The following is a 72,089-nucleotide window of genomic DNA, read 5'->3' as shown; positions in this document are numbered from 1 at the left end:
TGTGGGTGCATTCAGCTGAGAGGTTGTGTCCTGCCAAGTTGAGAGCAGAGAGTGTTTGATAAATATGAGCAGAATAATTGATGATAGAACACATGAAGAATTGCATTGATTGCACTGAGAGGGAACATCCTCATTAGACGGGCGACTTCAGAAAACAGCGGTGGCAGCAGCTTATTGGTCAAGAGTATTATAAAACATTCCTTATTAAAGTTTTGAATTGGTTTTAATTTTAATTGTTGTGAAGAATAATTAAATTTAGAACTGATGCCATGTTAAATGGAAATGTGTAATATTGTCAGTTATTTTACTGATGCAGTATATGATTTAATTTTGAATACCCAATAATTGTGTTTTTGTTTTATTGTGTGGGTAGAGGAACCAGACAGGGCAACATCAGAACCATGAATGAATGTTACGATCAGTCAGGAATAGATTTAGAATAGATAGTTTTAGATATTAATAGCTATTTACAGACTTTGTGGCCACAAGAAGCCCAATTCTCCTTTGCAATAATTCACTACATGTGTTCAATCTAGTGGACAAACTCATTAAAATATTCATTAATTAAGATCAGGGCATATGGTGAAGTAGTGGCATTAGAATATGCCAAAGGCCACCAAATCTGGGTTTGTACCACCTGTGTGAGTGTGGCTGTCAGTGTGAAATCCAATGCAATATTACAGTAGACTCTATTTAGTACTGTATATGTGATCTTTTCTAAATTTATGCTAAAGGTTACACAAGCCTCTGGTTTTCTTTGCATAAGCACAGGCGTGAGGATGTGTAGAAGAAATAGTGAGGCAATAGCAACTCACTACTTATTTCAACCATTACTCCATACTCCACAAAAACTTATAAATGCAACTTAAGGGGCATTTCATGCTCTCTGAACAAAGTCACATTAAAACCATAAAACAAAGAAACAGTGGTATGACATAATAGTGCTGAGTGCTTGATAAAATACTCAAACCAGTGACAAACCCCTGGTCATAATAAAATCCACAACCAAAAGATTCAAAGATATATTGATAAGCGATGGACCTCACTGATAAAACAAGAAATTTAAATAACCAAATTACTCTTTCAACCTTGGGAACATGCATTACTATACTGGAAGTGTGCCAGGACGCCTGAGGGGAGTGATGGACTTGATTTGGATAAGCAGTATTACTTTTGCCTGCTCATCAGACTTTATGTACCTGACCCTTAATTAAGTTTAAATATTTTTTAGGCAAGAAAGTAACCATTGAGATTTCAAATATGTGCTCAGTTTATCCAAATAATGTCTGTTTAGAAATTTGCTCTGACCTTTTTGGAGATGTGAAAACCTTCGGTTGTGACCAGCGGTCATCTCACAGTCCAGCTCCTGAGTGGACCAGCCAGTGTGTACCGAACGTCCTGGGGAGAACAGTGTTATCTCAGCAAGACCTGTGGTAATGTTTTGCTGGCTCTGTTGACCGTAGGGTTGTAATATATGTTATAATTTCTTCTGGAAGATAAAATTTGGTCTCAGAGTTGAAATATGACATTTGTTCTCTGCTTTTTTTTCTGAAGGCAAAGCTGACTGTGGACTTTGGGGTTCATATGTAAAGATTTATCACCTCATTTCAATAAAAATAAACATAAACAGTATTTTAACGAAAACACATAGGCCAAATATAAAATTTTGCTTTATTTTTTTGACATATATTACAGGTTAGATAGCAGGTGTATCTTTTACTACACTCACCAGATTGTTTTTCCCCTGAAAGAGTCTGTTTACCAAAGCCAAGCTGAGCTGTTGATGTCAACAAGAAGGCTGCTGTTTGTCCTCCTGTCTTTGGGAATTTAAACTCCACATCTCAGCTGGGCTCTGGTCATTGTACTTCAATACTGAACTTCATCTCCTGTGACAAAATAATCCTTACATCTCTGAAAACGTCATAGCAAATATCCAAACAGACATTATTTGGATAAACTGACCACCTATCTAAGTGGTTACTTTCTCAACTGAACAAATACTTAATTAAGGGTTAGAGTTAGGTACATAGAGCTCGATAGGCAGGCAAAAAAGTCTGTAATGTTGCTGCTTATCCAAATTGAGCACATCATTCCCCTAGCATCCTGGATTTGGAGCATTTGTTGCATTTCAGGATTTGGAGCACATTTCCCTTAATGTTTGTGCTTTCACTCTTGTATGTACTTTGTCCTTAGAGGCCACCATACTGCTCACTAAAGTACTCCATCTCCACCTTGTTTACTGTTTTGTGGTGACATGTCTTGCTTATGCCATATTTTAACCTCACCCCAATGATATCCAAGCGCTATTCTAACTTTAACAAAGGCAATAATCTGCTATTCATAGTATAGTCACTATCAACACAAACTAAATTTTTAAATTTTTAGAGATACTTGATAGTACCTTTGATTCTTAAGTAACTTCAAAAGAAAGAATACATGAGAACATAAAGCTTCAGCTACAGTCTTTTTCAATGAACTAACTATTACACTAGAGAAGAACCTGCTATTGAAAAGCCGGGGGTTTTCTGTTTAGCAAGACTTCAACTAGTTTATCAAGTTTATAAACAGGGGCTCAGTGGCTTGCGCAGTTAATTTGTTTCAGCTGAGTCAATTCTGTCCATTGATTTTTGATCTCAGGATTTGGTTCCTTGGTACCTTGGACACATATAGTTGGCAGAATTTGCTCTGCCTGTTCATTATAGGTATCTCAGCCCGACAGACTCTTGTTGTCTTACTGCTTTGCAAAATAATTGCCTCTCTGAAAAAATGGCACGCTCTTTCTGATAGGCCTCATAAGGCTTTACTGTGAAATTGATTTTTCCACCTTTACATTCCATACTCATTTAGAGAGAAATATGTGACCATATCTAATTTTGTCTTAATCAAAATTGCCATTTCAGCCATCAAAGGTGCATATGTGGGTTTTCTGGAACACAACCAATTAAAATGTTCCAAGTTTGAGACAAACTGAATTTAAGCTTGTGAAATCAGCCTCCTGTTAAGTACACTTCGTATCTTATTGCCATTACAGGAAAGGTGCACTGTTCATGTTTTTACATTCACTCAAATATGATAATATGCAAATTCACAAACTGCAAGTCCTGCAGTGTCCATCGGATGAACACTAAATTATTGTTGCACAGTTTCCACATTAGCATACTGTGTATGCACAACCAAGATTACTTACAAGGTTTTAAATGTTGGCCCAGTTGTTTGCTGCTTCCAAGTACAGTGGACTAGATATATATACAGTCTATGTTTTTAAATGCACAGTTAGTGTTAAGTGGACGAGGAATTGCTTTCTCTCTCCACACACACAAGTGAAACTGTGATGATGATTAAGATTGGCTGATCACTGTATGCGTTGAGTTTTTATTGAACTAATCATTTTGTATTGCTGAACATTTGATGTTTTCAGTTAAAATGAAACTAATGTGGTGCAATATTTTTTTTTCATTTAAACAAAAATAGAACATATCCACATAGAAATAGATACATATACAAAAAATGCATTCTGATGTCGCTCACATTAATGATCAGTATATTTGGTGTACACACTGCATTATCCAATTTGTCCATACATTCTGGCTACATTTCCTCCTGTATAAAGTGTTGTCTTCTTACGCCTCCATGGTTGTGACAGCTGTGGCCATTATGTTTTCAGGTTGTCTGTCCATCCATCCCATTCTTGTGAACGCGATATCTCAGGAACACCTTGAGGGAATTTCTTCAAATTTGGCACAAATGTTCACTTGGATTCAAGGATGGCCTGATAAGACTTTAGTGGTCAAAGGTCATTGTGACCTCATGCCCATTCCATTCTCATCAACGTGATACAACGTCCACTTGGCCTCAAGGATCGACTGGTTTTTGGCCATAACTCAAGAATTCATATGCTAATTATGATAGAATACACTTAATACCTTTTATTAAATCCATTCAAAGTCTTCATTGTATACATTACATGAGCCTGGACAGACATGGTTGCAAACTGCAACTTAACTGGTTGACAGAGGCATACAACCATGACGTGGTAATTCTAGAGGTCGAATGAGAGGGCAAGGAAATATAACAGTGTAGACAAATGAAATGTTATGGGCATCACATAAAAACCCCGAAAAGAACATGCACACTATACATCAGTATTGTCCTCAGGCATATTGTGTTCTTATAACAAGCAAGGACAGGTCTTTACTTTTGTTTGCTTTCTTTGTTCTTCAGCCTTGGGAGAAATTTCTGAACTCATTCCTGTTTGGCTCTTTTAGAGGGATGACTCTCAGTGGACTTTTATCAGATCTCCTGAAGGAACTTGTATTTCCTGTCATCATCCATCCACACATTAACAGTCGAGCATTGCCTTATCAATAACTGAAATCAAATGAGGCAAATTAGTGCTGCCCATTTCGTCTGCAGTTCTGATATAATCAGGGTATTGATTTTTAAACTGTGATACGAAAACAGGAAACCCCCTGTGTCAGATGTTAAGTCTGTGGATTGTGATTTTGAAGGAGAATTGTTCATGTCACCCAATAATTTCCATTTGACAGAACCACAGAATAAGGGTATTTAATTCAGGCAAGGTTGGTACACAGGTGATCAGTCAGAACAGGGAGAGAAATCCAATAGACTAAGGCTAAACTCTTGGTCAAAAAAACTAAACTGGTCAAACACACTAGATAGAACACAAAGAGATTGCTGGAACGTTTGATTCAAAGACAAACTGGCACAGGACACGGGGAGCACGCAGACTAAATACACTAGGAAGGGAAGACAATGAGACACAGGTGCAACACATTAGGGACGGGGTTGACAATCACAGGAGCGGGGAAACACATGATGGCAGGGAGTGGAAATCCGGAACAAGAGTGGAGGTTTGACACACCAAAATAAAACAGGAAGTCAAAACCAAAAATGACAAGAAACAGAACATGCCACCATTGGTAATAAAGAAGAAATCTATAAAAGTAGTGGTTTTCCACTTTGTTCAAAACAGCGCTGAGAGCTGAGCATGCTTTTAGCACTCGCAACTATCAGAAATATGTCATATTTTAGTCAGAGTGCCCCACTTCAAACTGGTTTTCAATATTATCAGCAGCAAGAGCCATGAGCAGCTATTCCCAGAGGTGTGATGCAGTCTTTGTCTTTTATGATACTTTTGACATGATGGCTTGTGTAATGCATTATTGACCTACTGTTCTCTCTGGATATTCTGAAAAATCTCACTTTTGAAGACAATAGTTCTTCTGTTCTGTTTTATCTCCTTCTGTACTTGTCTCCACAGCCCAGTCTCTTTTCATTCCATAGATATTTAAATCATGCAGAAGCAGAGAGGGCAGCACAATTAGATTTCTCTCATGTTTAAAAGTAGGCTGGGCAGGCATGATGTCTGGGGCCATTTTTTCCTCCCTTTAGCCCGCCTCTGATTGAAATACAATGTTGCTTGGAGTGTTAAGTGTGGAATGGTAATCCAGCTGTACCTCAGCTTACTCTGAGGTGTCTCAATATTAAAAGTGGTTGCATGGAATATAGATGTGTAGTGCTGTATAAGTGAGGCAGGAAGTCATTTTCCCCAAGGGCAAAAGAGTCATACACAAGAAATATGGTTGCGTATGGGGAAATGGTTTGAGTATTTGCATGCACTACACAGTGCTGGACCATGCAATGAATATATTGCTGTGATTGTATGCCTTGAAAAAATAAACATTAGAATATGGAGCTTTGTTAAAAGTCACCTCTAATCCACAGAGGTCAACTGCATTTCCCAATGCCCCAGTATCCCACTAACCCAAATGGGATATACCTGTCACTATAAGCATGAAGCAATAATCACTTGTCACAATCCTGCAGGCTATTAACTTTCTACAGCTAATCTGTACTAAAAACAAGAGCTTTGAGATCTATTTTTGGTCCCACCATCAGGGAGTGATGGACTTTCTCCAACTGGCAGGAGAAGCTGAGTTGTGACAGCCTCTCTTACGCTCACAACTAAAGCCCAGGCAATGGAAAAAAAAAAAGAAAGTCATTGTGGATTTTTGTAAGCATGAGAAGTTGGGCACAGCATTCAAGTCTTGGCAGTCAAGCTTCTTTGGTGTGTACAGTGATCAACAAAATAATCAGTGCCCGGGGATTTTGAATTTGGAATTTCAGAGTACACAAGTACATACAATGAGCCTGTGTGCTGACGCCAAAGTTTGTGAAATAGAGTCTTGCTATCACGTGCCACATAGCCTCAAGCCAATTAGAAAAGTTTGCTTCATATTTTAGAAACAGAAAACATGCACAACCTCTAATTTTGTGTCATTTTACTGCAGGATTATGTTGTATCTCCATTAAAGGTTTTGAATTAAAAAAAGAAAGAAAGAATATCAGTAAAAATGGAGCACGCTGGACAGAGACTCCCGCTCTTCCCATTAAGAGGCACGACAGCATTAATACCATATATCATACGGCACCACAGCGGTTCCATCATTACTCTGGCAAGGTTGAAGCAACGAATACAATCCTCATCGTCCACCAAGGATCAGGAAGAAAGACTGGGTTTTAGTAAGTAGTCCTCTGTGATAGGAGGTGAGGTGAGGTTGCATATGATGTATGGATTCTTCTATCTGTAATGATATTCCACTGAATAAATGTTCTCAAGCCTAATCAGCTTCAGTCAATATAATCTCCCTGTGAAGGTCTTCATTAATCTTGCAGGCTATGGCTAATCATGTCCGTCTACTTGAGCCCCCACGAGCGTCTCACCTACTTTCTGCATGTTATTCTAATTAATTTTTCACACCAGTCTCGAGGCTTCAGGCAAGCCCAAGACTCACACATTGTCTCGTGTGCAGTTCCAACCCAATAACCCGATACAAGTGAATCTAATACAAGTATGTGAATTTCTCACTGTCTCCACAGTCTTCCCTTCCCCAGGTCTCCCTTCGCTTCACTTGAAGCATGTCATCCTCCTTTAGCTTCACCATTACTTGTGTTGTTGGTGTGTTTGCACATTGTTCCTTGTATTAAAGCCAATTAAGTCTCTCCAGTTGGTCATATTGTATGATAACTTGGACTTTATGCAATGAATATAGTATACTGAAAGGTGATCACCATTAAAACAAACCCACAGCCTAACATAGGATGATAAGGACAAGGTAAAAGAAGCGTTTGGCGTTTTGTTCTTTGTTCAAGTATAAAATGGCCATTGTCTCCTTAGTTGATGTTATCATGATGGCGGTGTTAAGACCTGAAACGATCACCGATGGCATTGCTCTAGAGCTTCCTGAAATGCAGCAGGTGCAGCCCTTTCAACAACAATGAGTGTCTCTGATTTTGCACCCTCTGAAAGATAGGGATCAGAGGGATCTGCAAGGGTCATTGCTTTTATCAGATGAAGGTGACAGCTGACAAGAGCAAGTGCCTGTCGGCTTCAGTAGTCAAACAAACAAAAGAGACTTTTTTTTAGTATGCTGTATTTGTCAGAATCTGGCCCGAGTCTGGAATGTTATTTTCCTGGGAAAAAGGAATGAGACTTTTTCTAACTTTCACTTGACAGAACAGTATATGCAGGATTGACAGGATTTCACTGTAACCTGTTTCAAGTCTTATGTCACACAAAAGGGGAGTAGCAGGCCATTGCCACTTAAAGTTCTGCATGGTTTTTCAAGATTCTTTCATGCATTAAATTGATATCAGTTTGGTGCACACTGAAACCTTTTTTGAGGGTTTTCCTTGACAAAACCAGGCACATTCAACATATTTAAGTCATTTATTTTCTGTGCTAACTCATGAGTAAACAACTGAATGGAAAATGTCACAGAATCTCTACAAACAGCCTTCAATTACCAGTTCCTGTATTTGGGGTCAACCTTGCAGTCAAGATTTGTTACTGGCTTGCCAGATTATTACTGGTTGGACACCTAGCTATATCAAGTACAATCCAATATAACACCCTCCATATCAACTGACAGTAGTCAGGGATGAAAAAAGTATTAGGATTTCCTTTCAGCATTATGTGGTACAATCAAGCACCACTGCAAAAATACAGCCTCCAAAATGATCACTGAGTTGTATCAATACCCCTTTGAAACTGTAGCAACAGAACTGAATTTGTTAGAATTGTGACAACCTAACCACAAAGTCATGTTTGTACTGAAGGACGTTGTAGCATGGCTCAGGTAGTGTTGTTACAATACCAACATTATGACTTCGATATGATGCCTGTCTAATATTTTGATGCCAATACTGAAACGATACTTACTAATAGTGCACTACTGTAGTGTGCAGGCTAATAATCCTGAGTTTGAGCTTCATCACCATGAAGTACCAGACTTGGTGAATTTTAAACAATGAATTTGAACATTTATATCATTATAATTGGATCATTGTCAATAATTAGATCAAGATCATGGTGTTATTAAAGCTTTTTAGTAAGTAATCTGATGCCCCATATACTTTCTTTGATAGTTAACTTTATATTTGCAACCAGTGTTTAATAAGACTCATTGCATCTCCTTGGCGGAAGTTTTTTGCCCTACTGAGCACATTTTCTAGTACCAGTACTGATTGAATATAAATTGATCATTTATAACTGGTGTTGTCGATCTGCATAGTTGTGAATGCCTGATTTGTAACCGCTTGCAAGTTATGGTAAAGTTAGCCTGACCAAAAGTGAACATTGCATAAAAAGACACAGTCAATTTATCATTGCCCTTTATTGCCTCGTCAAACTCCGATGTTCGTTTGTCACAAAATAAATTGCACTTGTTTGACTTACATTTAAGGGCACGAATTATGTTATCTATCAGATTTTGCTAACCTGTCGCTCTTTGAATTCATTGAACAGGTCGGCATGTCTGTCGGTCTGTTTGCCATGTTGGACATGTTGGCTCCGGCAGTCTGCGTAGGTTTGAAACATCTTTTACAAACTGGCTTTTCACTGTGCATGGTCTTGCCCTGACTTTCACTTTGTGTGTCTGCTTTGTCAACAAGGAGTTGACAGTTGGCTAGAGCACTTTTGAAGCCATGCCTCTTGTTTTGTCACCATGAAAGCTGCAGACGAGCACATAAGAGAAAAAAAAAATGATTGGAAGCTGGGCGCTACACACACACACACACACACACACACACACACACGCACACACACACACACACGCACACACACACACACACGCACACACACACACACACGCACACACACACACACACACACACACACACTGCTCCACTGTCATATGAAATGTGGTTTTTCACTGTCATTCTTAAAGTATCAATGCTAATAAAACGGAGTATACTATAGATCCATTTTTAACGCCACAGTCTTGCGATAACTTTCTAGTATCGGTATACCGTGCAACACTAGGCTCAAGCATTTTGATTACTATGCTATCTTTTAGTCCTGTGCTCTCTCTAACTGAGTATGTCACATGTGCACAGGGATAAACACTAATGTGGATTTCTTTCTGGCTTTGGCCCAGTCTCAGTTAGCAGCGAGAGGTTGCGTTGACGCTTTAATCTTTGGTTTCCATTTGTTACTTTATAAAAACATTCATTATTATCAAAAATGAATAAAGTCTGATGAATTTACTTACAGTACAATGACAGAAATATGCCACATGGCATTGACATGATATGGCATGTCTACCTGTACATTTCCCATTTAGGTAGATAAATGAGGCTTCTTTCTTGACAGTATTTTAAACCTTTATTTAAATGAAGACAGTGCAACTGTCATCTTATAACAGGATCGACTAATTTTATAACAAGCTGATTCCCTTTCATCACTCGCTGCATTTCTCAAACACACTGCAACTGTCACAGCATCGTCACAGTTGTCAGTCAGAGCGATGCAGAGTTGTGCTCAGTCAAAAAGCTTTATTCAAAGAAACACATCAGTGCGAGAAACAGGATGATGAGTGGGTTATCAACTAAACATCAATTTACCATGGTACCATTTCATATTTCTGTGGTTGGATTGGAGGATATCAACAACATGAATTTCCTTGATGATGCATATAGCAAAATTTTCATCACTATAGGACTCCCATGCTCACCGCTCAGTATTGGTTAAATGAACTGAATAAGATATACAGTGCCTTCACTTCCCACTTTGTTTCATGTATAGACTTGTTACCTCCCCCATTTCTTGCAAAATTGACTTCACCCAAGTAACAAAGGCAAGTTGGCAGCTGACGCTTTGAAAAGCTTCTGAATTCATTTGGTTGAGTTTTTTTGTGTCAGCGCTGAACTGAATTGTCATGAAAAAAGAATTTACTGTTAATTTTTAAAGACGTAGGAGGGACAAAACTGGTTTAACAGAAAGCATGAAAGACCAGAAAGTTAATCATCATTATGATGCTCAAGAAGTCATTCGAAAAAAAATGCAATAAATAAAAAAAAAAGAAAATGCTGACAAATCTATGAACTGTAACCGAAAGCAAACCAATGGCTAAAATGAAACATTAAACTTAAATTAATTGCTGATAAATAAAAACGCTCTTTTCAAAACATGGCTTTTGAAAAATGACATAAAATCACTGAGCATTTTTCTGAGACTAATTAGATGTTAGAAAACCAATTGTTCTGCAAACTCGTTGTCCAGCATCTTTCAAAATTTGAACTGGCTGCTACTGCATGTTAAATGTATGTTAAACATAGCAAAATGTGCTAAGATACACGATATACACACTTTAGGATTAAGGTGGTATTCAGTCATATGGGGCTAAAAATAAGAAATGTGTGTTAGTCTTATTTTTTGACCTACTACTTTTAGTTAACTTTTCCAGCTGTCAAAAGCATATTTTGAGAAGAAGTGGAAGGCTCTGCATTGTTCAGTCAACTGTGCACATCAGCTGTGGGAATGTGGTTTACACCTCAATTGAGCTGATTCTCAGCAAGATAAATGATTTAACTGACTACCAACCAACTACTAATTGCTTTGCTTATCAATTTTCAAACTCACAATACCTTTAATTTCAAATGGAGTTCCATATCCTGCTTCTCCGCAGAATATGTGATGCATAATTGCCCACTGTAGATAGCAGTATTTTTGCTGCTGAGAAGTCCCCGAAGGCACATAATTATTTCTCAGTTTTGTTCAGTTCTTTCATAGCACTTTATCATGTAGTGCAAAACACTCCCACCCCCCCCTTTGCAGAAGTCTGATTAGACTCTTGCTGAGCGTCAAGCTTCTAGTCTTTTTCATCTTAGTTTTAAGCATTATAACTGTACAGCAATGCTTCCATATGATCAGTAATTTCAGCTATTTGTTGTAGCTGTATCATACAGTTGCTTCGGAAGAAATATGTATTTATGATCATCTGTCATAGGGAAACTACTGTAAGTATGTGTGTAATCTTGAGTTGTTATATTTATAGGATCATAAAAGACAACACAGTGGCAAATTACCCTTCATAAAGTGGATTGAATCCCTTAAAAGTAAGTAGTAGAAGAATGTGGTGACAGAAATGACTAGTGACAGCTTCAACTGCTGTTTACATTTCAGAGAGAATATTATTCTGAACCCCCATGGACTCCTTTACTTTAAAGGAAGCTGTTCCTCTCCTGTTCTGTTACACCTACCATTTTATCAAATTTGAGACTTTGATAACACTGATTTCCAGAGTATGCAGTGTATCTGTGGTACCTCGTAAGAAGTGCATGTTTTTCACCTAAGGCATCATGAGTGCCTTTACATAGTGCCTCTAATGGCTGCTAGATGCTCCACAAAAAGACTGACAGCATGGAAGTCAGAGGGGAAAGACTCCTAGCATTGCTGTAGAAATAGAGAATGAAAAAGTTTTCACAAAAGAAGCTGGGGTCTTTAATGGTAATTTCACCTATTTAACAGGTGTCTTGATTGATTGAAAATTATTGATCCATTAAGTGGATTTTAAGTCTTTAAGAGAAATAGATTTGGACACTCAGGCTTTAGAGCTCCCTTGTTGCCAAAATGTGGATTTTTCAGAAGTCTGTTATATCACAGATACTATAACTCGTGTTTTTCAGCAGTGTATGTCCTTTCTGCAGACGGTAGGAAATACATTCTTGATTTTTCCAACTATTTCACTCAGAGCTGTCTCTGAATCGTGACACCTTGTTATCCTGCTGTCTGTATTCTGTTATTTTCTTTGTTTCCTGTTCAGCAAGATTTCTGCCCCGTAGGACACTAATTTGTTGCAAATTATTCCTCATACATGAGAAATTGACTCGAGCTCATCAGTTTAAAAAAAAAAAATCAAATTAGTGTTTGAATATTTCTCTCTCTCCATTTAGACATTGATATAAGATGCTTTACTAAATATTTATCTTAAACTGCATTATTTGGGCCAAATTTTTGTCACCTTGAATCAGTGTGATGCAAAGACATGAGTAAATATGATGTAATCTTTTTCTGTGTTTCACCTTTCTTTCCAGATTTTGCAAGAGCTGTTGCAGCACGGCCTATATCATATGCAGCAGTATTACGAATGAAACCAGACAGCTCTTCGTCAGTGCTCAACTCACGCAGCAGACCTCGACAACACCACAGTGGTGGGATGGTGACTCCTGACTGGCCTGCTTTCTCCAGTCACCCCCTGTCAGCCCTGAGTCTGCTCAGCTCTCAGGAGGACTACCGGAGTGAAGGTAAAACTAATCGTGCAGTCAAACCTGCCGTTTGTTTGCTCTTGTCTGAACCAAAATGCAAAATTTTTGCCTCTGGTTATTTAAAGTCCACGCTAACAAACAAATTGTGATTAAAAGTCAAGTTACTTTACAAATAGCTAATTTATGGTGCAATTTGGAAAATTGTCGATAGTCAATTGTATTGATTTCATCCATAACTTTAGCCAAGGTTAATGAACCCCTGTGTACACAGCGCTACACATTGCTAAGCACTGAAATGCTGTGGTGTTCATTAGTTAAGAAAACAGGAAGAAAAAGCTGAATAAATAAATATGATTATCTGAAAAGAGTGGTTTGCCTTCAGTGTATTCTGTTAAGAGTAATTGGTACCTATCATATGTCAGCATCTGTCTCCTTCTGCCAAGAGAACTTTACTTTTCTGGGTCATTTCCTGTTATTAGTCCTGGATTACATTATCAGTTCTGACCAACTGCCTCATAGTCACATCATGCAGGAGTGACACCTGAATTGACAGGTAGTGTTAGTGCAAACAGGATATGTCACATGAGCTCAGATTACTTTGTTCTCACCTGCTGAAATGAACCAGACTAAGAGGGTGGACACTCCAGATCTTGAATAAACCCTTCCAAATGTGATCGGTGTGAATGCACTCTGCTATCTCTGCACACTGCCAATAGTCTGCCATCTCTGGTCTCACTTGATATGTGCAGCCTTCCCCGCCTGTTTAGATTTGGTCCAGAAATGAATCTCACCTATCCATCATCACTGTGTATGGTCTGCAGTGACCATGGTCATGCCCTTTGTGAAATTGAAGTGGGATCATGGCAATATCCAACTCTCTCTGTGTTCCTGTCAGTGTAGAAGTTGTAGATATGATGGATATCTTAGTCAAAAGGGAAGATTTAATACCCCAAACACAGCATGGAAACACACTGTCATAAATCTACATGGGTCACTTGCTGTCCTGACTTACAGTATGAATAATTCTAGAGGATATAATGACACATTGATGCTTTAATATATGATTAATAACATCATGCTTATTGCATCTGGAGTGCTTAATTAATGGAAATCTGAAGTAGCTGCTGAATTGGCAAACAGTATCTTTCTATAGCCCACTTTGCAAGTAATGAAATTAATCAAATTAAACACAGGCATAAAGCAGGAATCTTTCTTTATCTTATTTTTTCTTTTTATCCTTTGATTATTTTACATTTTGATATTTTATATATTTATTTCTTTGTGCCTCTCTGCCTCTCTTACTGTCTTTCTTTACTTTCTGACAGCATTATCACTATGTAGCCATAAAATGACTTATATCTCTATAACCAAGGTGAGAGTAATGCCTCTCCATTGTCAGTGGTGACAAGAGCATTATACCATTGCACTGGATTGATGTTCAGTGAATGAAATGGATGCCAAAAAGTAATGCACCTTTGGTGGCTTAAAGGGGATATTGCTTTTTGGCTCTGTGACTGACAGATGGCCATGGCACTTGAAGTTGAGTGATTTAAACAACTTTCCACCTTGTGTATGAGTTTCAATTTTATACACACACTCACACAGACTGTAGCACTGAAATCTGTTATTTTCATCCAACTCTAATAATTCCATATGGTCTCATACAAATGTATTATGAGTGGGCACAGTTCCAGTAATAGTTAAACAACTAGGTGTCCCAAAAGGCAGTGATTCATTTTGAGTCAGTTTTCTTCCATGTTGTGGCACAGCATGATACAATAAGATGTTTGTTCTTGAATTGTCCACTTATTAAATACTTTGAAGTCAGTCAGACTCACTGGTTAGTTTTGCCTGTGAGCTCAAGCTGAACACATAGCCTTTTCTATGGCTCCCTGCAGTACAATATACATTATGTTCGGATTCAGATCAGGCTCAACTGTTAACCATAATTACGGTGCAGTCAGGAAGGATGATGACACTCCTTGTGTTGTTTTGGTGCTTAGCTAAAGCACACTGGGTTTAAAATAAAGCAATAACTATGAAGTTAAAGTGCCAACTCCCAGCTTTAATTTTAGGTTGTTTCCATCCACGTCAGATGGACACTGTGGGAATTGTTGCCCTTTTTATGAATCATCCCTCAATTTTAGGGGAAAGAAAATAAATTTGAAGAATTAACACAAACTGGGAGACATTGCATAAAGTCATAATTTTTAATGATTTATAATTCTTTGCAGTTAACGACCGCCTGTGACCAGCAGACACTTGGTGTCTTCCCTAGAGATGCACTGCTGGGCCATGATATTATCCAATTTCTCTTCTTGCTTGTTTCAGCTGAAACTCAGCTCCAGAAACCTTATGGTTTCATTTGAAATAGAAATCATTTCATCACACACATGGCCCGCTACACAAGCAAAACGTGGGCTGGTGAAGTGTACTGGTATCGTTGAATGAATGTATGGATGGAAGTAGAAACATCCCTTAATTTCATTTACATTTTAACAGTAGCAACACTACAAGCACTGAATTGTTTTTCTTTATTTGCACAGCAAGGTTTGCAACTTAATATTGATTAATTTTCCTCCACTGATTAGGGTATTAATTTAAAAGCTTTTTATTCCCCTGTAGAGCAGTAAATTGCTGACAAAGGGTGAGATTGTATACATGCAGTGCATTCAGAAAGTATTCAGACCCCTTCATTTTTATTATGTTGTAGCCGTATGCTAAAATCATTTAAGTTCAGTTTTTCCCTTGTGTGTCTGCACCCTACCCCATAATGGCAAAGTGAAAAGAGAACCTTAGAAATGTTTGGAAATGTATTAAAAAGGAAAAAGCTGCATAAGCAACATAACAACATTTGAAAAAGTGAACAGGTCTGAATACTTTCTGAATGAATTGAACCCTGCAAAAGAAGCCCTGATTCTTTGATGTCATCAGAATATTCCTAAATAGTGAGAGGTACTCAAGGTTAGTGAATTGCATTGTTGTATTATTTATGTACAAGATCAACTGTATTGCGAGCCAAACCTATGTGCTCAAAAAATGACGTCTGTTTAAACAGAGCTTGAATATCTATACAGTATACTATGAGAAATTTGGCTGCAATTCTGTGCTGTCAAGTTTAAACTCAAAAAGCATGTGTTTACTGGGCTTACTTTATCTCATACAGAAATAATTCTTCTGAAGGACACAAGATTCAGTTGTCCTTTGTAAAATCTTGAATTCTGTGATGCAATATACCTCGGAAACCTTCCGCAATAAGTGCATCTCTTCTGTGTTAACAGAAGGCTGGATCAAAGAGGAGAGTACTCTAAAGGAACTGAAGAGAATTGCAACAGAGACTGTCAAGCAGAAAACACTAGGCTGGGAAGCACATTGATATGTGGGTGCATTTGTGCCATGGAGAGTTCAAATTTTACCTGAGAGCCACTTCAGATCACCAACAAGAGCCCCTTAGATCAAGAAACAGCGTGGCTTAGGTGTAGTCATGTAGGTGTTAAATAGCATTTCACAAATTTAAAATTATATAAGCATTTGTAATTCGAGCTTTCAATGGACTAGAAAATAAATAGTAACCCAGTTTGACATACTTTGTCCCAACAATATTTTAAAACATCATTCAGTTATATATTTACATTTCTGATTATGTTTTACATATGGTTGTAAAAAAAAAAAAAAAAAAAAAAAAATGATGTCAGTGATTTTATAAAGATCTCTCTCCAGAGTATTTGTGTGATTAATCATTTCATTGCCATGAAAGCCTATTAAATAAGGGGGCTCTGACTCCAGTGTGCTGGTACCTCTCCACATTATATGGCCACAGTTGTTTCCAACTCCTGATAATGAATCACATTTGCTTCATGTGTGCCTCACCTGTCCAGCCACAAAAATGACAAAAGCACTCCCTATGTAACCCACATACAGTGTATCGCACTTAATGACAGAGCATCAGTGCTCCAAATGTCATCTTTCTATACCTTTGGGATACCTGCACTATTCTATGACATGAGCATCAATATAAACTTATATATAAAATTTTAATGTTGGTACATGTGCAGTAATAAGAGAAGGATGGTGCAATCTACCTCAATATGAAGAGTAAGAAGAAAAGGAAAAAACAAATCTATTGTGGCATACATGTATACTTTTGAAAAAAGCTCTTGTTGTCATGTGGATGCAATATCAGTTTTATTGCATTAATGTGAATATTGCAATTGAGTAATACCATTAGAGATGGGATAATTAAAGTAAGTATTTGTTAATTGACCAATGTCTGAATATTAGATGGCTCCATATATGGGTTTATAGATAGAACATTTTCACCGCAAGCTTATTTTGTTTCTTGTAATTTTGCTTGCAGAGCTTGTTATATAAAACAAGATACCTGCCACAGACTATTAGGAGGATAGGAAACAATGGTGGAGGACTGACAGAAAAAGGAAAGATTGTGTTCTTGTAACATTTCCTCTCTAACATATAAAAAAAATGCCTATTTTCTGTTCAGTGTGAGGACAGTAAAATTATTTGTAAAAGGAAATAGATCTGTGAGAAGATGATGATAAATACTATGATGCTGGTTGTAAATCACTGGGTTGTGTGAACATATGTGCTTTAATGTGAAACGTGAATCCATTTGATAGTGGAGACTGCAGATGTGTAACCCTAACCCAAGAAATATTACTGCAAAATCAGGACAAAGTGTTAAGACCCAAGAACATTATCGGCTCATGGCCGTGATGACAAACAACAACAATAAGTCCAAGATGTAAAAGTAATTGGATTATAGATTAAAGGTTTATCTTGAAAGTGTAACATCTCGAAACATTTATTTTTTACTAAATTTATATAATATATCTATATAATACTATATCCCTATATTTTTTACTATATGAATCACACCTAACCAGGTTAACTGTATGATCACAAAGGTTCACTTCTAACTTAAGAAATTTGCTCTGTCTAGTTGAGAAGGACATTTTTTTATTCTCAATTTGAGGATTACTAGAATGCCTTCTTAGTGCTGCATCAGTTATACAATATGTCACAGTAGTGTTATTATCTGTCAGAAAAATCTGCTGTCTGCTGCAGAATGTCATGCTAGTTATTGTTACAATTTATTTTGTTGCTTATAATTTCATCACACTGTGGATCTGTACATCTTCCTTTTCTCTCGTCTCCTAAAAAGGATGTTGGTACAAAATATGCGCTTGCACTAACCAAACTGGGGAGTGATAGAAGAAGTAACTGGACAATAAAACTGATTGGCACTCCTGTTGTGATACTTGTAATCATCCTTGTCTTTTTCTCACAGAAAGTGAAGAGTTTGGACCTGTTTTTGTCCGGGAGCCAGATGATGTTGTTTTTCCTTTGGATTCTGATGAAAAGAAAGTGGTGATGCACTGTGAAGCACGGGGGAATCCACCACCCACATACAGGTGTGACATATATTTATCTGTCTCCTTATTGCAGTCCTATTCTCACAGCTCATTAGCCTGTCATTCACCACAAACATATTAAAATCTCTTATTCTTCTTATGTTTTTCAGCTGGTACATCAATGGAACAGAAGTGGATGCAGAGGCAGATTACCGCTACAGCTTCATTGATGGAAACTTCATTATTACAAATGCGAGTGAGATCACTGACTATGGGAAGTACCAGTGTAAAGCAGACAACAGCTTTGGGACCATCTTAAGTCGAGACGCTCTATTACAGTTTGCATGTGAGTAGACTTTTTATTCATTATTTCAACCATTTTTTATTCTGCTCACAGAGGGTCTATAAATAGTCTGATATACTGTATACAGCAGCATGTAGCTCCTTGTCTCTGTGTGAGTAAAATCTAAAAATGCACACTTTAGTCACTCAGACTTGCAGTTGGGATGAATAACATGGTTCTCATAGTAAATAATAAGCTTCAAGCTCTTCGCCTAAATGAGTCAAAATAAACCTGTGTGGTTCCAGGGCTAAATAAACACTGCACTGTCTACAGTAAGGCTTTGTTGCTGTGTTTAGTTCCTGCTGACTCCGTCTGATACTGTTGGGTTGCACTGCTAACAGGGTATCTGCCCTCAAACACCACGTCTTAATGGTAAATGAGAGCAAAAGGCACATTTCTTCCCCAGTAATCCCCTGGCCTACCTCCAAAACATCATCAGAGGCTAAGGCAGCTCACATGGCAAGACCAGGTGCACTATGTTCAGAGGAAAATGCATTGTTGGTTTTCTCTATAGTTTCCTCTGGGGCAATGACCATAATAGCCTTATTGGCATGTCTACAGGGAGCTACCATTCTCAGTCACTGAGCTGCTGCCATAAAGTATAGTACATGTGTTGTTATGGGGACTTACACTTGTTAAAGGAATTTCTTAGGAAACAAATGGCTAGATTAGCCTGAAACTTTGAAGAAAGGAAAAAGGGATAAAGTTCTCTTCTGTAAAAGCACTATTTTCTTCAGGCCAACAGAACCACGGGAAGGTTTTCTTTACTCTTTTGTTCAATTTTTTTTTCCCCCAGACAAAGCTTCATATATATGAACGTGATCAAAAAAGTGAACAAAAATCAAAGGAAAACTGGTCCTGAATTAAATATAAACCATACTGCATTGGCAGGCTGAAATACCCAGATGGTAAAGCATAGACACGCTTCAAAATAGTGCTGCTAGTTTCTGAGGGAGAAAGAAGCTGCACCTCAACATGTACCCTCATCTGTCCTCTCAACTGTCCAGATCTTTTGCTTTTCTTCCTCCTCTTTCCACTTGAGCGCCAAATCAGTATGGAAAAAAAATTGGGCTTGAGCCTTTTTTTTTTGCCTAAAAAATTGAACTCGCCTGAAAATGAGCAACGCAACATGAAGGCACTCATTTATTAGTCTAAGCTTCAAGCTGGGACATGGGCAGCTATTTTTGGTTTTGCATAAATGCTGCGAGTTTGCTTGACACTGTTTTATCCATTAGATTTACAGTGGCAATGCAAGATTCTAATTAGAACGATCGTCGATTGCGCATGCATTTGCAAATGTCAAGGTGGTATTTGACTTCTTTTCCCATTAATCTAGTAACTTATTATTTGTAGTATTAAATTAATACTAAATTTAATTTTGCCTGCCAGAGTTTATATACCATATATAATGTAATATAATGGCATATAACCGATGCTTGCAACATGCGCACACACACACACACACACACACACACACACACACACACACACACATACACACACACACACACACACACCCACCCCGATCAGCTGATTGTAATGAAGCTGCTTGTTGTGTGTAGGAGCTGCTGTGATTTAAGAGTGGAGGAGATCGACAGAAAGACAGAACACATCATTTAGTTCAGTTTCTTATCCTGCTGCTTTTTATGGTGGTAAATACAACTTTTGGAGTCAATGAGGGAGAGAGGCGAGCGAAGCGGGACGCACTCGTTTTCTTTCTTTTTTTGGTCACTCCTCTTCCGCTCTCTTCCTTAAGGGGTAATGTAACATAAAGCTGACCGTCGTGAACAGCCTTGGGCGTAAACAGCTGTATAGTCCCCCCCCCCCCAATTTCACAGGGTGACAATAGGACGATGGTTGACTATGGATTATGGTTAGGCTCGCACAACCTTACTACACTGAAGAAAGTATCATCTTCCTTCTCAATAATTGTCTGCCAAACAGCAACCAGCAGCATGCATGTATACAAGTACAGTGCAGTGCCTTAAGATGTGCCACCTGTGATGGGGGTTAGATCCCCCATTACAAAAAAATGGGCTATATCAAAGCAAACGGGACCACCACCAAAGCTATCTTCAAATCCAAATCAGTGTTTTCACAGTGTAGTCCATGATTGATACTGTATGCATCTAGTTAATTTGGTCTGTATAGCTAATTGCCGTTCTCCTAACGGGGGCCTTGGCAGAATCTTTTGAAAGCGTGTGAAGTCATAAGCAGAGGGTATGTTTGCGGTTATGTTTGGTTGACTGGCAGGTATGTCAGTTGAGATGATGGCCACTTGTTTGTCACACATCAGCTTCACTCAAGCCATCTGTACACAAAATTGGATTTTGTAGTCTCGGTAACAGACAGGTCAGTCAGTATCCTGTTGTTGGGGCGTGACAGGGAGTAGAAAGATACAGCACAAGCAGCCTGCACCAAGTTCAAGGTATAACAGCAAAAACAGCCAAAAAATCGCCTATAAAATTCATTTCATTCATTTATCATTATTATTCAACTCTTTTTGCTGAATAACATTATTGCCTTGCACTGTGGAATGGTAGCAAATTTTCTGTGGCCTGGGGGTTTTGAGACAAGGCCCTGAAATGTCACTCGCTGAATAAACATGTGTGACTATCGCAGTTGTACTACTGAGTCAGCAACAAATCCCACATCTCACCAACTGTTGTTGTGGTGAGATCTGATGAACCCGTCAGAAATATCCAAGTGGGAGAATGAATAATTTTTCTTTAATGGTTGCAGATAGTATCATCAGTCAGTTAAAGAAACACTGAAGCAAACATTTGCTCTATTTGTGGATTAAATGTTGTTAGTAATAGAGATGAAAACATAAAAATAAAAAAAATATGTGGGTGTAGGAAATATATTACTTTCCATTAACAGTAAAACTCTAATGGGTTCCAAAAATGCAAATCCTGATGTTTTGTAATTACCTAATAAGTAGTAAGTTGTGATAAAATTTCCTTCATTTTTAAAAACCTGTATCCATTAAGTTCAAGTTTAGGTTCCTTTATTGTTAATTCTGTAGTACATGCTCGACATACATGTGAGCAAGATTTTGTTCTCCACAGTGCTACATATACAGCATGACAAGTCACTATATAGGGATGATAAGACATATGATAATTTAGGAAATATATGGGATGATGATATAATACAATTTTGTCCAAAAATAGTGAAACCCCCCCCCCCCCAAAAAAAAACGAAACAAAGTGGCTTATTGAGGTTGTTTCCTATATATGCTTAACTTCACGTGAGAGCTTAGTATATGTTGCTGGCTCCTGGGCTTCACTAAGCTCTATTAGGAAAACCTATCTAGTCATTTCATCCCATGACCAAATTTCTTTTTCCTTTAATTTTATCCATGTCTGTTTAACATATGAGGTGACACATTCGTGTGAGTGTTCCTTCAGCTATATACCGAACGTATATTCAACACTATGAATGTGTAATAGTCTCATACTCAGGCTGCATTTCTTTAAAATGCAACCCTTCAGAAGGCTTGCCACAGAAACAAAGAGAGGTGCCCTGCAGCACACATTTGGATGCAGAACCTTCCCTCTCTCTTTCAGCATAACAAATGGTGGGTATTTATCACTCAGTGTGGAGCACAACTTTTTCTTCTCTTTTCATGTTGGCACTGCACATATCCATGCGTTGACATGACGTGCGTTGTCAACTACTTCAACTAGTTCAGATACACATGAGCAGTTCCTTTCCTCAATAGCTGAATGTTTTAAAGAAGTAATTAACTGATTTTATAAGACTTGAGACATCACATACAGGCAGGACTCAGCTCCTTGTAATGCTGTTTTTAGATGGGAAAGAGTGTTGTATCATATTACAACACTAGGGGATTTAGTGTACTCTGATTGAAATTATAGAAGGCTATAATTTCAATCAGAGTACACTAAATTATAGCAGGCTATAATTTCAATCAGAGTACACTAAATCCTCTACATGTTCAGGTCAGAGTCGGCCATATAATAATCAGCTAAGGTTAATATTATAGTTTGTAAAGATGTAATTATTTGTACTGTCATTGGTGGAAGAGCTTATCTTCAGCGAGGTGGTTAGCCTTTGCCATAATACAGCCCTGGAAGTCCTGGATTTGCTAGCCAGCTGACATGAATAGTCGGGCATTGTAAGGGTTTGATTTTATTATTGTTTAAGATTGTTACCAGTGTACTTGTCGAGAGGTTTCAAGATTTTGTCTATGCTTATGATAGTTAGTCTCACTAAATCTTGGTTGGCATTTTCTTTTTCTTCTGTGTGTGTGCATGTGTATGCGTGTGTATGCGTGTGTATGCGTGTGTATGCGTGTGTATGTGTGTGTATGCGTGTGTGTGTGTGTGTGTGTGTGTGTGTGTGTGTGTGTGTGTGCGCATAAGAGAATTGTGATTTATTGATGTTAAGATTTTAGCTCTGGGCAAGGATCTGGTAAAAAAAAAAAAAAAAAAAAAAAATTCAATTGTTTAGATCAGGCAGGCCTGAATGAATTTTTGCTGGGTTGGGCAAATGCTGAAATTATGTGCCTGTGTAGCACTTGACTATACCCACTACTCCAGAGGGTTGTTATGTCAAGCGGACGTACTGAACACAGCTCAGTTTCATGTGGGGAATCAGGGGAGAGGTAAGAGTGGACCAGCCCGAGTGCACGAGGAAAGGTTCAGTCAAGGCTGTCTGTATTCTATCCACTGGTCATGTACTCTGCTCCAAAGATGTTTGAGTAGGATGCTTTTTTTCTCTCTTTGTTTTGAAATTCTGAGCTGCTGAACTCGCACTTGGGCTGTTTTTCAGCCGTGACTTTGAAGGCAGCAGGCAGAAAGGAGGCTTCTGATCTTTCTCCCCAAAGAGTTCTTCTCTCTCTGCAGACGAGTCTGGCTGAGGTTCAGGTATCGAGCCACTCTGAGCAGTACAGTAGTAATGAAATTAACGGGATGCTTTGACTCGAGCATTTGAAGACCCACACACACACACGCACCCCTCTCTGAAATGTTCTACAAATCTGAAATGATCAGTAGTTAATGCCCATTGATTAAATTCACACTGATCTTGAAATAGCTAATTTGCATTGAGCACCTGCTCTTGTGCTTGCTGCAAATTTCATCACTGCATTTCTGGATTTTAAATATTTATAGGGACATATGTTGACTTGTAATTTTTGAGGATGCTGTAACGATCATGCTGGTTTTACATTGTTAAAAAGTCATTAATATTGATTCACTTACATAACTGTAGTTTGCAAAGGGAAATGATCGGTCAGTAAGTGTTTTATTCGAACCTCGTCTCTTGGGTCCATAACATATGAATGTCTCTAACATTGATGTCTTACTTCTGTCTCTAACTGAAACACCCCAAATTACAAGTAAAGTGATCATTGCTGTGGTGCTTCTACAATGTGCTTCTCACTTAACAATCAAACAGTAATATAGGTTTATGTAGGTGGCACCTGTTTTTTTTTTTTTTTTTTTATCTTTCTCAGTGTTACCTATTACTGCTCATGCTAACCATGACTTCTTTATTCCAAACAACCAGTGTTGCATCTGCCCGAAATGTAAAATGAATGGTTTCCCATGTGCCAGTGTAATGGGTCTCTGGATATACTGTACTGTGGGGTGAATTGTTACTGTGCTATAGCAGTTGGTTATGTAGAATAACAAGATGGGAATACATAAAGATGAAAATTACATTCAATATTTATTAAATTAGACAAGCTGGCTAAGAAGAGTATTTCCATAATATATATCCTGGCTGAGTAATTGAAGAGAAAGGAATATCCACAGAAACACACGTACTCACATAGAGTTTCTGCCAAGTAGCAGTCATGTTGTAGACAATTACTGTTGTTCTTCAGCAGCCGGATGTAAAAAGCCTTGGTCAATAGTCAGTTGGTTTTTATGTTACTTATTTACTGACTCATTTGTTTCTTTCCTAACCCTGTTTATCAATAGATAAGAAATCTACTTATCTTACCTTTTGTCTGTTTGCTCATTAAAGGTACAATAGAGGACATTGACCAGCAATAAGTTATGATTCATGTTGGATGAATAAAAAGTGACAAAGAGGTAGAGGGAATCTGCAATGACAAAAAAAAAAGACAGGGTGGTGACAGCTGCTGGTGAATCAATAGTGAACATGGTGACAATCAGTAGCTCTCCATCTCTGCACTCTGGTGGCACATTGTTAGCAGAAATAAATCAACACAAGTCATTCATACCAAATGGGGCCAAGATGATGGGATCGAGTAACTCTAGGATAGCAGCACAACTTTTTGAATAACATTGGACGGCAAGAGAGGATCTCTACAGTCATATGTATTTCAGAAATTTTAGCTTTGTGTATTGTTGTTCCAGCACTGAATGCTGTCTGGATGATGATAACTGTCTGTTCAGTGTTGAGTCTGCCTTGTTTTAAGCACAGGAAGTGGTCAGCATTGCAGACTGAGTTGTGGTGCAGATTGAATGCTTGCAAATCCAGTTTATGTGTCAGCCTACTCTCCTGACTGATTCTACTGAAAAGCTGCAGCATAATACATTTACATTCTTCCTGCATTCTTTTTTAACATTGTGGGCTATTTCTTTTTACCATAGCCTTATTTATTTATTCTCTTTATCTTTTAGCTTCTTCAGAATTTGTGTGGATGGCATTGAGTGTGACCATTTCCTGAAATGTTTTTAAAAAAACAAAACAAAGTGACCAATACTAAAATAAAATGCAACTCTGTGCTTTATTGAGGAAAAATGGACAAGTGACCACGCTGATGTTCTAGAAAATAAAGAAATATACATTGAAGGGAAATTGACCGTGTGCTGCATTTTAAAATGAAAGCCATGAACCATGATCATTATTAAATGTGCCAGAAGTTTAGAGGAAATGCAAGTTTCACAAGTCACTGCAAGGCATAATTATCCAACACTTCCAGGGTAAGGGTAAACAATGTCCCTCAAAGTGAGGGGATGAAAGTGGTGGAGACACAGAGACCTGCCCTGGGTCAGCAGCCTGTCGCTTGATTTCCACAGCTTGGCATCGTTTCAACTAGAAATTAAACAGGCAGTATTAGTTTCCAAAGGGCTGCAGTTCTGGGATTTCACTTTAAACCTGCTTTTTCCTACGTCCACAGAAAAACAACCAGTTAAAAACAAAGACTACGGAAAACAGTAATATTTTATTTGGGATGATTTAATTCGAACTAATTCTTCAATATAAATTATTTGAAAAATTCAAAGTTTAGAAGTGGAGTCTTCCAAACAACATGACATCTCTACAGATGTAATTGTAAAGACGTCTAAACAAAGTCCAGATCCAGCTCAGTGTGTCCATGGTACATGATTATTTCGACAACTTCAGGGGATCCCGTGTTTTCCTGTTTTGGCCCAGTCAGTCATATTGGATAATTGTGCAGTATATGATACAGTATACGTCCAAAGCATTCAGTACAGTGCTGTAGGTAGTGTGCCACTGGGCTGGTGAACGGGCAAGTAAAGCATTCAACTTGCACTTAATTTGCTCAAATTCAAACATTGCAGATTCTTCAATGCAAGTATTTGATACAAATAAAACAGGCAATCAGAATATATGGCCTTGGGCTGTGGGACAGTAAAGCAGATGTTTTTCACTAGTTTCTGACATTTTATTGACCAAATGATTATTTGAGAAAAAATAGGCAAATTAATCAATACTGAAAATAGTTGTAACCAGACAAACAACCAGTAGAGGTGAAAGTAAAAGTGCAGCAGGATGAGAACATGTGAACGCAACCGATGGGTGTGAGCAGATGACAAAACACAAGGTACTACCACCAGGAATCGAATGGTGGATGAAAGCCTTTTCCTTTCGAAACCAGCTCAAGTCTGTTGATGCATTAGTGTTTTTTTACGTCATTAATTCATGTAATGAAATTGAAGGATGGCTGCAGGGACAACAATAAGTGTTCTATTCCCTCCAAAATGATTCCACATAACCATGATTTATTTGACTGTGACTGAGGAGGATTGTCTCTGCGTACTGTTTCAGATCTCGGTGCTTTCAGTGGGAAGACCAGAGGTGGGGTTTCTGTGCGTGAAGGCCAAGGTGTGGTTCTCATGTGTACCCCTCCTCCTCATTCACCAGGTAAGATATTTTACCCAGAGCCAGAGGAAAAAATATTTTCTCCTCTTTTTCCTCCTCCCACTGCTTTTGGGATAGTCATTGAACTCATCACTATTCACTATGAATGTCCTAATTTTTTATTTATTTATTGCATCGTATTGTGATGGTTAGTTTTAGTACTTGTCCATTCTCTTATCCATCCATTCATCCATACTGTTCAAATGGTGAGTGTGAAAAGCTATGGCAACAACAGAGCCAGAGTACAGAGTCTCAGAGACCAAATTTGCTGGATCATTAGAAATGAAAAGAAATGTTACAGCACCAATCCAATTATTTCACATAGGCAAAGCATAGGCACTGCTCTTTAATGGCATATCTTGAATATCTCTCTCTGCAGTTGTCCTCTAATGTAAGATGTTATGTGAGCCATGAATCATCCAGGCTTTCTGTCTGCATCAGCTCTGTTGTACTGCGGCACTGCACCCATGGGAATGTTTGCCAAGAGCTCTTCAGTACCTGCTCCTGTTTCTGGATGCCATTTTGCATGACGTGATAGCAACGAGAAAGTCAGCGACAGAATTGCTGACAAAAAATAAAAAATAAAAGAGAAAATACATGATTGATGACACAACTTTTGAAAGATAATTCCAGGTGATTTTTATCCTTAAAGTATCAGTCACAGCACAGGTGTTGCCTTGGCTCCATGTAATCTGCATGTAATTTTTCACACCACATTTACAGGTCAAACCCCCCGTACATTAATGGTTAGAAGTGTGACTAGCATCAAATTAGAATCAGATACTGGAGACGATGTTGTGGAGTGAGATCAGCGTGATGGCAATGGTTATTTTCTGCCATTTAAGGTTTGCTGTAGTAAGCTGTAAAACTGACCAATGTTTCAGTCATTATGATATACTGTTACACACCCTCATGTTATATTCCTTGTATTAGATCAACAGAGTGGATCAATACAGAATATATTATATGTAAATAATCACTCAACCATTAAAACTACAATTGAAAACAATGGGATTTTACATTAGATATCATCAAACAACCTCAATATCAAAAGTATAGTGTGGTGAAACACTGTAGTGTTGTAATAATTTGCATTCTTGTTTTGATATTATGAATGAAGTCACTAAATTAATTGTGAGAGAGGTGAAGCATACACGGTTAAACAAATAAAAGACATAAAAAATCAGATCTACAAAGTGACATTTATGCTACTTAAAACACAGAATAACTAAAGTAAGTTGAATATTACTGTCATGTAATAACAGTACAACTTTAAATTTCTATCAAAGGTTATAGAAGGTTTCCTGCTCCCTTTCACAGAATTTGTATTTAAAGTGCTCCTGCAGTGAGAGACAAAGTAATTGATAAAGCAACCTATGTTGATATTGTTACAAGAAAACATATTTATAAGAATATATATATATATAAAACGTAAAACGTATTTATATTTTATAAGGTTCCTCAACTAAAGCTATAAAAATGTACCTCTTAAATTTTATAGCTTTAGTGTTTAGTTTAGTTTAGTCGAGATTATTACACAGTCAGAATATTTCCTTCATAGATGAGTGGCAGGCCATCCTCAGCAGGCTGTTGAGCCTTTATTTTGATGCGTATTTTTCATGTTTATAGACTATGCTCAAATACACAATACAAGTAAGTTTATCATTTATTTCTTCAACAGTGCTAACATTAAATGAGAAATGATCAACAACTAAATAGTTTTAAAAAATGCCACAGCCATAAAATTTGCCCATGTGATGAATGCCTCGGTGAGTCAGAGCGTGTCACAATTGAAATTTATATTGTATAGGTTAAACAATGTTTGGGTTAAATTGGTTGTGGGAGGACTTAAAGACATTAAAAGGCCACTTAAATTAGATAGGTCTCATGAGTGAAAATAATTTGAAATCACTGAGATGTGAAAAGTTTATTATTTTCTATTTCATGGCTTTGAGCGCTTGTGACCAGTTTTTATGTGTCTCTGGTAAATAGTGTTTTACTTTCATGAAACTAAAGTATGATGACCTTTGGATAAAACCTGTGGGAACTTTGATGTCTTTGATAAAGTTAATTCTTTGTAGGAAAGATTTTCTTTGCCCCTGTATTATATTTTAAAGCAACTAGAGTAAAGTTTCTCTATACAGAGTACAGTTGGTGTAGTTTCCACTGTAGCCCAGACTCTGGATTATAACTATATTGTGTATAATTGTGCTTCCTCTACTTATTAGTTAGTCCTCTCAGTAGATTAAGTAAATGAGACTGACCATGGAATTAATTTGTTGACATTAATAGCTGTATATGTATCTTTATATACAGTCATCAAGTTTGTGTTTCAAATATTCCTTTCTACCCTACTGCAGCCATTCAGTTTGAATTCAGTTCAAATCTGAGCATCTGAGCATCTTTGAAACAGCAGTTAATCATTATTCACCGAGATGACTCCGATAGTGTAAGGAAAATATAGCCATTTTTCCTGGACAGACAGATAATGGATGCAGAATCAAAGAGTTGTGAAATATTGCTAGGCAACATAGAATAGATTAATTTGTCCCTGACGAGTCCTATTTTTTTTTTTTTTTTTTTTTTTTTTTATAATGATGGATGCGACTGTGTAGAACTATGCACAATGGACAAAAAGAAAACAGCATGTTGTCAAAGTGAGCTCTGTGTTCATCATAGTCATATTCCATCCATCCATCCATCTATCCATCCATTGTATCACCCACTTATTCCTCTTCTGGGTGATTTTGATGACTATGTTTTGATCTTCCTTCTTTTCTTCAAACACACATATTTTGTTGTAAGCAACTGTGTAGTATTTCTTTTATTACAGTTTAATATGTATATCAGTATGTATTACTAGATACTACAGAATACTAAATACAGAAGAACATCTGTTTTGCTAAGATTGCCAGGGTTCAAAAGTTTATATCCTAGACTATCACACTATAATTCATGAATAAAATATTAAAGATTCAACTTATATGCATATAGCTTTGATATCTTACAAAGATAATTATTTCTTAAGTCAGAGAAATCCCGTTCTGTGCCCTGTCTTTTTTTTTAGTTAAGAGAAGACTGATCCTGTCGTTTTGTGACCCTTCACACACATGCACTCACATAACCAAGCTCACTGGAATCAGTCCACCTTGGAATAATCAGTTATCGTACGCCAGTTTTACCTTTGTGATGGTATCACCAATTAATTAAAATAACCTTTCTGCAAATAACAGGCTCATTAAGACCCTGTTATTTTTTCATCTTTAGGGGCCTCAGGATTATTTTCTTGGACTTAGTTCAAACCTGCAGTCATTTTATAGTGATGAGAAAGCTGATCCCTTGTTGTTGTACAAATCCCACTCTCATTACTTCTTTAAATTATTATTGTTTCATAGGCATTGAGCAGTGATTAACAGCAGTGGCATTAATGATGTTATCTGCGGTTAATAGTTTTCTTAGTGTTTGTCGTATGACATGGCCTCATATGTTATATAAAATATTCTACTTATAGTATGTCACACACTAACTATATTTCATTGTTATCATGTCAGATCAGATGCACCTTTTTATAGTGAAGTCTCTTTCTTTCATGCACCTAGACTACTGAGAACTGTTTGTGCGCTTCAGTAAGTATTTGACACTCTCTGCCACAAACTCAATAACCAGCTATTGTTATCGTACAAGGATTTACTATTAATACCATTATGAATAGTCTGAATGGAGGGACTGAGATTAGATGTGAAAGAAAGCCACTGATTATTTTTTTTTTTTTAATGTAGAAATGAAGCTTAGTTTTCTTAGGATCACAAAAACATAGATCTGGAGAAACTATACTTTTTATTGCACACTAATCTGTACGGTCTCCTCTTTCTCTTTTACAGAGATTATCTACAGCTGGGTGTTTAATGAGTTCCCCTCATTTGTTGCCGAGGACAGTCGGCGCTTCATCTCCCAGGACACAGGAAACCTGTACATCTCCAAGGTGCAACCCTCTGACGTAGGAAGCTACATCTGTCTGGTGAAGAACACAGTGACAAATGCAAGGGTTCTGAGTCCTCCAACACCTCTAACACTGAAAACTGATGGTGAGGCTCTCAGATTTATCGCACCTCACACACATGATAGGCCCTGATTTGTATGAATGCCCTAGACAGACAAATCTAATGGATTTCACTGGATGAAGCACACACTACACAGAAAGTATCACAAAGTCCTCTGTGATACTTTCTCTGCTCATCTGAAAGTGTAAACATTTTTTTTAGATCTATTACATCTCTTCCCCCTGCTGAACTTGTTTAGCACAGATGAAAATCTAAAAGCATATTTTACATTCTGCTGGTGCATTTTATTGTATCGTAATGCATTTGGAGAAAAAAATTTAGATCAGATAGGTTAATAAAAGTGGGACGGTCTTCTGCTTTCCACTGATCCTCATGTTGGTGGAGGGCGTTATGAATTCCATACACACCGCAAATAGATAGTGAGCAATGCTTTAACATTAGTGTGGGGAGCCTTCTTCACTCACAATGTGCTTTGGTGAAACTGGCCATCAGGGAAATCATTTTCCAGCATAAAATTAACTGAATCAATGGCCCTTGCTGTGGATGGGATTTCGTTCTTTTATACTAGCCTCTCAGGAGCCATGCTGTGGAGCTGTTTGTTGGATTCAGGTGTGGATTTCACCTACAGGCTTTTTACATCTGACTACACAGAGAAACGTCCATCACTTCACACAGGTGCCTGTCATTGTCAAGGTTTCAAAGAGCCACTGAGATTACATCCCCAGTGAAGCTGTGAAAGGGCCTCTGTGCCTCGGAACCAGGTTTGCTCTAAATGTTGCAACAGGAATTTACCTCTTACGGATCACATGCCTTCCAGCAAGATTTCTTACCCTCTGTGTTTGCATAACTTTGTATGAACTGGACCTCAGAGACATATATCATACTTAGCACATAACCACTCTTAATTGGTTTGTGTCTCTCATTAACCACGATGCAAAATACAGTCAGAAGCGCTGTGGTCAGTCTGATATCATCGTTTAAATATGCTGCATAGTTGGAGAAAAAACAGGTTTTTGTTGTTATTTTTCAACAATGTTTGATGGAAGAGGAATCAATTTTGTAGCATCAATATTGTGATATGTGGCTTTGACACATGGGCTGAAGGACAACACTCTCACCTGCAGCACAACATAGCCAAATCAAATCTCTACAGTTGTAAGCCCATTATGCCAAAGAATGTCTTGGCATCTCTTGCTCTGCAAATCTCATGTTGCTCAGCAGCCCTCTATATTGTGAAATTGGGTCTAAAATGCCGAAAATTACATTGGCACACCTCACAGCAGACACCCAAATGTTCCGATGCTGTGTGCACCCCTCAGTCATTGGAGTCTGACCAATCAGACACCACAATCTGTGCCTCAGTAAAAGTGAGTGATTATTACACAGTAGACAGTTCAAGCTGGATCTGTGTGTGGCTCACCACTGTCAGCTCCAACCCTGACTCTCTTAATCAAAACTAGCATCTGGGCTCCATTATACCCTGCTGGAAGCCATTGATCGTCAATTCGCAATCCACCTTTAGCAGATCACTGAACTCTGGACTAATGCACTGTGTTTAGACAGACATACAGTTCATCTCAGAAACACCCTGCCTTTGATTTTTCTCTTTGTTGTGCATCATATTACTGCAGATAGCAGTAAGTGTGAAATGGTCCTGAATCAGAACACATGAGAAGAATATGTTTGTAAAATTAATTATATAGTTAATTTTAAATAATTGATTATATACTATCACTAGTATTGCTACAAATAAATCATTTTGATATTTTACACAGCCTTTTATATACAGGAGTTTTGTTGGTTTTCCATCATCTCTCATCCATATTTTGCCCTTGTGTACAAACAGTTTTGTTTATAGTGACAGTGGCTCACATTTACATGAGTTGTCTTGTAAATGCCATATCACTGTAAAATTGCCACTATATCTTACTGTTAGAAAGAGTGAGGGTGAGTCTGAGTTAGGTTTGTTTACATCAGTAATGTTGGTAAATACCAGAGTGAAACACATGTTATTCATCCATCTATAAATAAAAGTCTTCTATATATGAGAGTATACCTTTATAAATAGAAGACTATGCCACAAATTTTTGTCATCAAAAAATTACATATTAGGTTTCGACCCATTGTTCTTACTCAGAGATATGCGATAAAGATTGCAGTTGCACTGCAGCACCAGCACTGTTATTATTATTGCTATAAGAAATTTTCTCTCTCCACACTGACAGTAATATCAGTGAAACATAATGTTTGCAGGCACATGTCATCTCATCATGGGCATGTTTTCTGAACTGCACTGTAAATTGTTATTGAGGAATTTAGGCCCATAGCCATATTGGATGTAAGCATGACATTTTTTTTTTACTAATCCACATATTTTTAGTGGTGTAGTCAAAACAATTCATTGTTTGTTACTCTGAATATCAAGGAAGTACCAACACACAGTATATAAGTATAAAACCATGTTATGGTAAAGAACAACATAGTTAAATCTCTGTCACTCTAGACTAATAGGATTGTTTATTTCTGTGATTTTAAAAAGATTAGGTTAGAAGACTATTTTGAATATACTGTGTTCATTGAGAACATGCAGCAGTTTCCCCCTGCCTGCATGTCAGACCACTGCCTTATCTCCAAGAACAAATGCATTTAAAAAACAGAACCATCAGAAATCAATAATTGAATTACCAGAGATTGTCTGGAATATTACAACATTTTTTGGAGTGTTTATCATGTTCTTTGTATAAAACATGGCTGCACTGCTGATACAGTATAGATGGAGGATCAATGCCTTTAGGGCAGCTTTCTCAGTGAGTGCTACAGTAGGGGTGTGACAATCCAATTACCATTAAGGAGACCCATCCAACTGCCCAGGAATTGGCTAAACCAATTCAAGTTATGGAGATGGTTAAAAAGAAAGTAAAAGAAAGTTTTTATTAAGCTATTAAAATTTTATTGCATGGGAAAGTCTGATTTGATTATTTCACAAATACAAAGGAATTTACATTAATGAATATGAAATAAAGTCTTCATATATTTTATAGTAGTTCTAATGAATTTATTTAAACATATGAAACTACAAAGTATGTTTTTGTCTATATTTTCGGTTTATTTTAGGTTACAAAAGTCCTCCTGCGTTAGTGCCTCTTAGAGGAATCTTAAATGCCTATCTATTACTGGACCAGAGCGCTAATGAAACACTTTTTCAGTGCTATAAGCTTGGGGTTGCAGTAAATTTTAGAACAGGCATCATGCTTTGAAATTGAACAACAAAGCACAACAGGAAAATGTAATTTTTATGTGATTAATAAATAAAATTGGAACATAATATATAATGCTACACTACAAATAAGGGCCAGTAATGTTTTCGCATGCCAGGCCTGGACATTATTTCTTTCATTTCTATCAAGTCCAGCCACTGAGTGAATATAATATTGAATATACTATGGCATGAACCAATGAAATACTGCAAATTCATTATATGTGAAGGGCTGCTTTGGAGCCATAAATGTTGAGAATGAGATTGAAATTGAAAAGTTCCTTGGAACAAATATCATAAAACTCCTTTTCCATACATAGTGGGCTACAATTCAATAACTCCACTCTTCTTTGCAGCAGTCATTTTTTCACATAAAAAGTGTCAGGCACATGTAGGAGGTATAATTATGGTTTCTCAAATGCCATGCCGGTCATTTGTCTTACTGATTATGTACATTACAGTGCATCTCAAGCAGCGCTGCATATGGTCTGCAATGTTGTCTTGTGAATTCAGGCAGGTGCTGGGGTTGGCAGTGTGTCCATCAGAGGGGTTCACCTGCGATGATTTTGTGTGCATTTAACATTATTTTGTGAAGAGTAAACCACTCATGTAATATTCATATCGCAAAACTTCCATTTAATAAGACAGATAATATTAATTAGATCCCAGGTGAAGGTGCTTTCCTTTGTTACTCCAAATTTGCTCAATGTCATCTGACATATCGTTCTCGCAAATGGATATAAATGGCCACCTTAACATACATATGAAAAAAACTAAGAAAACACATCCCCCTGGCTGTGACAGTGGAGCTGTAAGACTTAGCAGGACTGTTACCAATTGTATCCTTTGTGATGTGTTTGTGAATTGTAGAGTGGATTACTAATTCTATTGGACAAAACACCACTTTTCCCTGTTGGCACTGTAGAGCATTACTTACTACATCATCCTAATGTTTTGTTTTTGTGATGGCTTTTGTGCTTTTCCACCATTTCTTACACAGTAGACATGGTGGTGCATAGACAGCAGACCTATGCAGAATTTAACTCATATTCCTGTATTTTCCAACTGACTTTGACCACATAAAATAATGAAAATTTATTGAAATGTATTATACCATCTGTTAAACTTGGCTAATTCTGTGTATGCTTTAATCCATGTTTTTTTTTTGTTTTTTTTTGTGCAGATCAAAAATATTATGCTCTGTATCTAGCCAGCTAATCACTAACCCTATTGATAAATAGTGTGTAAAGTGAAGGTGGATAGTTGAACGATATGCCAGATGGTGTGCATAATGTGCAGCCCCACACCTGCACATTGCTTGATTTAATGCACTCTGTGTATTTTAGAGGCTTGAACATCAGGAACTTTAGATTTGCTGCTACAATTTTTTTTTTTTTTTTCTTCAGTCGTTGCTTAGATACTCATAAAAGATGCATTAGGGCAATAGGAAGTGGACATCCTTATTATTTTGAAATCACTGTACCCAGTCTCGGTGTAGCATATTGCTAGAAAAGATGAGGATGATAGGTAATGGGAGGGTAAGTGACTGTTTCAATCTGCTTGGTTCTAATATCTGCAATTCCTCTTTCTTAACCTTTTCCAGGTGTCATGGGTGAATATGAGCCCAAAATTGAAGTGCATTTCCCTACATCTGTTCTGGCTGCCAAAGGAGTCACTGTCAGGCTGGAGTGCTTTGCTCTGGGGAAGTAAGTAAACAAGGACATATTGCACAGATATAGGTAGCTGTTTATTACAGCAGTATAATATTAATCACCAGGAACAATATACTACAGCCTATCAATGATCTGGTACGGAGAGATCCTTTAGATAATACCCCTTGTGTTTTTCTCTCTTCTTTAAATTACATTATTCCATTACCTGAGTGGGAACCAGGCATATCTTGTCTTCAGGCAGGATGTTAAGTGAGTGTAGAGAAGTGCAGCATCGTAGCTCGGCTGTTAGATGACATGTTAGTGCATGGGGGGAAGACTGAATAGGGAATTCAGCCCTAGGGACCCATGTGTTCTCATAATTGAGAGCCCTAATGTATCTGTGTTTCCTGGGTGCTTTCAGGGTCTGTTATGAATGTAGAAAGCCAAGGTTATGTCTATGAAAAAATGAAATTTGTAATAGTTGTCTGCCAGGAGGGAAAACGCTTTTCGTCCGCAGAGACTGAAATCCAAAGCACTTACCACTGTTACTAAAGTTAGCATTGCTGTTCATGGTTTATGAAGCTATTGCCTTTTTACATTAAAATATTTTTAAAATTGTTTTGGGATAAGCTTTGGGTAGGTTAGACCAAAAATAAAGTCACAATTATTTGTATAATTGAAACACTGATATCAAAAATTATTGCAAAATATTTTCAATCTGTTTTTTTTTTTTTTTTCACAGCAAAGTTGAAGTGTTGTTTGACACTACAAGAAAGGATTAAATATCTTACAACATACTACTCCATTTTGTTTATAATTATTCAGCATGAATTATTCATCGCTGACTCCTATCTTATGTGCAAACAGTCGCTAATCTACAGATGACTAAGGACCTCATAATTGTTTACCTTCGTTTCAATTAATTATCCGCATTATGGTTAGTCATTTCCTAAATATATAGACACTGCATTCTAATCTCACACCACTTAGTTTTCCCATGAAGCTAGGCAGGAGTTTTTAGATGCTTGTACAACAGCCAAACAGCTTGAGTCCTTGCCCTATGAATGAAGTAATTTGTGCATGATAGCTTTCAGTCAGACAGTGATCCCAGTGACTTACCCTTGTACATAGAGATGAATGATTTATCAGCGCACCCTATTAAGGAATGCCAGTCTTTATATAGCGCTGAAAATGAAGTAAAAATGGGTTTTGTTCCTGCTGTTGATCAATATGTATGATGGCACCACTAGCTAAGATGGGGCGGAAAAGCTCTTTGTGTGTGAATGCCAGAGCTTCTTGATGTGATATTCTGTTGTGATATTTGCTTACTTTGTACTTTGTAGGCCATAGTCAAGGGCAGAGAGAACAATTAGACAAAGAAAATGAAAGAGAGAGCAATAAAAACACGGCCTGCCTTCAATTTAAAGAGCTTTGCATTCTGGTCACCTTGTAATGTTATATTTAGTAATATCTGCAAGACTGATTATTAATTATGATTTTGTAACTTGTGTGTATTTGGAAATTAATTCTCCATAGAATGATAAATATTGTTTACCACTCTGGATCAACACAATGTAACACAAGTTACTTCATATAAATAAAAAGATAAGTAAAACCAAGCACAACTTTGGCTGGAAACAGGCATCATTAGCACTGTCCTTCAGATCTTTTATGTGAACAGGACAGGTATTCAAACTAATTATTGTGTGACCTAACATCAGGCATTTTCCTGCATTACATGAGAGCTGTCAGTAGAGACAGACCAAAGTTACTTTACAAGCAATTAGCTCATTCTTGAAATAGTCTGTTATCATCACTAGTTTGCTGGTTTGTCTGGATTCCAGTTCACAGTCAATGGTTTCTGAATAGAAATCTGAAGCAAAAGAGTTGTATGTTCTTGTTTACTTCCCTTACAGCCTTAGCTTTTACTAACTGTTTAACAGTGTACAGTATTGAAGCGCAGATCACAGTTATATCTGCAGCCACTGCGGTTAATCCATGGATCGACAGGCCGGGTCATAAAAATTAACACTCTGATTAACAATGGATGGGTTGCAGATGGGTGAAATCATATAGAATATACTGTATCAGGAAAATATTCATTACATTCTCTAAAATGTGAACATATTTTAAGCTTCACTTTTCGGGTCTCTAAATAGTGGAAAATAATTTGTTCTGGTGGGTGGAGGGTGAATTATTTATGCGTACATGCGGAGTCAGACATCAGAACCGACCCACACATATCACTCTTGTACAGTATACACAGATTTTGGTTCTGGTTCCTTATTGCCAGTTGATGCAAAGCAGTTATCGTTCAGGCAATGATTTTTTTTTTTTTTTTTTTTTTTAAGTAAAGGATTATCAGGATCGTTAACCTGAATGATTATAGCCACTTATTGATGGTGATGTACTATTTCCTAAATTTCCAAAAACACAAATTCAATTTAAAACCCTGGCTTCATAGTCTGATTTATAAGAAGCTCTGCAAAGTGCAGTTCTGTTAGCTGCATTCATTTCAAGGGATATTGGAGTATGAAGTTCACTGCAGTTCAAAAAGGCTTGTATATTTGATGGGTTACACATTCTCCCACTCATTTCCACTTAAAATATAATATGTAGCATGTGGTGGATGCTTTCATCCAAATTGCCTTGGAGTAGTGGATATACTTTTAGCTTCACTGACCCCAGAGGGAATCAAACTCTTGAACCTTTTGCAGTTACTTTCCTCATTGAGCTACACAAGGACCACATTGTCAGCAGCAACAGAAAGTGCCTCTTAATGACAACACATTTTATGCTGCTGTGGTTAATGTCTTTGAAAGACGGTTGTTTTGCTCAGATCATACAGGCAAAATGGGGCTTTGTGTTTCAGGTAGATTCTCCCTTAAAAAAATAGTGTAGAGTTTCCTAAAGGGGCCAAGAAATCAAGAGCTTAGCAAATGAGCTAAACGGTGGGATAATATTTAGATCTTAATGATCTGAAGCAAACCAATTCTCCAGTATTAGATTTAATTTTGAACCTTTATTATGGAACCAGTCCAGATGCGGGTACAGCAATTGTGTGGAATGCTAATTAAGAAGTAATCTACAGAGCTTGCCTATGGGCATGTTCTTAAATTGAAAACTGAAACACCTTACATAAACACCAGTGTGAAACACATTCACAACGCGAGGCTGCACAATTCTCAGTTTGTACGCTTTGATAAAATCAACCAGAATGACCAGATCTTCACAGTTTCATACAGCGGACACTGACAGGCAGAGTTTCTTGTTTCTAAACTGAGTGAGTCTATTCCCTCCTGCCCACCCATGGTCTTGTGAACACATATATTGAAGGCCTGGTGCTCATTATTCAGTCTCCAATGAGAAATCCTGCCATAGACTCTGGAAGATTCACCCTCATGTTCCAGCCCCTCAAGGTCTCTATAGATTTGCTATGTTCTCTTGCCAGTCCAGAGTTTTGTTTTGAGCAAAGGTCTCCATTTGTAGCATATAAGAAGGTGCCTCGTAACTGCATGCCATATTCATGAGTACTGCATTCATAGCTATGCCTTTTGTTAGTGTGTGTTTATATTGTTCTTACACGCCACAGGGGCATTAAAATGAAGATGCCAAGTACCAACAAATGGCCCCACACAGACATCTGATTTTACCTCAGGCTCCAGATTTTGCCCCTGGACCCATAATGTATGGAACCATTTTGCTGCTGATTTAACACACTATTACAATATATAACTGTCTGTAGGTGGGGAGATACAAGTGATGACAGTGACTCATGATAGTTTTTTTTACATTATTTGACTGGATTAATGTGTCTCTGAGAAATAGGTCAAATTAAATGTATTCATTTTTTCAGGGATTAACTGAAACGCATGTTACATAAATATCGAGTAAAAGTGTAAATATTGTGACTGTCTGTGAATAGGTCAGCGTATATGATGTATTTCATTCCGCAAATTCATGTGCAGAACTGGGGGCTAAAGGAACTGAAATTTGTCTGAAAATACTGACTGTTATTCAGTATGTTGCTTCACACTCCCAGTGATGTGAGGAAACCTAAATGCATGCTGTAAGGTAATGAGTTAGCTATTAAAAAAAAACAAAGTAAAAGAAAATGCTTAAAACATTTGTCTTCAAAATGAGGCACAAAACACCAAAACTCCAAAATAGAAAAAAAAAAAAAATATTTTTTTAATTTAAAACATGCTCTGAATCTTAATTGGAGCCATTGTAGCCAAGAGCACTTCTATGTCCTTGTGAATTTAGAACAGATAAAAAAGCTCAGGGATGTAACATTTCCATCTTGGCTAAATGATTGATGGGTTCACTGGAGGTTTGCATGGTGTCACATTTCCATCTTTCAGAGACCTGTCTATTCCAGTTGTCATACAAGAGAGCATTACTGATACTGAGTGTATAGCAAGACATTCTCTGCGTGCGCAAGTCATCTATCATAAGGATCTATAGGGCAATCCACGAATAAGCGAGGATAGATGACACCGCTCGTAAACTAATCATAAAAATTGCTCTGGCTGTTATAATAACCTGATTAGAATATTGTCACTGTCCCTCTGAAACCTTGTGTCTAATGTGGGGGTCATTTGGTACAGTAAATACATCATGAGTGGTCAAAAGGTTAATGATTCACATGTAGAGCAGAACCAACATTAAATAGACATCATGGTGTGTCAATTCTTCATTGCAAATTAAGGACTTCTGGGATCTGTACGTCATTGCAGATGTTTGCTACCGTAAAATGTTATAATTTTAAAATGTCTTTGATTGATTGATCGGCTGAACTAACAATGACTTTCTTTACTGATATGATTCTTTAATAATCGTGTATTCAAAAAATAAAAAAAGATGAAAATGTCCAAAAACTCACAATGAGGTCACAAATTGCTTGTCCAAAACTCAGGTAATTTGATAAATCAATAAATTGATGGAGCATTAAGCACGAGTTCAACAATAGTCAACACATGCAGTTTAAATAAGAATGTAAAAACTCAGAAATTGTAAGTAAAACCAGGGAATAGCTGGAGATAATCTTTTTGATATTTTAACTAAAAGATAACACAAAAATGTCCTCAATAATTACAGATATTATTAATAGGTCATTGTCAGATGACAGATCAGTCTATGAAGGTATATGAATTTATCTTATATTTAATGGTAATGTTCTTATTTTATAGAGCAAAAATGCAGCTCCCATATCATATGCTGTAATCACTGCTTACTCTCCTAGACTGTATTAAGTGTGTAATTTTACTGCTCTCCTTCCACAGTCCAGTGCCGACAATCACATGGAGGAAGATAAATGGCAACATCCCCAAGAAAGCAAGGCTTCGGAAGTCCCAGGCTGTGCTGGAGATTCCCAGCATTCAGCTGGAGGACTCGGGCATGTATGAGTGCAAAGCTGAGAATCCAAGAGGAGGCACCGCTTTCAAAGGACATCTACAGGTCTACAGTGAGTCTGAGCATGTTCTCATTCCTGTAATTTTTTTAATCTTTCACTTTTCTACAGCATTCATACATTGTGCAATATAAGAAAACAAGTGTTGATGTGTACAGTAGTACTAGTTGTCTAAACTACTATTCAACTTTTTGATGAGCTATTCTGGTCATTCTGCAGTTTCCCCAGATATAATCTAAAAGTACTGTCAAATCTCATGGCTGGGGACCATTTCTGGCCCATGTAAATTTGCTGAGCAGTCCATGGACTAATTACACACCCATCGCAGATAGTTCCAGAACAACTGTTCATCATCCTAATGAATGAGCTGTTTCTTTTAGTTGAGGGAAGTGTGGTTCTTTTAAACACCATCATTTTAACAGTGAGGTGTGTTTTGTTACAGGCAAAAATGCTCTGAAATATTTCTCTTTTTAGTTGTTATTTTTGATGGATTGTAGTTGTTCTTTGTGTTTTTCAAAGATCTTGATCTTTTGTCATGATTTTCTTTCTCTGGTAGTTTTATACATCCAAGGTATAAGGTGTATAAAATAATAGGTATAAGGTTTCCATCTGTTTTTAATGGTTTTTTGTCACGACAAAAGCACAAGTGTTACTTAACAGATTGGAATAACTCATTAATTATATAATATAAACTGTTGTTACAAATACCAATAATTAGGACCAAAGTGTATCTATACATACATTGCAATATTCTCAGCTTAAATCCAATGCAAGTATACACTACTATTACTTATTTTACCAAATGTATGTTTATCACCACAAATATCAACTAAAAACATAAATTCTTCTTTAATCAATAAATGATCACATTTATTTTTCATTATGCAGTGTATAGTGGGTTTCTGTCATGTACAGTATGTGCAGTGTTTGCATATCACCTTTAGGATGGACCTCAGTTAAGAACAGTTTTCAACCAATGTGATTTACAAGTAAGCTTGTTGAATTACTGCCTTTGCCTGTGATCATAAACTTATCTATGAGGATGCACGTCCTCCATTCTTCTCTGTCTGTGCCATGTGCACAGCACCAAGATAATGGACTGCCTCGGCCTTCGTAGGACACATTTCCAAGGCCCTGCACTTCTTGGCAACCTCCATTCTGTTGACATCACAAGGAGAATAGGGAGCCTAATTTGTAGCAGGCTCACGCTAAATGTAATTTACACAGGTCAGCTGGTAGTGTGAACTTTCATTGTGAGCGAGAACTTCCTGACCATAATCATTCAATCAAACCACACAAAAAAAAAGCTTTCTACTGAAGGCGCTGTATGCAAAGAACAGCAAAGAATGTGTTTGGTATGTTACTGTAGGGAAAGCAATTCAATGAGAGAGTTTTCTTTTTTGTGCACACACTGTACAATAAATACTCTACTATGCAATGTACATCATTTGTGTTTGAAAAGGAAGGATTATATATAGTTTTATTGTATAAACAGAACAAAGATAAAACATGTCAAATCTACTGTATGTGGAAGTTTTATCTAAACAATACAAATTGGTGTTTGTTGCATATGTATTGATGTCACCATGTGCATTTCCAAAAAGTCTCATTTGAGGGTAAAAACATATTACAGCAAACAGTACAAATAAAGGAAATCAAGGAAAAAAGCTTGGGTTAGTGACTGACCGATTAACATTCCCTCCTTTACACAAGACTGACAGAATGAGCCTGTCCCAGTAAAAGGTCCTTGTGAATTTTATATTCTTGTAAATCTACAAAATTTGAAAAATGCCCAATGACATGTAAGACCCAGTAGAAAAAAGGAGACTACTAGATAAAGGGAAAGTGCATAGAGCCTATACAGTGTTCAGATCTAGAGCTGTGACAGATATTCTCTGTAGCTTGTGGAGTTGGACTGGAACTCTGTATGCAGCTTGGAAACAAGCAACTAGAGGCTGTGGAAAAAAGAAAAAAAAAAAAAAAGCTTCAAAAGCATTTTTTGGTTAAGGGGCCTCTAGGAAAAGGCAGTTGCCTAGTTTGCCTATGGCACGGGCCAGCCATGCAATGGAAGGAGAGAAAAGAACATATTCATGAACATGATACAAAAACATGAACGTGATCTGAGAGGAGAGGAGAGGAGAGGCTGGCTGGTTTTCCTCTTCCTGACAACCGTGTAACTCTGGGCCCCATCAGTAAAGATCCCCACTGTATTTTCTTTGCACTTAGCAAAAAACATCTCAGAATATGATTTAATCGATCTCACAGAGTTAGATTCTGTCAGTAACTGTTTGTTTGGTTGATGGTTCATGTTGGTCTTGACTTATGGATGTCACAAGAAGCGATATTTTGGTACCAAGTCGATGCCAAAATTCTCTACTTGTTTTTCTTCAATACCGTAGGTACTGGAGATGTGGTAGGTACTGGAAATGTGATTCTTCCAGGACTGACAAGGCCAGTATAATAACCCTACAAGCATCCTAGTCTGACATCAACTGGAAGAGGAGAAGGAGACACAGTAAACAAAACAACAATATGTGGAATGGAAGAAGCAAGTGCAGGTGCAGCAACAGGTCCGCTGAGACTTGTGCAAAAAAAACCACAACTTGGAGATATTTTGTATTTTTACACGGATCATAAAGGACAAGTTAAAGATGATTAAGATATACCAAACAGTGCCACAGAACATTTCAAATGACAGGAGGAAACACCTCAAACTTATCTAAGCAGCTTAAAGACAGGCATCCAGGTCTGTACACAGGATTCAGGGTGAGTGGGTTTCAGACGTTAACGTGTCATCAAAATGTTCATGAAATGTTACCGTTATTGATTGTGAATTACAGCAGCTGGCATCTGTTATAGCAACGTTCACCAAGGCTAACGTTAAGTTCTTTGGGCTAACATAGCGACAGCTCATAATGTGAGCTGGGTGCTTATAATACTACTAAGCTACCGTCAGTCTGTTTAAAAATGTTACACTGACTTTTTAAATGAGTCTGTCACCTTGTTAGTCAATTTTAACTACTGCTTGCACACTGACTATATGGAGGTGTGTGCATGTGCTTGTGTGCCTCTGTTGCTTTCTGTTTTCTGCTGTGGACTCCAATTTGGTATTGAGAATCATGCAATTTCATTGATCCCAAAATTCTGGTATTGTGACATCCCTAGTCTTGACTAGAGGTGTGCTGGTACAGAGGGGTTTTTTGGACCAAAATAATCACAGCTTGAACATTTGAAGAGACACAATAATCTAAGTGAAAATAATCCATGTATTTCCACTCACAGATAGAATTAATCAGAAGTTAAAACCGATTGCTTTGGGGTTTAATTTTAGAATTAATTTAGCCATGGAATAACTTAGTCTTCTTCCAGGAAATCTGTTCAGGTAATTCAAGCCTAGTCAAAACCTTGAACTCACAACCATGTCTAAGAAAGCAAGTCTGAGATAAACTGATAAACTGGTTTAAAAGGCCAGTTTGGTCTCGAACAAATCTCAATCCTGGTTGTAGAACAAGCCCCATGTGTTTTTGTACTTAATTAAATAAAAAATAAGATTCGTTTGCCTTTTGTTGATGTCTATTGTACTTGTGAGCCAGCTTATCTCATTAGAATACAGATGCTTTTGCTTTCAGTTCTTCAGGGTTGAAGAACATAACAGAGGATGTCGTATGTCTGGACATACAAGTGTGATTTATATGTGTTGCAGTGGACAAAAGTACAGAAGCAGTGAATGTCAGGGTGTCGAGGATGTTTAAGGATTCAAGGATTCTTAAGAAAGATATTCAAAAGACTGAAAAAAACTAAATGTGTTACATAAAAAGGCAGTACACCAAAAGGAAGTCATACAAAAGGTTCAAACAGAGTACTCAAGTTGGTTTTAAAAAATAAATAAATAACACAACTTTTTCTATTGATGTCCTAAAGTATATTTTTGCTTCTTTTAGGACTGTAGCATTAAGGGATTACAAAAAAATGGTTTAGTACATTACTGCATCCACTATTTTAAATACGGCCTCTTATATTTTGTGCTGACTGTCCATGTCCATTCTTTCTCTTTCTCTTAAGTATAGGTAGCCATACTTGTGTGCTTTGTGTGTGTTTCAAGGATATATTACTTATTCTTAAATCTTTTTTTCTTAAAGCCTTTCCTCAGTGGGTCAGAATGATTAATGATACTCAGATGGATAGTGGAGAGAAGCTCCAATGGGAGTGCAAGGCCACAGGGAGACCCCGGCCCACCTATCGCTGGCTTCGTAATGGTTTGCCCTTGACATCCCAGGTACCCTCCTCACTACACAGTGCCCTCTTCTTTTGTTGATTACACCATGAAACATCTGAATTATTCCTATAAAAGTACATGTCCACTATGTGCAGCATTATGTATAGTATATCTACATCCAGGCATGTGCTTTCTTTATACGTTTTTCTCATTACAGGGTCAAGTTGAAATTGTGAATGGAGATATGACCATTCACAAAGTGCAGCAGGCGGACTCAGGAATGTACCAGTGTGTCGCAGAAAATAAGTATGGGGCCATCTACTCCAATGCTGAGCTGAAGATTTTAGGTATTTACACATTTGGTTTATAATTTAAATCTGACTAAACAAAACATTAAAAGAAAAATTGATTTGTGTAAATTTTATGAGGTAAGTTTTGTGCTTTGCCAGGCATATTTCTTGATACTCTGCAAAGAATAAAATTGCAGACCAAGTATTAGCATCTGAATAAGGTACCAGTTGATAGGTAAGGTGAGATTGAAATGCAAGTGGTGAACACTGAACTGTGAGATGTGCTGATTGCCAATCAATGGTCCCTGATTTAACCCCGGTAGTGGACGGCATGAATAAAAGAAGGACACTTATGGTTATATTCAATGAGGTGTCTGCACACATCAAGCTGAGGGGAGTCTTGAACAGTTCTACATTATCCTGAGGAGAATGAAAAGCAATGACTTGTAGGTATAGATTTATACTAATGGGAGCACACACTAGAAGAGAGACATCAATGGTTTCTTTGATGGAGTTTAATGACTCCATTAGGGTCTTATCTCCGTTCTATTGTTTGTCATCAAAGCACAGACTACATTGCAATCTGCATTACTTAGAGAAAACAAACCTTCACTTTGGACATGACTTTCATAAGATATTTATTAGTCAGTGCTATTGTCATTGTATAATAAATGATTATTATCCACCATTTCCAACTCAGATTGTACAAATTTGCCATTGATTTGAAACAACTACTTCTTTTTTGTACGAAGCAGGATATGCATAACATGTACTTGGAAATTTAAGGACATTAAAAGTCAAGGAAAGTGTGTTCTTCAGCCTTTAAGGCTTCAGGCTAAACACAATAGTCATACTGAATGGCTGTTCACTGTTCTGTGTTGATGCACTATTTTCTCCTTGTCATCCTCTATACTGGGACACATCTGGTGACACCCATTCCCCTTTTGTGTTTCCCTGAGGGACAGTTTGATTTACTGTCTGTGTGGCATGCCCTTTTTTGAAGGGAATCTGTGGCATTTGGAAAATCTTACTGGAAATGGACAAAGTTTTTTGTCCATTTGCAGTAACTGATGTTTTTTCCTAAACCATCAGTTTAAAATCTGTGTACAACGACCACTGTTTAGTTGACTATAATTCACTGTGTTGTCTGCAAGAGTCAAAAGTTATAGATTTAATAAGCTTTATCTGAGCTGAGGAGGAGGTGCTTTTGCCTTTCTTAGAGTCATAGTCACAATGATGATATTTTGAAGCCGGTGATGAATGTTTTCATAACTATACCCCCCAGGCATCTCATCCCAGTGACCTGTGCTCTCTGGAGATGTCCACAAGCAAACACTATCAGGACAGATTACATGGCTAATAACAGGCTGAAGATGAGCGATCACTGGAGGCTACATGGGGGCAGTGGCTGCCCTCATGCCTGTGATCTTGTCCCAGATCCAGCTCTTCTGGGAGGGTAGTGGGTGAAGCAATAAGGGTACCGCTGCTACCAGCTGCAGGCCTGCTCTTATTTTGATTAAAACAAATACTCACAGCAACTGCTCTGTTTTCTGCTGCTTTCCCTGTCTAGAGGGACCTCTGCCACTCAGGCAACTACTCAGGCTCAAAGACACAAGTGTTACCGGGAGAGGGGTCAGCCTTTAGCTACAGATGGGATTGAATTGTCATTGTCTATAATGTCACGTATAAAGCATCACTCAGGATTTGAATAATCACAGCTGACAAAGCCTTGCAGCCAGTAGATGGCCTTGATGTGTAATACAACTCTATACCAGTAGCACACCAACTTTAATGCCTTAAGCCTTATTTAGACCATTACTGCTTTATTTGTTTTCATGAGCAACCCATAATTGTTAAAAAGGTTTATATTAGCATTTATTATTCACTCAGGCAGCCTGGTTAAATATGGGTTAAAAACAATTTTCCTATAAGCAGTTCAAATCAGTAACATGATGACAGTTATTTAGTAATTAGGCTTCAAAACACAACACAGTGTGTATTTATATAACTGTAGTGGATACTGAATTAGCACAGAATTACCGTAAGACAAAGTATGGTACATTATACAGTATATGAATAATAGCATGCTTTGTACCTTGTGGAAAATCAAGTTATTACTGTGAAAAAAATAAGTATTTTGATCAAGCCTTGCTTTGACTCATGATGTGTCATACTAACCCTGTAGCATTTTTTAAATAATTACTTTGAAATGCCACAGTTGATGAGGTGGAATGCATATGACATCTATAATTGTTACATTTTAGCAACCACACAGTGATTGAAAGTGCATTAAGTGAGCTGTTTTTTGTTTTGTTTTTTTATCACTAGGGGGCAGAAAATTTCACTCACGGAAATAAGTTAGTCAAGTTTTGGCGATAGATGTGCCATTCAGCGGACATAGAGCAACATGAGAATTCTCATTTTCCATCGAGCTGGTAGCACACACCTTACCTTGTGTGAGGCACAGGGCTTTGGAAATAATTAATCACTTACAATATGAATATTAGTGTGTTGACCATGATACGACTTTTATTAGCCGGCTGCTATTGTTCCTATTATAAGAATCTCAGGGGTTTTTTTTGTATTTAGTTTTTGCCCATCCATACATTAATGTCTGTGAGACAAGAAATAAGAGCATGCCGTGCATTGGGGTCATTTGGCGAAACAGATGTACAATTGTATATCATCAGGATAAAACTGGTAATTGACATGGTGATGGTTGATAATGTTTCCCAGTGGGAACATATATGGTGAAAATAAAATGGGGCCAAGAATGCTCCCTTGAGGAATACCATGTTGAATAGCGTAAGTATCAGATATACTGTATGAGCACCTAGTCTGACAAAAGACTGTCCACCAGTTAAATAAGATTGAAACCAAGCTAATACACAGTCAGAGAGACCCACCCATTTCTGAAGTCTGTCAGTTAAAATTGTACTGATGCTGAGATCTGAGAGAAGAAGGAGAGCCACATTTTTTGCATTCGCAATGATTCTCATTAGATGAGTACACATGACTCAGCATCAGCTGTTGATGGGTGTTGGAGCTGGTGTCATTCCATCACAAGATGGTCTAGATTTTTTTCTGAATTTATCTATTTTTTAATACATCCTAAAATGTTGTGTGTTTTTCTTACACAGCATCGGCACCTGTTTTTGTCCCCAATCCCATCCGGGTCATCGCCACGCTTGGAAAAGACGTATCAATCGAATGCAAACCCAGAGCGTCGCCCAAACCACGGATAACATGGAAGAGAGGAGACAGAAGGATACAGCCAAATAAAAGGTACAGCAGCAATTTACATGCATCATGTTTCACTCTCAAATAGAAGTAGCTATTTACTTACTGGATTATCTCATTTTGATCTGTCAGTTATAATGTATTGCTATAAGAAATTTGAACTACACTGAGTTGTTGATCTCTGTAAGATTGTCCATTTACATGCAGTTTGTAGGAGCCCCAAAGCTGGTAAGAATCCGGTGTTCTTCTCAAGGACACTTCAGCAGTGCAGGTGTTCAAACCTTAACCCAATATAAAGTCTTCTTTTCAGCACATATTCATAACAACACATACTTAGTTCATAGCAGCATACTGAATATTGTGATACAGTCATTTATTTATTTTTTAAATTGGAAAAAAAAAAACAACATTTATAGATAAAATATCCAGATGGAAATGTCTGATTGGGCTAAAGTAGTGAGTTAAGTATATGACACACATTGGTGCCATAAAGCTTTCCTGGTCACTGATTTGCAACATCGTCATCATTGGCCTAATAAAGCCAGAGATAAATCGTTTAGTAGAAACAGTATAGTAGATCTCTACTGTTTGACACATCTTTAGAATTGCACAATTATACTGTCATAACACCTATGCCTTTGTGCTGGTACAATGTGTGGTATTGAAAAGAAAGGGAGACGTGTAAAACATGCATACAAAATGATATTGTATCAGGAAAGATCACTGAAATAGTGATCTGCCTTTAGTCCTTTATTGTGCATCCAAAACAGCAGAGGCCATGGTTCAGAATTTTAGACATACACACAAAGGATCCATTTTTGCTGTTACCACTGGGATAGATTGTATACATTTTCTTTGAAGGCAGGGGTGGATTTACTGGCTCTTAGTTATAAATAGTACCAGATTTTTTTCTTCTGCACAGTTTAGAGAAGAGAATATTGTGAGAGAAAGTTAATTGCCCTGTAAAATATGTATGAAGTCATGAAAAGTTTGTCCCCTCAATATCTCTATATTGTTTTTCGTCATAGTTTCATGGCATAAATTCAAGTGTTAGCATTCTGGCTCAGGCCTTTGAGGAATTGTATACATGTCTCGTTGTAACACATCACAGTTTCATTACTGTAACTGAAATTAAGTGTCACTGCTAAAATAAAACACCTAAGGTACTGGCAAAGCTCCGGGGACGCATACTCAACCCCACCTCCTTCTCACGGATGCTGACAATTTAGACTGTACAATTGCATTTGGAATTCACATGCAGTTTGATACATCATCTTTTATGAGAAACATCTCTCTGTGGTACCTAGAGGGGGTTGAGCAGGGCGAGGGTCCATCAATCAAACTGAGCGACACCACAAAAATTATCAGTCACTGCTGAGCATCCTGAGTTTTGAGTGAGAGAATGGGTCCTCTGTTTATCAGCCAAGATTCAGCAGTCTGTTCAACAGCCTTGCAGCAAGGGCATCCAGTTGATAATCAGATCCGCAGTGTGTCGCTCCTTCAAACAGGCAGCGACAAATCTTAATACCTTTAACAGGTGGAAAGAAGGAGAGTGTTCAGGAATTAGTTCAACATGGTAATTTCAGAGACTGGTGCAAATCTGCAAAATATTTAATTTCCCATTGAAAGGAAAATGGTCCTCAGAGGTAATTTTCTATTTTCTCTAAAAGAGCTGGCTCCAGTGGAACTGATGGATGGGGATAAGTTAGTGAGTGTATTGTCCTAAAATGGTGATTAATGGCCCTGACTTGTCTGGATCTGATAAAGCCTTTGAGGTATTTGTCAAACCCTTACAAATCTATTTTTCAGTGGCGACGTACACGACGGTGAAATTCATACCTGTTCCAACGCCCTGATCTTGTTTTTATCTGACTTTATCTGACCGAAGTCGTGTCTTAGGAGAGCAGACAATTGTTCAGAAAAAATATTGGCAAAGCAGCTAGTTAATCTCTCCCGTCAGCTTAATTCATCATTCACTATTAAGTGTTTGCATTATATATGGATGTGGTTCATTTTCTTCATGATCTTAAATAATTTCTGCAATCAGTAATTGTAACTTTCCTCACAGATTCCTCTCAAGGTCTTATACCAAGTGCTTTTTATAATCGAAAACTCAAATCCAATTAGAGTTTGATACTCTAATAGGATGTTTGTTGCAACTTAACAGTACTATAGTGAATTAACGAACTGGATAAGATAGTGTTTTTAGGCGGGGCGGGGTGGTCACCGCTCAACTGGAGATCAACCTTGTGAAAGGGTGATTTCTATCTAAAAAAGCCAAAATAAACAAGAGGAGTCATGTGTTTTCAGGTCTTGGCCAGGGTGACTCCTGCAAGGATTTTCTGCCATTACCTATAGTAAAGTAAAGAGTTTATGGATGGAGAGACGTTCTATTCTTGGAAGAACAGAGAAGGAATCGAAACAGCTTCACGTTTATCTGGCATTGACAGCTGTGCTGACTTAATGAAGGTTTGTAATTAACATGGATTTCCGCTAATGTTCAGGGCTTTTGTCTCTTAAATAGAAAGTATTAATCCCATTAGTATGAAAGTACGTGGCAGACTCAATTGAAACCCACAGACCCTTTGTTTAAGACAGTAAGTAGATGCATATTTGGCAATTTTTAAATATAAAAATTGTGAAAGGTTTTCAAATCCATTATTGATGAATGATTTTATATATAAATAATGAGCATTCGGGAGCAGTCAGTTTGAAACCTTGCTTCAGGTTAAAACATATATATTTTTAAATGCTATAGGTTTGCTGTGATCTTCTAATGTTTCCCCTAAATTTCCTAAGGTTGAATTGATTTGCATATTCTGTATACCCAACAGTCCCTATCTTGTCCTTTCTGCCTCAGTGTCCTTGTCGGATGTGAATTTCCTCCCTAATTTGAAAAATGTCTCCTGGCTGCAGATTGCTTCTGAATTGTCTATGTGTGGCAAGATTTTGTCACGCCTTCATGAGTTTCTCTTTGCCAATTTCAATCACCTCGCCCATGATGAAAGAGCTTAGTGTAAGTATAAATAAATATAAATGCCAACCAAAATGAATTCAATTAAAAGACAAGAATACCTCACACCCCTCCCATTGTTTTGATTGTTTGATTTGGGATTAAATTGTTTTTGGAATAAGAAAAATATAACTTTGTAAATATGCATCCCCACCTCTGTAGGCCATGCTGAAATCAAATGTTATATAATTATATATATTTTGAATAACAGTGGTTTGCATTGGACACTGAGGGGAAAGCAGTCCTTTAACATAACTCACAATGCTATATTTTCACATGATTCCTGCTCTGCAGCCGTCTGCTCACACACCTGCTTCCAGTGTTGTTGGATACATTTACATCCTCTACTATGTAATGTCAAGCGCTTAATTCTCCAGCTGTTATTTACAAGTCAGAGCAAACTGTTAATACCATATTGTTAGTGTCCTTCAGCTGGATAAGGGGCTACTTATGAATGCAGACGTGGAGTTGTTTTTTCTCTCTATTACACTTGTGTTCCCCAGGACGACAGCTCGGCGATGTGCATAGTGTGGTTTGACAGATTTTTGCTTTAGATTCAGTGAATGTAGCAGTACTTAAGGTTTGTCAGGTGGATTCATGAGCACTGTGAATGATGAATGCAACATTTATTTAGATTTATGGAAATATTGATGCAGAGGAAGAAAGAATCATAACATCTATTTTATTTCATGTTGTGTACTGTTCTCCACAAATGTTCTGAGATTTTCCTTTAATCAATTCTAAATTATACTGTAATTACGCAAATGGCTGCCTGTTGTGTTCTTGTAAAGGCACAAGACAAGATATTGTGCATCATTGTACCCACATTGAAAGTCAGATGAATACTTTGTTTTGTTTTTTGTTTTTTTTTGCTCCTTATAGCAATGCTTTGGTTTGTGTCTTTAATACCATGTGTTTTAATCCTGTTCAAGATATGGCTACTCAGTGGTATCTGCAAATCACATTCGTTATCACATTTAAATTGTTGATTGCTCTTTACTGAAAAAGGTTTACCTCCATGTTTGCTTGTTGAAGGTTACACAACAAATACAAACACTGTTCTTGACTTCACATGTCTCATTCCTCTGAGCTTTTTCATAACACAAACAACTTACTGTCAGATGCTTTTTGTCCTTCAATTCAGTGATAATAACTTGTTAGCTGTAAACATAATATTATTTTATATTTTCCACTGGAATCTCTTGTGGATGATTATTTCAAGAATATCTGAGCAGTTTGTTTTAAGTTTTTTTTTTATTCTCATCCCCAGTGAATATTGCTATTCTTGTAACCCGACACAACCACAAACACATAACCTCATGCCTGAACTTGTAGTGCAACTGTTCGTACGTGAATTTGTTTCTCATACCAGTATTGATTTTTGTGTCCTTTCTCACAGGATTATGTTGTTACGGAACAACACCCTGAGAATTGTTAACTCCAGCCGAGCGGATGAGGGGAGCTATGTGTGTCGGGCAGAGAATCAGTTGGGCTCAGCAGAGATGACTGCCATACTGTGGGTAAAAGGTAAGTGATGCCCTGGGGGCCTTTATTTTCTGCCAAATTAGCACAAGTCGGCCACTAGTAAACAGTCCCCAATGTCATTTTTTCCTCCCACTTTTGCTCGGGTGCCAGGAAATTTATCGTGCTTGCTCAACCGTGAACCAAGCGCTCTCGCATTCAAGAATCATATTACAAGGACACACTTTAACATTGTAAAGACCTCTGTCTCACAGATGCACTGTGCACAGTCTAGATCAGAGCTAAGCAGGATATTTAACTGACAAAAGTGAGTGTTGTTTCCCAGGTTAGGGCTGGGTTTTTCATGATTGCTCTGGCAGTGATGTCACACTCAAATGCAGCTGCTCTGGGTTAGCCTGAGGTGACAGTGCAGCAGCTTTGTGCTTCCAGAGGCCATGCGTGTGGAGCTTAGCCCAATCAGAGTGGAGGTGACAGTGGGGGAGAGCGTGGTGCTGAGCTGCAAGGCAACACATGACTCGTCGCTGGATGTGGCTTTTCAATGGTTTTTCAACCAGAGACCAATCAACTTTCAGCAGGATGGCGGCCACTTTGAATACATCCAAACAGTAAGAGTGAGAGTAAGAGCAAAAATAGGATAAAGAGTATCTATCTGTCTGTCTGTCTGTCTGTCTGTCTGTCTGTCTGTCTGTCTGTCTGTCTGTCTGTCTGTCTCTGTCTGTCTCTGTCTGTCTGTCTGTCTGTCTGTCTGTCTGTCTGTCTGTCTGTCTGTCTGTCTGTCTGTCTGTCTGTCTGTCTCTGTCTGTCTGTCTGTCTCTGTCTGTCTCTGTCTGTCTGTCTGTCTGTCTGTCTGTCTGTCTCTGTCTGTCTCTGTCTGTCTGTCTGTCTCTGTCTCTGTCTGTCTGTCTGTCTGTCTGTCTGTCTGTCTGTCTGTCTGTCTGTCTCTGTTGCAACTCTGTCTCTGTATAATTGTTCATCTGTTTAATTGACTTTATGTTGCCTCTTTATGTTCATTATTTTTTTACTACTTATTGCACCAAACACTTGCTATAGGTGAAAATCAGAATCAGTTTCAGTAAAGGCTGACTACCCCAGGTATCATCAAAGATCTCCATTGAATTACGCAATCATATACTGTATATCAAAGTAAAGTCTGTTGTTTTGATTTGCACCTGTGAAATTGTATCTTTTCGTGAAAATAAACACACAACTAGAGACTGAATAATGATGGAGACGAGAAATAATAGATATGAAACATGGTGAATATTTCTATCTCTTAATGCGTATTATGGCTTTTGTAGATGTGTAACACGGTCTACCATCATCTTTCTTATCAAATTATGGCTTTGTAATAAATATGGTTACAAATCCATTCACAACAACTGCGCAGTAGTAAGGCCCCTTCTGAAAAAATAAGAGCCTAATTGGGTTTGTTGTTTCTGTTTGTTTGTCTCTCCGTTTGACTGAAGACATCTAGAAAAGGTCAAAGGATGCAGGGTCGAGGATCCTCAGGGAAAGATGTCGGATAAATTCTCCAAATGAAAATGAAAATATACACAAACAGGGAGGCATTTAACCTATGCCTCTCCTCAACATCGAGGTTGCATTGTTAACCTTGCCATTTCACTTTTGACTTTTTAACCTTTTTTTTTGTAGGCTCCATTATGAAATCTATATTTTACTTATTCCTAATTACAAGTCGTAATTTTTACCCTGGTTAACCATATTTGGTGTACAGTGGTATTGTGTTCAGCAAAATATACACTGTCCATTGTGCATTGTGCATATTTATAAGAGATATACCACACTGGTCGGTTCAGATGAGTTATCCATGGGAAACAGAGAATCAACAACAGAGACCATCAGAAAAGAAAAGGTTACTGTAGAACAACACTCTTATACACACTAATCATCAAGTGTTTAAGTGAATTGAAACGGTCAGTTTACTCTTTTTCAGTGTATCTATTTTTAGATGCATCATTTTGTATCATAAGAAGTAAACTCAACTTAAAACAAAGTTTTGGATATTACTCTTCATGTCGCACACTGGAATAACCTTTTTGTATTAATTTAGTGTCATATTTTTACTAAGTAACATCTGAGATTTCCCCTCTCCATAATACAAAAAAAATCATTAGTGTCTCAACCATAAAATGAAGTTAAAAACAAATTTGCAAGAGAGCAGGGAGTCCTGTTTATGTCACTATTCCTCTATCAACAGTGGATGTTAAAATCACATCTGTCCTGATGTGTCCTCTGCTGCTACCCATACTCTGGAGGGAAAGTATTTGCAGTGACAATCCTTTACAGGCACAACAGATTCCTGGCTGATGCATGGTTTGTAATTTTAATCAGGTTTCGTGCTAAACAGCTGCCTGTAGACCTTGAATTATTCCCAGTCTTGCCTGAGGCATTTCTCATTTCAACAGAGAGAAAATAAGGGTAGCTAAAGAATGTAGCAGGAAGCGAGCACCTGAATTAAACAGAAATCTCTCAAACCACATGAGCCTCTACAAGATGTAAAGGAATCACGCTTTTTTTCGTGTCAAGCACATTTACTCTTTACTCTTCTTAATACCTAACTTTTTTATGCTTTGCTTTACCAATTGCAGCAGTCTTCAACAGTGGATCTGATGATTAGGAGCATTTTGTTGAAGCATGCTGGGAAGTACGGATGTCGGGCCCAGACCAGTGCTGACACTGTATTTGCAGAGGCTGAACTTCTTGTGCGAGGTGAGCTTGTTACCTGTCAGTGCACCAGTACTATGTGATGTCTTGTACACTCTTTACCGGACGTAGCGACTCACTGACCCCCCTGAACTGAACCACCACCCTCGAATAGAATGCTGAATTATTATTGGAAAGTTTATTCCTGGACACTGAGACACACTGAGAAAGAACGACTAGTTTTGAGCAGGAACAGGAGGAATGATCAGTGTACATGTGGGTACCTAACTAATGTTTTATTATAGATTAAAAATTTGCGTTCCTGTCCTTTAAAGCACTTGGCAATACTGTGAAATAATGTTAGCATTTTCAGTGAATCCAGGAAATTAGCCACAGATTTGCTTCCAGTGCAGCAGGTCTCAGAAGTTGGTTAATTAGACATTCGAAATTTGCTCCCGGTGGACACAATCGCACAATGACTGTTTCCACGTTATTGCCTCCTTTTGATCATCTTGGCTAATTTTTTATGGTCACCATGAATGTGGCTGTACAGACGGTCTGTCTGCATGAACAAGTTTAATTGAGCTGTTAAACAGATTGGCTGAATGTCTAGTGATCAGATTCTGTGGCAGTTTCTGAATGTTGCTGATAATGTAACGTAACGATTATTGTCCAAGCAGCTTGTGGTCTGTTTTTGACTTCCTTAGGATGACACAGTAATACATGTTTTAAGGCTGTGATGCAGCCATTTAGCATGTGAGCCTTTATTCATGTTTCCTAGCCCAAGGAGGGTTTCCTGTGAGATGGCAAGCACTTACATTTTAGGACCCGACATCCAGCGAAAGCTAAATTGAGTTTGGTTTGGGTGGGCAATAATTCACTATTATAGTATTATAATTGAGTTTCAGTGGAGTTGTGTGAAGGCGGGGCGTTGGGTAAGGTTGGTAGGTATAGTGTTATCGCTTTACAGAAATTCTGTTGCCAAAGAAATTGTGAAGGACAAATTTAAGTGAGGTATTTGGGGTGGTTTTGCCATATCATTTTATACATCTATATCAGAAAAAAATATGTATTTCAGCCTTATCACCCATCTCCACTATAGTATTGATGTATTTAATTATTGTCATTCAACATCAAGCACTGCTACAGGGGAGGGTTTATGCGATGGTGTTGGTGCTCACTGTTCCTATAGTGACACAAAATGCATCTTAATGTCCGGAAATGCAAATGCACCTTTCAGCATAACCTTCTAATGGGCACTTTTTGGAGACACAGTAGATTGGTTTTCATTGAGTGTACCAGCTGCCAGCTTTTCATTTACAGCTGTTCCCCCCAGAGTCCTTAGACGTTTGCTGCACTTGCAGATTACATTTACTTCTGAAGACTAAGGTAAACATATGTTCAGCTGTATTAAAACACAGGAAGGTCTAGCACACAGTCATGCACAGCAGAACTGGCAAACTGCCTCCGAAGCCCCAAAAAAGAAAGCTTCAATATCCCTTAATCAGCATGAAATCCTTGGCAGCAGATCTGTGTCAGCCCGAATCCTGGTTCAGTTTAGTATGTCGTGTTTTTGTCTGTTGTTTGTTTGTGCAAAGATTACAACAGGGAATTGATATTGTCACCACATGCACACAGCTGCACATCCTTTTTAATGCTTGCATGGTTGCATGCATCAGTGTATCTAATAGAGACTATGCATGATGAAGACATCACAATATGGACCAGTTTAGAATTCATTCAAACGGCAGCAGAGGTTGTTTTTGTTTTTCCCTTCTGTCTTGACATATTTGATGCTGTGGTGGTTCAACGTTTCAAACCTGCAATTTAATTTGTGTCTCCTATCCTTTTTTTTTAGGTCCTCCTGGACCCCCTGGAGTGGTGATAGTGGAGGAGATCACAGATACCACAGCCACCCTGTCCTGGACTCGTGGCCTAGACAACCACAGCCCTATCAGCACCTATAATTTACAGGCCCGCAGCCCATTTTCATTAGGCTGGCAAACTGTCAAAACAGGTAATCAATAAGGAGCAAATTGCAGCCCCTAGTTCTGGGAGGTTAATGTGGGGCCATATAAAGGCCTTAATCCTGCCCAAAGTCATGTGCAGAGATAGTGAATCAGCCCAACTAGAACAAGGTTACTGTTTTCAAGTAACATAATTAAAAATTGTTATGGCAATTTACTTTTACATATTAACGCAATCAGACTTTTAAATCTCATCGATAAAGTAACGGGTCGAGTGTTGTACACTGGCTCTGGACAAAACTCTAACTGAGGCTTTATTCTCAGACGCCTGTTTAAGAAGTTGAAATTTCCAATTCTGTCGTTTAACGTTTGAACTTGGCTGTTGTTCAGAGGAGCTTAGCAAAAAGTAATTTGAGCTTATATCAAATGTCATTGGTTTGAATTTTATTCGGTGTCATATCAGCAGTTAGTGGGGAAATTAACCTTTTGGGCTTGAATTATAACACTTATCCATGTTCATTTAGTATAAATGCACTTCTGCTGCTTAAAAACGAAATAGCTCCTTTTTCTGTACCTTGACAGAAAAACCATTAATTACTATCACTTAGTATTAAAGGATGAATTCTTGCTAAGCATTGTGTGTAATTCATCTTAATATGCCATGTGGTAATAAAAGCAGAGTTGAAGGTGTGATAATGATTCATCCCCACAGATATATAAATCATACTTTGTATACATTCCTCTCATATCAAGCCTGTTCAACCACATTTAATTTGATAAAGCACAATTAGGAGTCTGTGATGTATTGTCAGTGTTGAACTTGTTAAGATTAGCATAAAGGGGATTGGGCTTTTAACTCCCACTCCTTGCAAACATAGTTATCGGCTCATGTTTGAAGAGCAGCTTGCTTGACAGAGTGGTCTCATTGTGAGCTGCTCCGGATGATAAGAATGTAAGCTTCACTGCTTCACTGAATGTTGCTTTAGTTAGTATAGAGAGACCTCTGGTTCATTTATGACATGGATATGCTTTCAGTCAATGTTTGTTTGTTGTTGCAGGATCAATATTGACAAAGCTTGATTATGGCAGCCCTGAAGAAACCAGATTAGTTGTGTTACCTGCTTGTAATTCAGTTCAAAATACATTCATAGGTTTTTTTTTTCAGTCACAGGATGCGATTTATAATTACATAGCTCTCAAAGGCATCAAAACATCATGCACTAGGTTTCAAGAAAACTGTGTATCATCACCACCCGCTGTAAAAAAATATGCCAAATCACAGTGAATCTGGATGGGAGGTGTAATACTGTGCAGTCCATAAGAATGAAGACAATGTTACATTTGTTTTGCTTTTTTGGCTCTGTACTCTAGCACATTGGATCTGAAATGAAACAATGGCTGTGAGGTTGAAGTGTCAAATCTCAGCTCTTAGGAATTATCTCCCAATTATCTCCCAATTTCAGAGAACAGAAAGTTAACACAATCTTGACATCATCATATAAAGTCATCATATTTAATCATATATAATCCTCTTTAGTTAATGACTGACCGTCGGCCATGACCCACAGACATCAGCATTTATGTTCCACAGTGATGTTTTGCCAGGCCTGTACTGCAGCCATAGCCACTTCCTGCTTTTTTCCAGCCTGGCCTTTAGCTGTGAAACACCTCCTCAGTTGTTTGAGGTCAGGTGACTGCCTTGGCCAGCAAGGAACTTTTGAATGTTCAGCCTAGAAAACTCCATGGCTGTGTTGTCTGTATGTTGTTTTCCTGCTGCATTGTTATTTAGGGGAGTTTGTTTTTAAAAAGTCTATGATTCTTCACTTCACTGTTCAACACCCGGTGTGGATCTGAACACTGTCAGACACCCCTCAAGATGAAAGTTGCCACTGAGTGTCTTACATATTGTTCACAAGGTGAAGAAAACTGCAGTAGTTGTAATGTGCTGCTTGTCCTGAATAGATAAATACACGAGCAACACTCTTGTGTGCAGACCCAGACCCAGTGACAGGGGACATGGAGTCAGCCATTGCTGTGGAGCTCAACCCCTGGGTGGAATATGAGTTCAGGGTGGTGGCCAGCAATGCAATTGGGACTGGAGATCCCAGTGCACCTTCAAGAGGAGTAAGGACTAAAGAAGCAGGTAAATCCTTTAAGCCGTCGGTGCTGGAAATAAACTAGATTCAAGTCACATTTTGACAGACATCAGTAATCACCCAAAGTCCAGCAACTTATTGAGTGCATATCCCAGCCGATGACTTGATGTGCACTTCATGACCACGTTATATAGCCATTGTTAATATTCTCAATTTTAATTGGGCAAGAAGTTGAAAATAAGCAGCTTACATGAATTCCAACAAGTTCCGTGTTTTCAGCTAAAGCAGCCAGTCCTTAAACACCCTGAGGCAAAGACACAGCAGAATACACTATTTATGGCGAGCAGAAATTCACTGAGACAGTCTGGATCAAGCGTTCCACTTCACTTACTGCTCATTTCTCGTCCATAAAACGTAATAATTACAAAGGTCAGTGGTCATTTGGAAGTGGCTTATTTAATCTGTCCTATCGCTTCAGCATAATTAACAGACTAATTACTGTATCAACACACAGTTGTGTTAATCCATCCTTAAAGTTACAATCCATGATCCAAATGCCAAGAAATTCAAAACACCGCGCTGGAACCTGCTATCATTTTCAGTTTGATTGACGGGTGTTTTTAATGCAGACACAAACACTACACACTAACCCAGTTTTTAATGTTTTCTGGTGCTGTTAAAGGTTTTTGTTTACTTCAGTAACATTTTAACACACATCGTTGCAACAGCGATCTTGTTTTCTGTTACGATCACACACACAAAATGCATTTTAGTCATTATTATGAACGCTGTAGTTATCAGTCAAAATCAGTTCAATCTAAACTACATTTTTTTTTTTTCTGTGTTTTCATCTTTTCTTTGGTTTTCAAAAACATGTTGAAGTGAGTTTGTAGTGTTTGGTCAGTGATGCAGTGTTAACCTTTTTCTGTTTCACACAGTCCCATCAGTGGCACCCGCAAATGTTAGTGGAGGGAATGGCCGCAGGCATGAACTGGTCATCTCATGGGAGGTAGGTCCTCAGCCAAACACCCTCTGTAGCACAAGCATGATGACACATGTGCAAAAACACAAATGTCACAGTGGGTCTGGTGCTTCACTTGAGCAAATTCAAATTTTTGTTGAATAAACAGCAAATGGAAGCTTTTATTTAGTGTACTGTCACTTAAAAATAATCTTTGCAGCTTCCTGTTGCATCTAGGAATCTCAACGACATGACATTCAGACTGTGGAATGTTTTTTAAAAACTTCTCAGAAATAATATAATAATGATATACTTTATATCCAGAAGCTGTATGAGAGAGGCCTTTGAGGACCTTGAAATTCAAGATGCTTACATTACAGAACATTCTCTTGCTTTCTAAAGAAACTGAGGCAGAAACTGCCACAGGTCCTGCATTAGTTATACTGGATTTCATATTCAAATTATAAATATTATTCAGAGCTCACTAAAGTTTCCAGTATAATTTGAAGATTTTGAATGTGAAACTTTACCATCTGCAGTGTAATTAAAATGCAAAAATGGGTGTAATTTCAGTCAATACATTTTTTTCAGTCACTACATTAGTTTAACATTTTACACTGCTAAAGGTGCTTGGTTAGGATAAAAGCCTCTCCAATGTCATCACGAAAGGGACTCCACATGCTCTGCATCAGAGAAATAATTTGTTAATTTGAAAGACTGCTCTGTTTTCTAGTGAAGTGTGTGGCTGTGTTGCATTATCAGAACCATGTCAAAGACAGACTTAGGACTTCTGTACCCTAAAGCAAACTACTAGAAATGTTACCAACTTTCAGAGGAGAAGCTCTGGAATCAGTTACTTTCAAATAACTAAAATAAAAGGAGAGATAATAATTGTAATCACTAGTGTAAGTCAACATATAACCCCAAACAACACAATAAACAATACAATAAATATGAATGCTGATTTTTCATTATGTGAATTATGAGTTTATTTTAATGCAATTCACATTATAAGCCAGTGTTTTTTCAACCTTTCCTGCTTGTGACCCTCTGAAACAAAGCAGCGGCTGCAGTGCTGCAAACACACGGCGTAAAAGCACAGAACGGTGATTATTTTTAGGATATTTTACATAATTAAATATGAGGTGAAACGTATAAGATGTAAATATTCATAGTTTGACTTGAGAAAGTATTACTCCCCAAAATGTAATAATAAATTTGTACGGTTTTTTATCATCACCACCCCCTGCTAAGAACATTTGTGAGCCCGCAGGTTGAGAATCAGTGTTGTAATCCAAGAGCAAAAACAAGCCCACTGAAACAAGGTTCACTTTAAACATCTGTACTCAAACTACAGCTTTGGCTTTGCCCCCTTAGGAATTTAACTGTCACTAAGTAATAAATCCTGCATGTGAATGTGACTTAATAATCATGTAGAGGTTGCTGCTGCATGCGGAATTCATTAATTCACTTTTTGTTGCCTGGGAATTCTTGTCAGACGTTATTAAGGGGGATAAAGCATGGCTGATGGACGACGCCAGTCCTTGTGGTTCCTAAGCTTGAAGGAAACGGTTTAATGATTTTAAGATATACAGATGATTGCATTAGTCTACAGCCAGTTGCATTCACTTTAGTTGAGATATGATGAGTAGCTGAAGTTTGACTCTGTGTGTGCTGGGGACCTGCGTTTCCTATTCCCAGAACCATCAAAGTGGGATCTAATTAAAACATAGAGGAAAAGTTTCAACAACTCAAGTGAGAAAGTGATGAGAAGAGTCTGGAGATGTTCTTAAATGTGGGAAGACAGATGTATTGAGGGCTTTGCTGTATTTAAAGATGCAGAGTTGAGCATAGGAGGTTGACACCAGCTGAGCTCGCACAACTTCTACATTGTTGATAAAATGTTTTACTTTTACTTTCTTAACCACCAGTGTGGCACAGGTCTATCTGTGGTAAAAAAAATCTGTGGTGCACAAGAAGTGATTCAGTTTGGGTAAGAGTGGATGGTTTACTTTGATAAAGTAGAAAAAGAGTTGAAGCTTCAAATCGAGGAGAAACACTATTGATTGCGTTGTTCATAATGTTTTTAAGTATTCTTTAAACGTTAAACTAGCAAAATCGTAGATTGTTGCATTTAGCAGAGTGTGGTGTTTGAGATAGAAGCTTCAGTCTAAATAAAGTAGTTACTATATGCTGTGATCGAGGTTGGCTTCGGTCAGCATTCCCTGCATTAAGCAAGGCTTAATGTGTTGCTGAATGGTTTGCTCCGAGTCTGAAAAGCATGTCCACACCACCTTGATGACACTTAGCCCTTTGATAGTGTAACGTCACTGCTGTTGATGTCCATTTGAGCCGACAGACAAGTCAGCACTACAGCTGTTGAGACAGGTAAAATAGATAAAAAGAAAAACCCAGGTGTGGATGCATTGAACTCACAGGAAACCCATGACCTACGGGTCATGGGTTTCCTGGTGGAATAGAAAAACAGGAGAAAGACCTAAGGGTCATGGTTTCCTGGTGGAATAGAAAAACAGGAGAAAGATCTGCATTATATCCAGTGGGATAACACAGAGGTGGGGTTATGGTCTCCGCAGCCATCTGTACTGTAGGAGAGAGGGTCTGTGAGTTGTGAAAGGGCTCAGGTGAGCACCCATGATTAGGGCAAAGTGACCTTTTTCCATTTCAGAGGGGAGACATGCTAGACCCATCTGCTGCTTTATTCGACATGATTTTCTCTGACTTGCATTCACCCGATTTTAACTCCTTGTCGGAGGATTTGAGCAGGTTGAGCTAGCTTCAACTTTTCCAAGAAGGAACAGATCAAATGAGAAAGGGCTTCAGTTCACCGGTGCAGAAAGGTTTTCCACAAGTTATTGTGAAAAGGAAGCACCTGTATGAGATAAGAAAAATGAGACTTTATTGATTGCAGGCAGAATTAGCACATAGCAGCAGCAAATAATGCAATATGAGCATTTTATAACAAATGGATCCTCTTCAAATTAATACAACAAAAATAATATGTTGACGACATTGTCCCTGGACTCAACTTTACTTAATACAGTTCTTGAAATAATTATAACTGACAGATTTATAGCTTTTCTGGGGAAGCAATTTACGCTCATTTCCGGTAAATGTGCTCAAAAATGTAATTGGCTCTCCTCATTGTTAGATCTATAGAACACATGTGCAAGTATTGTTAGCTGTGGAGAGTTTCATTACCAGCAGGGCAAAAACTCCTGATTTATTATTAACAGCAGCAATGCCTCAAGATCATAGCTCATTGTATTTTAAACAGTTTCTCACTTTATTGTGTTGGAAATTTGTTTGAGGGCACAACTCGGTCACAATTGCAAAATTTGCTGACAAAGCTCAAAGAAGGCCAGCTGAACCGTATATTACACAGAGCTGCATCAGCCGGGCAAGTGATTAAGATGTACTGAATTTTAAATTTGGTCCCACCAGAGAGGCACAATGACGATTAACCTTGAATCTCAGAGTCGCTCCCAATAAATCCAGGGATGTTTATAAATATCAGTTTGTACTCTGGATCTTGACAATGGTTGTAGAAAATGTAATAAATCTCACACTAAGTAAAGAGGATATTAGTGTGAACTGTTTCCAAGTGGACAGCTTGGCTCTCAGCCAGGTTCAGGGTGTACCATGTACAGAATTACTATGAGCAAAGCTGAAAATTTGCAATTGAGATCAGTTGAAGGATATATTAACAGGGGAACAGTGAACAGATGTGGAAGCAACTGACAGTTATTCTTGTAGTTATTAAGCATGGGAGCCAACTGCCACTGGGAAGATAACCTTCACACGAGGAGAAGTGCACCTCGGTGGCACATTATGGGGGATAATGTCCATTCCAGATGGGATGGTGTTTGGTGGTAGACCATTTCCTATTTATAACTGTCATTAGCTTGCCTAGTATAACACAATGACGACCTCCTTATGAATAAATACAGGACCCCATGTTGGGAGAACAATCAAGGCATACTTAAAGTTATGCAGAACACTGATCGGTGCTTGGTTAGATAAAACCCGAAGAAAGAGTCCTTTCAAGCCATTCATGAATTTGAGTCATTATAAAATATCATTCTTAGTGAAACTGTTTCTTACCCAGAATTCTTACAGACTCTCTTTATAAGACAAAGAAAACTGTATATATCTGCAGCTTAATTGTTACAAACCTCCATGGCTGGAACAATATCTTTCATCAAGTGGCCTCAGCAGAAAACTGAGTGTAAACCTTACTGAGTCTGATCAGTTGTTATTATTCAGACATTTTTTGCAATCGGGTCGGTTCACATCTGAAGTACAGAATGTACTTGAATAATTAAAGCGCTCCTTTAAAAAGGATTCTTCCTCTCTGCCCATTGTCGGGTACAAGAAGTAATCACCCATCAATAAGTCTGTCAGTTTTCAAGAGTATCACTGGACAATGCTGTGATGTTCTATTTAGATGCAGCGTCCTCCTTTTGCTACTTGGCATTTTAAGTCGTTTTAGTTCTGCCCTATTTCTTCGCCTTTCTGTTAAATGCTTTTGGAAATAAATCAGGACTCCGTCTGTGATCAATGGAGATGGATATTAAAGGAGACGGAGCAGGAATGTTAGCCCTTTTTGGCAGTCGAGGCATGTGAGCGCATGGCAGTTCCACCTCTCCAATCATCTGTGGAGAGTTGTCAGAGCCTGGACGGCCATGGTGGGCAGGGTTATTAAGCAGGATGAATGACTAAACAGTCTCCGCAGCTTCATTCAGCCGTCTCATTAGAGTCGACGGTGAGAGACTGCTTTTTCTCGGGGAGCCATTGGGAGGACCATTAGTGATGCCCCCACAGTCACCGTCACCGAGCCCAGCAGGCCCCACAATTTCATCCCTAAGACTTACCTCAGTTATATTATCGGCACTCTCACACTTATCTGAGACTATCTCAATTCCCAAACCTGCAAGTGTTTCTAGACTTAACTAGCTAATTTGTTCATGCTGTTTTTAAAAGACTTATATTCGTTAGCATGTCTTTAAAACCATTTCCAGCTCTGATGATAGCTTTGATGGAAGCTAATTCATTTTCACTAATCATCCCTGTAATTAGGCAGTCATGGTGATTGGTCGTTGTTGAATGAAATGTGAACTACACCTCCATCCACCGCCGTTCCCTCTGTAGACTAGATGGCTAATTTGGGTGATGCCTTCAGGGGACAATATTCTTTTGAAGCCTATGCAAATCAGCACATTACCTCGTGAGCGGCAGACTTGTTGCCAAAAACAGGTGTACAGGTGTTTGTCATTTAATAAATTTAGCCAAAGATTTAATCCCCGCAGCTCGTATTTTAATTAAATTTTAGCTCACTTAATAAATTGGCATTTGATTTGATTAAGCGCAGAGCAGCTGTGGAAGACAGCTCCCAGTTTTACCACTTCAGGAATACCATAGATAAGCACTGAAGCCAGCACACAAAACCCGTGTCCCCAAAATCCTCCTGTCAGACATGGAAAGATAAATAGCTACATAATGGGTACAACTGAGCCAGATCTGATTTGTTTCTATTACTGAAGACTGACTGCATCTTTATTAACACTGGCAGACAGTTACAGTAAATGGGGAGGATATTGAAAGCTGCTTATACGGGACAACCATAGAGGAAAAAGTTATGCTTGATTTTTTTTTTTTTTTCTATTCTAATGAAACCCTTGTTTGGACAGAGGAAGCTGTTCAAATGAGAAAATGTGCAAATAATGCACCATCAGTTACAGAGCTTTAGTGCTAGTAAGCCTGGTTTGCACTTCCATCTCAGTGAAGGACACGCTCGGGTGACTGTATCTCTCTGTGATATTTTCAGCCTGTATCGGAGGAGTTCCAAAATGGTGAGGGCTTCGGGTATATTGTTGCATTTCGTGCCAACGGGACCCGAGGCTGGAAGGAGAAGATGGTGACTTCTGCTGATTCTACGACATACAAATACAGAGATGAGACCTTCCCTCCCCTTACCCCCTTTGAAGTGAAGGTGGGAGTGTACAACAATAAGGGAGATGGGCCGTTCAGCAGGGTTGTCATCATCCACTCTGCTGAAGGCGGTGAGTGAATACGTGTGGTTGCAGGGATTCAAAAAGAACAGAGGGAATACTTTTTGTATGATTGTCAACGTTTTGACTCGTTTCACAGAACCAAGGGAAGCTCCGTCTGATGTGAAAGCTCACAGCATTTCTTCATCAGAAATTAGGGTCACTTGGAAACCGCCCAACCCTGGTCCCGGAAGACCAAGAGGATATGAGGTTTTTATAAGTTTGCCTGTGGTTGTGTGTGTTTGTGTGCACATTTGCACATTTACATACAGTATGTGACATTTTGCATAAGCATGCATACCTCTGTGCATGAGTAGAAGTCTGAAAATAGCATTTTTTCATTCATTTCTGTTTAAAGGTCAGCTACTGGAAAGACATGGAGCAGGAAGAGTCAGGAAAAAAACAAAGAACTGTGAAAAATGAAACGTCCATGGTCCTGACAGGACTAGAGGGCAACAGTCTGTATCTCATCACAGTTAAGGGCTTCAACAGCATCGGCCAGGGTCCTGCTAGTGCTGCTGTCACAGCCAAGACCAGAAAAGCCCGTGAGTACTGCACTGACACTAATTATGTAATACTATATATGGAACAGAGGCTACCTGTTAAGTTTGCTCTAAATCCCCTTTTAAAAAGTATAGTAATTGACCTAGTTCACAAGTTCTGTATTCTCTCCTCAGCCCCCGCTCAACCTCCAGCCAACCTCATGTGGATTCAAGAGGGCAACAACGTGTCTTTAAGCTGGGACCCAGTGAAGGCAAAAGACAATGAATCTGATGTCATCGGGTACATGGTAATGATCCATTGCTAAAGCCGTGTTTGTTCAGTTTCATAAAACAGGAAAATATTAATGCAACTAAAGGGATGTGAAGTCAATTTGGTATGACGAATAGGCCATTGAGCTGCAGTACCTGTGCATTGCAGCTGGAAACGAAACATCACACAGGTGTTGATGAAATCAGTTAACATCAGAATCTGAGATTGAATCAGTATAAACTGACAAATGTATTATAAGGGTTCTGTGAAATGTGATGCTTTAGCTTGCACTCACAAAAAAAAAATCTATACCAAAATAATGTTTTGGTTTCATGCCAATCAAAGCCTTTTAAGTGTGTCTTCATATATATATATATATATATATATATACACACACACACATGGACATAACAAACACATAACTGGACGTGAGTCATTCCATGAGTGCTGATATAGAGTATAACAGCACTGGGACTTTTAACTACATGTATCCCTCGATCTACAGGTGTTCTATTAACCGTTAATTAGCATTACATTAATGACCGTTATCTATCTTTAATTGTAACAAACTTTGCAAAGATGATTATATTTCCAGAAATAACATTTGAATTAAATGATGTATGGTCTTCAGAAGAAGATGAAGAGAAGAAGCCTGGATACTTCAGCGCACACCTGAGGAACGTGTAGACAAAATAGCAAGCGTGCACATAGTGTGCACTGTGCAAATGAGGAAAATGTTTATGTGTTATGTGTACCTATGACCGAATCACAGCCGCACTGATATTCAGTACAACATGACTCCCTCTCGTGTGATATTGCTTGAATATATACTGTATATGTCATAAGTATGAGCTGTATATATATGTTGTAAACATAAATGTGCATGTGTCCTACAGGTGTTACTCAAACAGGAGGGCAGGGGCCACAACCAGGTGACAAGAACCATCAACCCTTCCACCATGCTCTCACTGCCAGAGGGAGGCACCTACATCATTGAGGTGCGTGCCCTCAGCGAAGGGGGAGAGGGAGCGGTCAGCTCCCAAGTTCGAGTTGTCACCTCCTCCGGTAAGCTCCAAGATAGTTAGTTGCCTCCTCTCCCAGCCTCACATTCTGTTTCATGACCTCTGAAATCCAATCCCCATGCGCATTCCGTTTTCTCTTTGTAGCAATCTTTGTGTTCTGCCCTTAATTGAGTCACCACAGCTGTTGTGCCAGCCAAGTTTTCCTTGGCTAATACTGTTATAATTACCTCGCCCCCACAAACCTTCTTACTCTTGCACAGCCAATTAACTCTTAAGCAACACGACGAACAGAAAGTTTGCAGTCGTTGCACACAACATGACCAAGCAGCTTTTCATGGGCAATGAATCGCTGTTTTCCTGTTCTTCATCATTTTCCTTTTTTCTTCCTTTTACATAAAAAAAAACACAATTTATTCATAGCTCCAAACTTCCTGAGAGCAACTCATTCATATCAATGGAGTTATTTAGCTTTAAAAATGAATGCAGTTCTGGCGTTTTGTTTAGCATCTTTGTTTTCATCAGTGTTCCCTGTTCCCTCCCTGTCTCCCTCCCTCTCTTCTCTTAGGTGTTCGAGCAAAAAGCAACCAGTGCTCAGTGCACTGTCTGCCACCCAGCCTAACATGGACAGCACTGCTCCTGGTTCTTCTGGTGCCTTCAGCTTCCTGGTGAGGCCACTGTGCCGTCCTCATTTTCGTGGAGGGAGCCACCGGTCTTCCACTCCCTCATTCCCTCTGACTGCCTGCTTGCTTTGGCCTTACCCATCTCACAGGGCCTGAGGCCTGCCGAAGGGGGTTGAGTCTGCCAGTTAACACACGGCTCTTCAGAGTTCATCCTTTTTTAGTTCCCCGTTTCTTTTGAGCCCCTGGACGTTTGATTTGCACCGTTCTTTCCAACATCACGGTAGTGTTGTACTGTAGTGTACATTGTGTGGAAAGATTTGTTTAATCATTACTTTAACATCATGTGTTCCTCTCATTGACTGGCATCTAACCACTTCCAGACGGCTCCTACAGCTCTGGGGCTCTACAGAGCGTGAACAATTCCTCGAAAGCTGCTGTGGTAGTAATACAGGGATCAGCCGGCCTGTTTCTTTTCATTACTTATCTGCATCAATTTACCCCTTGGCTGCCTAACAAGCAATGCAGCAGAAGCTCAGTAGAGATAAGTGCATTGTTTTCTTATTCACACATTGAGGAGAAAAAAAGTTTTTTATGGAACCAAGAATCTTACTATTTCCAGACTTGCTTTTTGTACATTGTGTTACCTTTAAAGAAAAAAAAACACAGTGGTGTGTGTCAGCTATGTCAAACTCTCTGTTTCTTGGTAGCGATTAAGCAATGCTTGGTGATACAGTTTGTTGACTGTTGGATGTATGGAAGTAGGAAACAGGTACTTACCTGTAGTGCCCAAACACATCGATAGACAAAGACAACTCTGTACGGACTCTTGGTGTCAGTACAAAATAAATGTGATGTATATTTTTTAAATACTTGGTGTTTGTAATTTCTAACTCTTAGAAAAGAAATATTTATTATGATGCACTGAGGCTACAAACAATTATTTTCATGTTGATCAGTCTGTTGATTATTTCATAATGAACCAATTAATCTTTTTGTCTATACGATGTCAGAAGAAGAAAAATGCCCATTCTGTTTCCTAAAGCCAAAGATATTTAATTTACAATCAAATAAAACAATTCTCACATAGGGTTTGATTGCCTGATAGATAGCCGATGATTAATGGATAATAAAAATGTTTGCTACATTTTTTGTTGATCAACTAATCAACTTAAGCGCTATAATGCATTCCAGATATTTCACTCTACACAAAACAAGTTCACTACAACACTTTCATTCTATATTGTATCTGTAATTGTTGGAGTGTGGCTGGTCTATCAGACAGCTCTGCACTCTGAGAGTTTTGCACCTTGCCGTGTGTTATGTAAATTACAGGTTGATTGAATTCCACACACGTGGCATTACAAGCCACAAAACTTTCTGTGATAAAAGAACCACTGCAGAGCCAAATAGGGCAGCATCAAGAGTATCTCTCCTTCCTCTCAGGCTCCATTCTTGCCTTGTCTGCAGTAAAAGCTTATCTCTCACTGGGCAGAAATCCAAATGAATTTGCCTCAAGTGTAATTAATGTTAGAATGGAGATCTGTAGTCCTAAAGCCTCCTTGCTTGAGCAGACCTTTTGCTTGCTCTGCCTCCAGCTCCCTGGACTCTCCATTACACAGTCAGAGTAACCTGGCTCACCCGCTCAGGTTCAGACAAGGCTACCAGCTCAACCACTAGAGATAGGACCACACAGGAGAACAGAGGACGAACACTGCTCCAAGCTGTGTGTATCCCACCGACACAGACCTCTGTGTTTGGGTTTCATTCAGAGGGAGGAGGGTGTGAGGTTGGGCTCCTCTTTCCAACTTGTACATCATTTCCGTCTGTAGTGCAAAGCATTAAGCTGTTTAATGTGGATGGAGGGGTTTTGCGGCGCTTTTAGCCCGTTCAATAACGTCGGCTCAAACACATACCTCCACACAAGTGCTAATGTACCGACCTTTAATTATTCATGCAGCACCTGTCTGTGTTGGCGCATCTGATTTATGATAATGGATTATGTATCCTGCAAGGGGACCCATTTGGTTCAAAGAGCCAGAAGCTATAGTGTCAGCAGTTAAAACATGAACTCCACCTAGGTTAATGTCCGCATCCGTGTGGGTCTGTGCACAACAGTGTGTGCTGGGATATACTGTACTTTTAGTTATCTACAGTGTGCTATATTACATTATTTCAGGGCTATTTATGTTGCTTGAAATCAACAAATAATCACTTGTACAGTTTGAGATCACCCCAACTGCTTTATTAATTATATTTTTTTATAAGAAAATATATTATTCATAGAAAATATATTTTGTGGGACACCGTTAAATTTTTTCTGTTTTGTTTTTTTACAGACTGAATATAAAAGTGGTTCTATGAAAAGTATTTACCATCAGTATGAGTATATGAGTATAAGCTCCAGGCTTAAGAGGTCACACTACAATGAAATGTAATAAACCTCTTCACTTGATAGGGTTAATAACACACGTACTATATAACAGCAACCCTGAAGCTGAAGGATTCAACATCTCCGCTCCAAGGACACTTCAACAGGACAGACGCTTGCTGTTAGGAAGGCAGGAACTTCAAGTTAAAGGATATACTCAATCACTCAGTGCTGCTGAGAATAGTATTTCTGGAGTATCCATTTCGACATACATGAAGAGTTTGTGTAAGAGCATGTGTTGTGTAAAGTTTCTCTCCTCTTTCCTTTTCATTCAGACTGTACTCTGTGAAGCCTAAACCATATACACAATGAGGGTGACTCGTCTACACCAACATTTTTTTTTTAAAATCCTTCAAATATGATATTCCAGCAAATATCAGTTGATACACTTCTATCTTCATCCGTTCCTAAACGTCCTTTGGCCTTGTAAAACTTAAAAGTCAAGTATTAAATTGTCTCGCTGGCATTGTTGTTGGAGGATTCGCTCTGTGATTGA

General features: G+C 38.2%; 1 protein-coding gene across 1 annotated transcript; it reads left to right on the top strand.

The window, feature by feature from the left end:
- Positions 1 to 12,434: 12,434 nt before the first annotated feature.
- Positions 12,435 to 70,842, top strand: cntn5 (contactin 5). Its single transcript, XM_022761516.1, has 23 exons — positions 12,435 to 12,606; positions 17,876 to 17,999; positions 18,110 to 18,285; positions 26,299 to 26,394; positions 30,273 to 30,476; positions 35,312 to 35,414; positions 40,646 to 40,827; positions 44,913 to 45,049; positions 45,207 to 45,336; positions 48,420 to 48,564; positions 52,932 to 53,059; positions 53,444 to 53,619; positions 55,624 to 55,744; positions 57,537 to 57,695; positions 59,639 to 59,788; positions 60,680 to 60,750; positions 66,548 to 66,782; positions 66,871 to 66,980; positions 67,129 to 67,315; positions 67,448 to 67,560; positions 68,420 to 68,588; positions 69,111 to 69,210; positions 70,761 to 70,842. The coding sequence occupies exons 1-23, from the start codon at positions 12,450 to 12,452 to the stop codon at positions 70,840 to 70,842; spliced, it is 3,255 nt and encodes a 1,084-aa protein (XP_022617237.1). The 5' UTR covers positions 12,435 to 12,449.
- Positions 70,843 to 72,089: the final 1,247 nt, after the last annotated feature.

This window comes from Seriola dumerili, unplaced genomic scaffold (genome assembly GCF_002260705.1).
Source record: "Seriola dumerili isolate Sdu_G_001 unplaced genomic scaffold, Sdu_1.0 BDQW01000413.1, whole genome shotgun sequence".
Lineage (NCBI taxonomy): Eukaryota > Metazoa > Chordata > Actinopteri > Carangiformes > Carangidae > Seriola > Seriola dumerili.
Note: the sequence above shows the minus strand (reverse complement) of the source record. Positions and strands in the feature narration are given on the sequence as shown.

What these genes read in the sequence shown, in the direction of transcription:
- cntn5 (XM_022761516.1), top strand. Translation starts at nt 12,450, where the DNA reads ATGAAACCAGACAGCTCTTCGTCAGTGCTCAACTCACGCAGCAGACCT. An exon ending in GTTTGCCCTTGACATCCCAG is followed by an intron (nt 45,050 to 45,206) that starts GTACCCTCCTCA and finishes TTCTCATTACAG; the next exon opens with GGTCAAGTTGAAATTGTGAA. An exon ending in AGCCAAGACCAGAAAAGCCC is followed by an intron (nt 67,316 to 67,447) that starts GTGAGTACTGCA and finishes TTCTCTCCTCAG; the next exon opens with CCCCCGCTCAACCTCCAGCC.